A 72,089-nucleotide genomic window follows, 5' to 3' on the forward strand; every position below is an offset into this window, starting at 1 on the left:
GCCTCCCGCATGCCCACTATACGCCCTCGCTCAAAGTCCGTCAACTGCACATACGGTTCACGTCCACGCCGTCGCGGCATGCTACCAGTATTAAAGATTGCGATGGAGTTTCGTATGTCGCGGCAAACTGGCTGACACTGACGGCGGCGGTGCACAAATGCTGCGCAGCTAGCGCCATTCGACGGCCAACACCGCGGTTCCTGGTATGTCCGCTGTGCCGTGCGTTTGATCATTGCTTGTACAGCCCTCTCGCAGTGTCCGGAGCAAGTATGGTGGGTCTGACACACCGGTGTCAATGTGTTCTTTTTTCCATTTCCAGGAGTGTATTTTCATGATCTGTAATAACCGTTTTCGTTTTTTGCGTGTGTGTTTTTGTTTGCGACGGCATTTAATCCGGCGGCCGCAGAGAAACGAAGAGATGCTGTTTTCCTTTTACCACTCGTTGCTGCTGAGTACTGATGTGCGCTTTGTGCTGCGTCTAAACTGCCATTCGCTTTAGCACACGTTTTATTGCGTACTGTAGCGGACGTGTAAATGAACACTTATACACACAGTGTGGATACTGTTAATGCCATTGACTTTGCGCGGTTGAACAGAAATGCTAATCATTCGCATACTCAATGGTGCGGTGCACTTTATGCCCAATTGGCACTAGTTAATGCCGCCTTCATGGTATTGCAGTTTTAATGGCTGGTGGTAGAGGTAGAGGTGAGGCTGCAGGTGTCGTAATCGAATGACGTGCAGGTCACACGCCAGTCTTGTTAATCTAACACGTCGTCATGGCAACAAACACTTCATTGGCGAAACGGGTAGAAATTTTGAAACGTGTTTTAAGGAACCTATTTATTATGAATGAAAACACGCGTCATACTGGTGTAATATACTGCAATATTTGTTATTTATTTCACAAAGCCGTTTTCGGCTGCTAGGTCATCAGATAGGTACGTAACTGTGTGAATTAATTAGTAAATATTGCAAATATTACACCCCTGTCGTGTGTGTTTTGATTTATAATGTATACATAGTCTGACTGTTTCGTCGGTCCTTATTAATCGTTAGAACATATTGATTGAGTCTGACTGTATGAGCTATGGTGAAGAGTATAGACGTAACAAGACACAACGTTGCGATACTGCACTATTTGTATTGCATTCTAAATATGTTGTTCGTAATTCTGCTTGATTTCTTTCGCAACTGTAATATTGGGCGTAGTAAATAATTCTGCATTTGTTCGTGTTCCATATGAAACATAAGCTGGTTTCGTTCGCGTAGTTTCCTGCGGGATTGTGTATATTTGTTACTGCTTATAAAGTCCGTGTGTGAAATGCTCGGTTTAAATGCTTTGTGAGTATTAGTCGGCCACAATATTATTGCACTTGGGAATGAGAGTACTTCAGTCCGCACTTATGTTTACCTGTGCGTTTGAAGGCCGTGAGAACGTGCTTTCCCGTCAAACGCCCAGACAAAAAAAAAAAAAAAAAAAAAAAAAAATGGTTCAAATGGCTCTGAGCACTATGAGACTTAACATCTGAGATCATTAGTCCCCTATAACTTAGAACTACTTACACCTAACTGACCTAAGGACATCATACACATCCATGCCCGAGGCAGGATTCGAACCTGCGTCCGTAGCGGTCGCGCGGTGTCAGACTGAAGCGCTTGGAACCGCTCGGTCACAGCGGCCGGCCTAATGAGTTAGAGATCCCGGCTTCGAATCCCAGTCCAGCACACATTTTCTCTCGTCGCCGCTGATTCCGCGAAAAGTCCCGATATAACTGACATCACTAGTAGAATACCTTCCTTTCCTTTCCTTCTTCAATTTACATACAGTGTTAGAATCGAGTGGTGTTCACTCGCGCAGCCTTATACAACTGGGATAAGAGCCGTTTTGTGCTCATGTAAATGTGGAATGCGGAATCATGGCTGTGACTTTCGTTGTCCTGGGTCGCGGCTGGCAGTTAACCGCGGTTCCATGTGTGTCGCCATCAGCGAAGAACTAGCAAGGCTCGCACAGTTCCTTCTGATCTGTGCAGATCAGGCACCCGCACTCTCACTCCTGGTCACCAAGACACGCACTTAAGAGCGATAGCCGATATTAGCTGTCTGATGCCGAGCAGCAATGCCCTGGTCACCTCCAGGGGTCGACCAAGACGTCTAGGCGATTAGGAGCCCGCTAGGGACACCTCTCCCTCAAGACGGTGCGTAGACTATTTACAGTCCATTGGCTGAAGCCCATCAGAGGACAGAGGCTGGTCGCACACAAGCTCCCCAGATAGGCGAAGTTTCCCGAGTCTCGCAGCCTTTAGGCACCTCGTGCCATGTTTCGACGAGGCAGACGGTGGGAGGTAGCCAAACGGTCTTCATCACCGAGTGTTAGCCGTGGCTTCTCTGAAACTTAAAAACCCCGCATTGTCTCTGGTTCAAGACGAAGACAGAATGGCGGCACAGTGAACGCCTTCAGCCCCTAAGCTGAATTATAGTACTCTTACAGCTATGCTTCTCTTGCATCGCTAAGACGTCTGTCTTATTCTCTTTCAAAATTTTAGATAGTATTTCGCCCTTATTTCTGGACAGTCCCTCAGCATTCAGTTGAAATATTCTGAGCACGTTTCCAGGTTGGCTCTGAACAGTGCCGTTTGTATAGGTTTTCATATTATTGTTAATTTCGTAATCGCCGTTGGAATTATCTTTAAACCACCCTCTGCGAGAGTTAGCCTAATTGAAAACGACCGATTAGTTGCCCAGGGAGCACCGGCAGTGATCAAGGCACATGAAGATGCATTCGAAGGCGAAAAATGTGACTGCTCACGTGGACGTTTCTCGGTTGCTCCAATCAGACGCTTCCCTGGTGGCATTGAGAAGCTCCATCAAGCATCTCACGAGGCACTCCGCTGGATCGAGTCCATCAACATCCGAGTGTAGTCTGAGCCGTTTTAAAACTTGTGTACTACGAGGGGCGTCCAGAAAGTAGGTTCCGATCAGTCGTGAAATGGAAACGACTATGAAAATCCGACAAAGCTTTGCACAGATGTGTTGGGCAGTGTCTCTAGGATGATGTCACATAGCATCACGTCGCTCTTCTCATTTCTGAGATCACAGTGAGCGCATAAAAAGTCTAGAAAATAGTGTCTCCCGCCAAGTACGAGGGCCTGGTAAGAAATTTCGCCTGAAGATATGCAGGCAACATTACGTAACTGTCGTCCGGTTTCTTCTTCAAGACAATTCTCAGCCGCATTCTGCAGGGGCAGTGAAGATGCTCGTGCATCGTTTTCAATTGGAAATGTTTGATTACCCACAATACAGCCCGTAAATTGTCTCCCTCTTAGTTTTAGCTCTGCACACATGAACCGCTGGCTATGAAGTCAACATTCTGGCACAGACAACGAGCTGTAGGCCAGCGTGGAGAAATTGGCAGGAAGCACTGGCGGCTGCCTTCTGTGGTGAGGGTATTGAAAAGTTGGTACAACGCTACGACGAATGTCTGAGGCAGAACGGCGACTACGTAGAGAAGTAGCTGGAAGGTGTAGCTAACTGTCAAAAATAAAATATTTCTGATATTCACTGTGGTTTCCATTTCGCGATCAGTCGGAACTTACGGAACTTACTTTCTGGATAGGCCTCGTATATATAATTTCACATGTTCATATATATATATATATATATATATATATATATATATATATATATATATATATATATATATATATATATAATTTCTTTGTTTTGCTAAATGTGCGTTACTGTCATTGATGCATACGATAATAATAAGCTATACTTCTGACGTAGCCCTAAGGGGGGGGGGGGGGCAGGAGGTGTGAGTGAGTGACTTCGGCACATTACATGTCAGCTTCTTCTAGTTGACTCTGCATTGAGCACGGGCAGCTAGGCCCACCTAAATTTGTAACATGTGGGTTTCTCGATAGCACGTAATTGCTCTCAGTTACAAAATATTACTTCACTTTTGGTCGCTCTGTCATGTACCGTTGACAGTTGTACGCGCTTTAGCTATGACCGGTGTCGTAAACGCTGTCTGGCATGAGTAATGTCAACTGTTCTGCCCAGTAGCTTACTTGTTTAGCACATTTACTGCCTGACTGTGGATAGTGCAAAACTTCAAAAATTTGCAGTATATAGGAGTTCCGTAGCAGATGATTTTGTCGATTTGGTGCTATCTGTTCCGTAATTAATTTGATGATTATAGGTAATCCAGTGAAAAATCTGTTGTTATAGTTTTTTACGGTATGTTAGTCGCCGGTCGGTGTGGCCAACCGGTTCTAGGCGCTTCAGTCTGGAACCGCGCGACCGCTACGGTCGCAGGTTCGACTCCTGCCTCGGGCATGGATGTGTGTGATGTCCTTAGGTTAGTTAGGTTTAAGTAGTTCTAAGTTCTAGGGGACTGATAACCTCAGATGTTAAGTCCCATAGTGCTCAGAGCCATTTGAACCATTTTTTTTAATTTTTTGTTTGCTAGTCGAAGAATCACGTGCTGTGCACTGCGTATAATATTTCACTAATGTTTTGAAATCGTCAGTTAAGCCAATAAAATATTTAGTTTCGAAGCCAAATGGGGATCGTGCAACAACGTACTGTTTGCAGGGTTCACAAGAACTAAAGGGAATAAACGAATTAAAGAAAACACGGTGGTGCATACTAAAGAGTCAAAAAAGTGTTCAAATGTGTGTGAAATCTTATGGGACTTAACTGCTAAGGTGATCAGTCCCTAAGCTTACACACTGCTTAACCTAGAGTATCCTAAGGACAAACACACACACCCATGCCCGAGGGAGGACTCGAACCTCCGCCGGGCCCAGCCGCACAGTCCATGACTGCAGCGCCCCAGACCGCTCGGCTAATCCCGCGCGGCTCTAAAGAGTCACAAACGGATTATTAGCTCACACGTAGTAGTGTCTGTTAATATCCTTAGGAGACATGAAATTTGCTATTTCTGTAGTTCCTGCCGAGTACTGCAGGGAATGGAAGACCGAAGTGACAGTCGCCACACACCCTCTTGTGGGGGATCTGTGACTGTCTTAATGTAATCAAATGCCCTGTCATGTAGTAAGTACTTGCGTGAGTGGATTAATGGAAGTGACGTACATGAACGGACTAACGAGCTTCCCGCTGTCCCCGTCGGGCAGAATGTTTTGTAGGGAGGTTTAATTGCTGCCATCCCTTCGTCAAGCAGAGTTAATTGTGTCAGGGTTGTCTAATCTCCTTCACGACGCCTGAAGAGTACTCCTCCCTCCCCCTCACTCCCCTCCGATCACCCACTTGTTCTCAGTGTACGGCAGCTTGTTTTAAACAGTAATGCTACTGACAACATGACTCGTGCAAGTGATTATTTATATGTGTTTGACAATGCTGCTGCTGATTACACATACAACATTTGTCGATGCCACTATGGCTGCAGTACATTAGGACTTTGTTTTTATGAAACAGGTACGCGTATTCATATTTAAAGCGCCCAGATGTAAATTTTGTCAGTACTACTTTTCACTATGGTCCAAATATTGTTCTTAAGCTGTCGACAGTTTGCGGGTATATTTATGTTTTTCCCATTTTTGCTGCAGATCTGATGATGGTCACTGAAGACCGAAACCGGTAATCTGTTAACAAAACGTTTGTGACCATAGGAAACTTAGTTCAGGGAATTGTTCTTTTATCCACATTTTTGTCAGAGCCACGCGGAAGTAGCTCTTGACTGTGTCACTTGAATACATCTTCGTTTCAACAAAAACGTCATCTACTCGATATGACATAATTTTTTGTCCTTTTCTATTTTTTGGAAAGTTGGGAACTCTTGATTTGTTAGGTTATGTTTTTATTGGGATATTTACGTCGATTTGTAAGAGTTCGTTGGCTTCTTCGCAGTTAAAAAGTTTGTTATACGCTTCTGCCATGATTTCAGGATTTTCTTTCATATTCTGTGCCATTCCTCCATCTTTATATTTCACTAGTAGCGCAGGGGGCTCATACAGTTGTAGTTGTTTCCCAACGATTTTGTAGTAGTTCCTGTAATTGATTTTGTGACAATTATGTTTTGCAGAGTTTATTAGGTCTTTATGGAATCCTCTCTTGATTCGCCAACACTTGTTGAAATAACGCAAGAATGCAAAATATTAAACTGCAGTAAGGGAGGCCATTAAGCAAAAACCGAGCTTGTTGGCGCAGTGGATAGCACACTGGACTCGCATTCGGGAGGACGACCATCCTGATTTAGGTTTTCCGTGATTTCCCTAAATCCCTCCAGGCAAATGCCTTTGGTTCCTTTGAAAGGGCTCGGCCGATTTCTTTCCCCAATCCGATGAGACCGATGACCTCGCTGTCTGGTCTCCTCGCCCAAAACAACCCAACCATTACACAAAACCTCTACACACGTATTCGCGCATCTCTTCTGTAGAACCGTATGAGAAGGAAAACAGATCACAACAGTTGAATGTAACACAATATCCTACAAGTAAGGTGCACAGTTCAGACACTTCGAAGTTCAGTGGTGTAAGAGAAAAACAAAGTCGTGACACATTTAATAAAATATTCTGAGCAACCTTATGTTATACTTAGAAATAAAGTTACAACGGTAAATAAAACTTTGTCGTTTCTAATAAATCATTCACAGATGTCCCTAATTTCTTTTATGAGTCCTGTATTCTACAATTTCAGTTGTTCCACTTGCTTCTGCAGGTATATGTACTGTCACAAAGCTACCTCTATAATCAATGAAATTAATTTTATTCGCTTCCCAGTCGCTGTATAAAATTTTTGTGAAATTTAATTCATATAAAGAACTGTGTACATATATAACTTATTTGTATCAACTTACCTTTAGTTAGACAGTTTTTAAAGTTTATCGGCAGTACCAGAGATTTTCCCAGGAATCATCAAACAAGTTTTTCCGTCTGCAAACCAAATGCTTTTGTGAGGACCTAAAGAGCTATGGTTGTATTTATAATTTACGTCACTAGTGGCAACGCTATACAAGAAGATACTGCAGCAGTTAAGAGTATTGAGCCGAGTTACAGTAAATGTGAGCAAAAGGCTAATGCGCGCAATGGTCACAGCCTTGTATATCAGTCATAGAGTTGTCCATCTTTATAGTAACTTAGCATCATACCCTGTTGGAATTAATGAATTATCAAGCGGCGCATGCAAAGTGTTGTATCTGTCAAACAATGTGTCGCAAAATAATCGTCCTGATCCACTGGATATCTAATTAACCGCCGAATGCCGCTTGTGGGACTAAACGTAAAAGAATGGTAATGCAGACACGGTTATACGAAATTTATTTCTTCAGATATCTTATCAGTTGAGGAACTGGAAAATAATGAATATCGTAGTGGTTTGGAAACATCATAAACTGTTGTTGGAATACTAATAAAAGTCGCTGAATGAACATGGAAGTAACGCCTGCTACTCTCTGCCTTACTTATTGATTTGCGATGGATTTTTTCCCATGTAACAAAATGGAACACCTACAGCCGTCCTTACGCTGTTGTTTATTATATGCCTACCAGTTTTGGTGCTTCAGAGCACAATCTTCAGGCCTTAACTGATACTGTGGAGTAGTTGATAGCTGATGGTTGGAGACACAACATCTTTGTTACAGGTAGTATGCGAAAACCAGTTCATAAATGCTGGCCTATGATGAATCGTATGTACGATTGGAGTTAGCTCTCTTAGCGTCAGTTAAGACCTGAAGATGGTGCGCTCAAGCACCGAAACTGGTAGCCATATAATAAATAAAATCTTAAGAACTGCTGTAGGTCTGTAGGTGTTCCATTTTATTGCTTAAGTAAACGGCCAAAGTCCCTCAAACCTCCAATCACAAGGATGAACATGCAAAATCTGGATTTTTTTCCGGTGCCGCGGATGTCTTTTGTATAAGTGTGCTTTCCTCAGCTAAAAAACTGTACCAAGAATAAATTCATATTTCATCAATTCCTAAAGAAAAAGTTGAGGAAGGAGGTTTCTCAAAAAAAAAAAAAAAAAGTTCAAATGTGTGTGAAATCTTATGGGACGTAATTGCTAAGGTCATCAGTCCCTAAGCTTACACACTACTTAACCTAAATTATCCTATGGACAAACACACACACACATGTCCGAGGGAGGACTCGAACCTTCGCCGGGACCAGCCGCACAGTTCACGACTGCAGCGCCCTAGACCGCTCGGCTAATCCCGCGCGGCTGAAGGTGGTTTCTCACAGACGTGACATTTTTATGAATTCGAATTGGACAACACGCCGACATCTACTAAGAGAATTTCTTTACTGTGTGGTATTTTCGATCTGCATCACTATCGTCGGGCCATAAAATATCTTCATTGCATATATACATAGTGTATGTATGCACAGTCCGTCTCAATCTATCTCAAGTTTAAAACACGTATTATCAATCATTGTAATGTCAGGTGTGAAAAAAAATTACAAACGCATGTATGAGGTGAATGCCACTCCATGGTGTGAGAACACGGAATGGTGAGCGCTGAGGTACTGGTGATTAGATCTGAACGCAAAACATTCCAAATAACGACTCAGTAACGTGTACATCTTATTCTCTCAGTTTCTCTCATCTGACTGCAATAAAGAAGTGCTTCAGTATGTATTGACTTTTGAGGTTAAACTATTTAGTGATTTATATGCGATACGTTCAGCCTTCTGATGTGCCTTTAAACATGACTGTCACAAAAAAAAAGAGCAAGGTGGCGTATTGGTAGTACACTGGACTCGCATTAGGGAGGATGACGGCACCAAACAGCGTTCGGCCAGCCAGATTTACGTTTTTCGTGATTTCCTTAAATAGCTCCAGGTAAATGCCGGGATGGTTCCTTTGAAAGGGCACGGTCGACTTTCTCCCCATCCTTCACACAATCCGAGCTCGCGCTCTGTTTCTAATGACCTCGATGAGTACGGAACGTTAAACTCAATCTTCTTTATCTCATAAAAACACTGATGAGTACTATCTGCATGCGGAAATTCTTATCTTGACACGTAAGTTGTAGACATTCGTTCGAATCAATACGAAGTTCTTAGCTGCAGTTGTTTTACGGGGTAGATCTGTAAGAACAATAAAAGAAAAACATATTACAGTAGTGGAAGGCTACGAAAATAGCGACGAAAAGTCTGGAGGTTACATTTCAAAGCATGGGTATTATTGATAAAAAAACCTGTCATTTCTTAAGTAAGTTTCTAGAAGGGATCACGTCTTTCTGGCAAAGTTGAGCGCTTCGCAGGAAAACATTTTCCAGAGTCCTCTTGAAAGAGCGGCCGCCGAAACGCAGCCAATAGCTTTCAGCGAGATGAATGGCCCCTTTGTCCGTAGCCTCGTTATTTCGTCTTAGAATCAGCGAAACGGCCAATAAGCTAGTAGCTGGCTTTTGAACAACGACTGCTGCTTGCCGGGTAATTTTTGGCGGATCAGACAATACACAGACCGCAGAACACACTCAAGCCCGCCCGTGTCTGCTGTTCGTCATACCTTGAATATTCTTGTAAATATGTACTCCGAGTTGGACTTTACTTATAAGAGGCCATCTCTACTAGTACGAAGTTGAAACGACATTTGCTAAATTGAGTTGCCTCTTCCCTTGGTGAAATCTGCCCTTCACGACGTGTAATATGTTTTGCTGCCGTAACCGAGTATTAAGTTCCATTGCGTGCAGTTCGCTACAGAATAAACATCGTTATCAACCCATTAAATTAATGTTACCCATTACAAGTACTGTAGACTTGTATATTAAATAAAATATAAGTGCATCTGGCAGCGAGCAGCCACTTATGGAACACACCTTTAATATTTATGGAATATTCCTACGGTTCTTGATGGAACATAGCCGTATTAAAAACTCGAATACACAATATTAATGTTCCACACTAGCTTTTATTTAACTGTTAGTTATGAACTGAATTTCGGCTTCGTAGGACATCGTCAGATAACGTAATACTAAACAGATAGTCCACACAACTTCATCGGAAGTTCATAGCTGTACAAAGATTGTTTTTCAGACATATGTGACATTCTAAGAACGTACCGATACAAAAACAAAAACTTTTCTATATACTCCTCAGACAGCACTAAATCACTCTGATAACAAATGGGGCCTCAAGCTATACGTAGGTTTGACATCACAAGTACTTGCCAGGAAGCTAAAATCCACGAAATACACTCCATCCAGTTTTTTTTTACACTAGGAATACTGTCTTCCACATTCTGTTCAACAGCAGAGATAAGATTCCACCTTTAGAGCTCAGTGTAATTTATAGGATGTCCTGCAATCTGTAGGGCTGTAAAGGGGAACAGAAAAAATTGGCGAAAACAATCGCGCGGAAAATAAAGCGAAATTCAAGGTTTTTACCGAAATGATGCGAAATGGCGATTTGTACGAAATTTGTCATTTTATCGTATGAAAAAGTGTTATAAATCTGAGAACGACTGCTGGCCGTTGTGGCCGAGTGGTTCTAGACGCTTTAGTCCGGATCCGCGCTGCTGCTACGGTCGCAGGCTCGAATCCTGCCTCAGGTATGGATGTGTGTGATGTCCTTTTGTTAGTTAGGTTTAAGTAGTTCAAAGTTCTAGGGGACTGAAGACCTCAGATGTTAAGTCCCATAGTGCTCAGAGCCATGTGAACCATTTGAGTACGCCTGTTACCAATATTCGTAATTCATAGTTGTTGTATATTTAAATTATATTTTGCCTTTTTTTGCCTTTTTTTGCCTAAAGACGTAACGAATTAAGACGTGACGCCAGAAACAGCACCTAAAAAATAACACCGAAATCAACAAAAAAAAAACCCACAGAAGTCGGCGAAAAAATATTGAATTTCGCAATCAGCGCCCCAAAATTTGCAAAGATAACATCGACATTGGCGAAAAAACACATATTAAACCAACTTGTCAAAACGAATCTGGCAAAAAAACAACCGAAACAAGCAGCAGGAAAACGAATATAGCAAAAAAGTGAGACTGAATCTGGGAAAAAGTAGCACCGGTCTGGCAAAAAATGCCACCAAAATTGAAAAAATACCAAAATTGGTAAAAAGTAACAAAGAAATTGAAGAATAAGAAAAGGCAACACACAAACTGAAAAAAATAGTTCGAAAAATTAACACCGAAACGAAAAATATAATCTTGAAATTGGCAGAAAGCCAGTAAAATCGAAAAAAAACAAATTTTGCAGCAAAATAGACCTGGATTAAAAAATAACACCGAAATTAACAAAAAATTATAACTCTGAAATACGCGAAAGATACCACTGAAACTGGCAAAAAATAACAGCGAATTTAGAAAAAAATAACGAATTTGGCCACAAAATAAGACAAACTTTTCGTGTCCCTAGTTGATAGGTAAAGAGCGTTCTCTCGCTGAAGGCCTAGTAAGAAAAGCAGCAGCTCGCTAATCCTGCCCTGTGGCACCAGGAACATGGTTGGAACAAAAAAATGCTTCAATTATTCCGAGGAACACTTTTGTTGAACTGTAACATAGCAATACAGTATTTTGTGACTGTCAATAGTATTACTACAAAGCGCAATAACTCTTCTGTTTTTGCCAGGTTTTGTACCTGTTACAGGCCAGTTTTGCGCAGAAAGAGTTCTCGTAGGAGACATCTTATAGTTTGAGCCACGGTTGTCAATATTATGCACTTTTGGGGCTCAGATTAAGCTCTTTAACTGTTTCCAAATTTTGGAACAAATTCATTGGCAGCTGTCCTGGCGGCAGTTAGCTTCTCGGCGGAAATAATTAAATTTTGATTGCTACTTCGTGATGTCCGTCGATGTAATCAGCCTTTAATTGCTGTTAACTTTTCATTTCTATTGTTTCCATTCACGTTCTCATAAAATGTGCTTTTTCTTTTATGTTTGATGCAGACAACGGAGCTTTCTTCTCTCCTTCTCAAACCACAACCACATTGTCTAGAATTTCATTTTTAGATCTCCTCAAAGTCTTGCATATTTTCGGTCCTTCATCGTCACCTATCGTCATCGTGTGACTTTCAAAGAGTTTTCCCTTTTTTCTCCAGTCTCTAACAGTTGTTGCGCCAATGCCCACCTCACTTGCGATGTTTTGAAGACACTCGCCTCTATCTAACAGTTTAAGCACTTTCAGTTTCTCCTCTAAAGACAGCGCCACAAGTTTACCTTTAGTTGATGAAGTACTTTAATTTTACACACTTTAATATGAAAGAACAACACTGTCACTGATTTATAAAACAAATGCGTGCCTGCTAACATTTATTGATCGAGTTAGAAACAAGCTATTTCATACTATAACAGATCAAAATTCTTTCTTTCTTTCTTCCTTTTGCTGGTGCCCTCTCCCGCAGCGTCGGTACAATTAGGAACGGATTGGGCAAGGTTAGTTATAAGGGGTGGCTGGATGCCCTTCCTGCCGCCACCCTGTACCCCCCAGGACAGAGTTAGTGTACCCCAGCTGTCTGCATCTAGTATAAGCCATGGAATACTGCGAACGTGTTCAGATGTCTGCAAGTCGTGTAACTGAGGTGGAACGTGGGGACCAGCCTGGTATTCACCTAGTGGGATGTGGAAAACCGCCTAAAAACCGCATCCAGGCTGGCCGACACACCGGCCGACGTTGGTATTCCGCCGGGCGGATTCGATACGGGGCCGGCGCTCCTACCCTAGTCCAGGAAGCAGCGCATTAGCGCTCTCGGCTAACTTGGCGGGTGATCAAAGTATGTGCCTACCACAGTAAACTGCCTACTGATTCATTTTGCTGATGATGAGTCACGTAAACAAACTGCGGAAATGGGATGATCGCACTGAGTGTGAAGTTGGACCATTCGATGTCCATTGGTTAGCACACTGGACTCGCGTTAGGAAGTCTGGTCCACCTGATTTTCGTTTCCCGTGATTATGCTGGATTGCTTAACTGGGGTAGGACGTCAAACGGGCCGACTTGGAGCAGGAGAGGCACCACAGGAGATTTTAATGTCCAGTGCCTATACTTTTACAAATAAATTCATAAAACTTTGTCATCATGACAAGGAAGGATTCAGGATTAGCACTCATAGCAGTGGAAGTTCAAAAATATAACAAAATAATTTTTTGCATCTCAAATTTCATCATTTTTTCACTTACTATTGGTTGCATTTGTTGCTATAGGTACATTTTTCTTCACAAGTAAGAGAGATTCTTAGATGAATTTTGCACAGCATACAAAACACACTTACAGGTATATGAAACTCTAAAATTTTGCAAATCTATTAAAAACTATGGTAAAAATTGTGATAATTAACTACAATTATTTTTTAAACATAAAGTTTAAAACATAAGATCTCATCCATTTTTTTCATAAATTAAATAGATTCTAGAGTTTCAGACACCTGTACGTATGGTTTGTATGCTGTGCAAAATTCATCAAACAGTCTCTATGACTTATGAAGAAAAGTGTGTCTATAGCAACAAATGCAGCCAATAGTAAGTGAAAAAATGATAAAATTTCACACGTAAAATTTTTTTATTTTGTTGTGGTTTTGATATTCCGCTGTTATGAGTGTGAATCCTGAATCCTTCCTGGTCATGCTGCAAAGTTTTATGAATTTACTTCAAAAGTATAGACAGTTGAAATTAAGCCGTCTTGTGGTGCCTCTCCAGCGCCAAGTCGGCCCGTTTGACGTCCTACCCCCCTCCAGGCCATGGGATGGTTCGTTGGAAATGCCACGCTGCTTTCCTTTTCCATCCTTCCCGAATCCGAGTTTGTGCCCTGTCTGTTATGACCTCGTTATCGATGGGATGTTAAACAACCTCCGCCGCCTCCTCCATCCGACGTCGAATTAGCGAAGTCCCTTGTATTTCCCATTATGACGTGCCCACATTGACGTTCACTGACTGCGCTGACTCGATCTTAGAGCGTGACCAATAAGGCGCAAAGATGGGCAGGTGGAACGGGAACGTCCAGTTGTATTCACGCTCCCATGGGCACACCCATTCGGGTCACAGCGCATCGCGCATGTGCGCTGGCGATACGACGCCGTAAATAAAGCCGCCAACAAGTGGATCGCAGGTGTTAATAAACGAGATTAGGATTCCGGACGTGAGCCTCGGCGCGTGCGCGCCAGCAGTTGCGCAGGGTGCGGCTGCTGGGGACAGAGGGAGGCGCCGTAACAGGATTTGTCAATTAGCATAGAGACGAGGCGTCGGGCGGCGATGCGGCGCCGGCCAGCGGTAGATTACCTATCGGCCAATGCCGGAATTGCCGCGTCTCTGATGGAAATGACGACCATGGGAGCCGCCGAGGAACTGGCGTGTCGTGCAGTGACGACAGCCCGCAATGTCATGCCGCGTCTACACAGTGGCAAAGTATTTGTGTGTGCGAGGTCCACTGCTTCAGATCGCAGAGTCAAACTCCACTGCTCGCCAAAACTTAAGGAGGGTACAGGAAAATACGGGGCAATGTTGCCAGTGTTCTCCCAGCCGCGCACAGTAAGTTGGACGCCACATAGCGTGAGGCAAGCGTCAAATGGGGCTTGCACAGAAACACGTTGCAGTTGAAGGAATGGCAAATGACAGTGTGTAACAATCAGCGATCGCAGAGTCGAACTCCACTGCTCACCAAAACTTAAGGAGGGGATAGGAAAAGTAACATAACGTATTAATCACTGGGAGGAAAAGAATGAAAGTACGGGAGAATGTTGCCAGAGGTCTCCCAGCTGCACACAGTAAGTTGGACGCCACATAGCGTGAGGTGAGCGTGAAATGGGACTTGCACCACAACAACTGACAGTTGATGGAACCGGAAAAGACAGTGTGTATCAATCACTGATCGCAGAGTCAAACTCTCCTGCTCACCAAAAGGTAAGGAGGAGATAGGAAAAGTAACATGACGTATTAATCACTGGGTGGAAAACAATAGAAGCACGGGAGAATGTTGTCAGAGTTCTCTCAGCCGTGCACAGTAAGTTGGGCGTCACACAGCTTGAGTCAAGCGTCAAATGGGGCTTGCACTGCAACAAGTGGCAGTTGAAGGAATGGCAAAAGACAATGTTTGTCAATTATGAAACCTCCCCTTAGAAAAATTTATGAATGATTGTGCTGATAAACCCCTTACATTAACTGATTTTCAAACAGCTGAGCAGAACTGAACGTACTGAGACATTTCGCTCTTTACTTATCCTGATCAACACTAAACTGACACACAATATTTTTAGCGCAACGCAATCTGACTTTCAATAATCCCTACAAAAGAATGGCCCTGACTAACAATAACCTATACCTTCCATGAATCACTTACCTCACAAAAATCTTCGTTACACGAAGTATTGCAATATATCGAGCGCCAATACTGGCAGCTAAATAAAAGATTCAAACTACTGAAGTTACTAACTACTGATAGGCGTAGTTAGCTAATGAAAGATTTTGATAGAGAACAAACAATGTATTTACCTTAATAGTGTTCAAAAGTCATCATATATATATATATATATTTTATCAGTCCATGATATCCAATATTACAAATTTATTCTTTCTTATGGACACACGTCCAGATCATCCGCTTTCAAAACTCTGCCATCTCACTCCCCACATCCACCACGGCTGGCGGCTCACCTCCAACTGCGCAACGCTACTTGCTGTTTACATCCAACTGCCCAACACTACAATAGCGAATATTACAACAATGCCAACCAGCCACAAACTGCACACAGCACAGCCAGTAATTGTAATAGAGAGCGCTACGTGGCGTTACCAATATAAAAACCTAAACAACGTACTTACACAGTCAGCGACCAGTTACTGAGCACTGTGGTGGTGTTCTTCATTACAACATGGCTCGGAGACAACGTATGAGTGACACGCGCGAAGATGATTCATCAAGAAACTAGGAGGAGGAAATGTGATGCGAGTAGTCCGGGAGTTAGGAATTGCTCACGATATTATTCCACGTTCATGGAGAGCGTTCTGAACCACAGACCGTGCTCTCTGAACGAAAGGAAGTAGTTGACCATGGTCAATTACAGCAACAATTAACCGCTTCATTGTGCCACAGGCAAGAAGGGAATCGCACCAGACAGGGTACTGTTGTCACAACATTCGAAAGGGCTGAAGGGTATGCAATCTGACGCTGCACAGTAACACGGACACTGTATGGGGGTAGTCTCTTTGCTGACGAGCAGTACCTTCTGTTTCGTTGACACTAGCACGTCAGCGCTACCGTTTGCAATAGCGTCAAGAGCACAGGGATCTGAGCAATGAGGAATAGAGTCATGCTCTCTTCTCGGATGAGAAATTCAGTCTGAATAGCGATTGAGCACGTGCTTTCATATGGAAAGAGGTGTTGTTGTTGTTTTTTGAGGGAGGAGACCAGACAGCGAGGTCATCGGTCTCATAGGATTAGGGAATGATGGGGAAGGAAGTCGGCCGTGCCCTTTGAAAGGAACCATCCCGGCATTTGCCTCGAGCGATTTAGGAAAATCACGGAAAACCTAAATCAGGATGGCCGGACGCGGGATTGAACCGTCGTCCTACCGAATGCGAGTCCAGTTGGTTGGTTGGTTTGTTTGGGGGAGGAGACCAGACAGCGAGGTCATCGGTCTCATCAGATTAGGGAAGGATGGAGAAGGAAGCCGGCCGTGCCCTTTCAGAGGAACCATCCCGGCATTTGCCTGGAGTGATTTAGGGAAATCACGGAAAACCTAAATCATGATGGCCGGACGCGGGATTGAACCGTCGTCCTCCCGAATGCGAGTCCAGTGCCTAACCACTGCGCCACCTCGCTCGGTGCGAGTCCAGTGTGCTAACCACTGCGCCACCTCGCTCGGTGGAAAGAGGTAGGAACAGGTAATGCACACAGGTACATTGTCAACATGGTTGTTTTGGTGGTCCAAGTGTTACGGTGTGGGAATGTATAATATTGCATGGGCTTACTGACCTCCAAATCTTTGAATAGGGTATACTCAACACTCGACTTTATTGTGGCAATGTACTCCTTACCCATCAGCGTCTCTCCAGGGGTGCATTCGGCCACGACTTCATTTCTGTGGATGACAATGCGCGACAGCACCGAACAGCGTATGTGGAGGAGCTCTTTGGGGAGCAGATGATATTCACTGAATGGATAGGCCAGGTCTTCCCATCCATTTAAACCCCATCAATCACGTTTGGGATGTATTGGGCAGCCGTATTGCAACACGCTCACATGCAACAGCGTCCCTGCAGCAGTTGCCTTCCATGATAGTGGAGGAGTGGGACGACCTCCCACAAGAACGCCTAGACACCAACCTTATGGACAACATTAACCTTCAAATGGGCGCGCCGGCTTCCCTTGCATGGGATGGCACATAGGGTATTCGTAACCCACATTCTGTGATAAACTATAATTTCTTTAAGAATCACTCCGTCTTCAGGCCACGAGTGGCGTACCGGGACCATTCGACCACCGTGTCATCCTCAGAGGAGGATGCGGATAGGAGGGGCGTGGGGTCAGTACACCGCTCTCCCCCCTGTCGTTATGATGGTATTCGTGACTGAAGCCGCCACTATTCGGTCGAGTAGCTCCTCAGTTGGCATCACGAGGCTGAGTGCACCCCGAAAAATGGCAACAGCGCGTGGCGGCCTGGATGGTCACCCATCCAAGTTCCGACCACGCCCGACAGCGCTTAACTTCGGTGATCTCACCGGAACCTGTCTATCCACTGCGGGCAAGGCCGTTGCCCGCTTTAAGAATCAGATAACTCTTTATACTTTACAGTAATATTATTATACATTGCTTTCAAAAGCTTTAGTCAGCACCTGAATCAAGAAATGAAGAAATACAAATAAGTAACAAATGGAAGAAATACAATATTTAATTTACGAGGGTTGAATGAAAAGTAATGCCTCCACCTTCGTTAATTGGGTCTGGATGGGAATATTTTAATAGATAAATGGCAGAAATAGTCCTTAGAATGTAATCTTTAATTACCAATATTCACTTTTCCACATAATCACCAGCCAGCTGGATACATTTCTGCCAACGATGAACAAGTTTTCTGAAGTTGTCACGGAAGAAGTCGAGACTCTGTTTCCGCAACCACAGTCTCGCAGTTCTCTCAACGTCTTCATCAGAAGCATAATGATGTCTCCGCAGATCGTCTTTCATTATCGGGAAATGATGGAAGTCAGACCGTGCTAAATCTGGACGGTATGGAGGATGCTGTGCAGTGCTGGGATTCAGCCTCTGAAGCTGTGCTGTGGTGGGACGTGAAGTGTTTGGTTTGGCATTGTCATGCTGCAGGAAAGCATTTCCCTTTTCCTTTCGGATCCTTGTTAGCCCTTGTCCCAGAGTTTGCAGCGTTGTGATGTAACGCTCTGAATTTATTGTTGTTCCACGATCAAAGAAATCAACATGGAGAACACCACCTGCGTCCCAGAACAATGTGGCCTTGATTTTTCCAGCTGAGGGCTCCGTCTTGAATTTCTTTTTCTGGGGCGAGTCTTTGCGTCGATTTCACATATACTGACGTTTCGTCTCCGGGTCGTAATGGTGTACTCACTTTTCGTCTCATGTCATAATTGAAAGGAGAAAGGCGTCACCTTCATTCTTGTAACGTGAGAGGAGCTCCTGGCAAATTTCAAGTATGTGCGCTTTCATTTCAGGAGTCAGCATCCGGGTACCTACGGTGCATAGATCTTCCGACAACCAAGCAAAACAATAATGTGACACACACGTGAAATGTGGATTGTGCTTGCAGTTTATCTCCGAGTGATACGACGTTCGTTCTGAATCAGTCTGTCAACATTTTGCTTGTGAAACTCTGTGTTTGCTATCACACGACGTCCATCTCTTGTTTGTCACGCGGGTCAGATGTTCCCGCCTCAACATCTTTAAACTTACTCGCACAACGACGCACAGTACTCACATCAACACAATCACCATAACCTGCTTCTGATGAATATCCTTTGGGGTGACATCTTCTGCTGTCAATAATTCAGTGACTGGACGTTGCTTAAATCGCATTGACCGACCGCCTGCACAGGCTTCTATACTGTACACTGTAACAACACAGACATTCAATGCTAAGGCGTCCCGCCAACTGGTGCTGTAGAGAAGAGGCTACGGAAGAAGCCAGTACTTGGCGCATACCAGTGCTGCCAAATGTTGAAGAGTTACGAATGTGGAGGCATTACTTTCAGTCAACCCTCGTATATATGACTAAAAATTAACTTGTATGTAATACGAAAAGGCTATACTTTTTAATTATAATTATTTTATGTTAACTCTTTACAAACAATTGCATCTGCAATAAATCAACTGCACAAATATAAGTGTAAGTCAGCCTCCTACTGATGGCATGTAACGCACATAGGCTCTATAAGCAGATGTGCTTGAAAAGTAAATTCATTGCACTTTACACAAACTTCCGTCGAGGAGTTGTCTTTTTATCCTTCGACCCACGAGGCAAACTCCTTTCTCTTTTGTCCTCTTCCTCTTTCTTTGGCGTAGTGTTCCCAGATTCTCAGACTTGTTTGTGGAATTGTAGTGCTGTGTTGTAGCAAGATTCCTGTTGGATTCTTGCCAGATCGATCACATTGGAAACGGCTATTGAGTTTGTACAGAATTTTCAGATGTGACAGTGAATTAATGGTTAATTCTTTTGGCAATATATTCATCAGAATGACGCTATGACTACCCCAAAAGATCGTCATCAATACTTAGCGAGTAGAAACAGTTGCCTTGAGTCTGTTCTTTCTGGATGGTCGAGGGTGGTACAATTCCTCGAAGTGATGTACTTAGGTTTCATTACAAGACACATTGTTCCATTGGCCTGACACTGCATCAACACTTCAGATGAGGTGGCTTTTTTTTTAATCTTGTGGTCTGTTTTGAGCACATGGGGAAACCATCTTGAGCAAACCTTTGAATATACATGAATCTCTATCTGTGCTCATGCACTTCCAGTCGTCACAATAGCTGGAGAGCCAGTTGTCCAGTTGCGATGCACTGGTCTGCATGAATAGTGGCATCCGACCGATTCATCATCGTCGGCCGCGGTGGCCGTGCGGTTCTGGGCGCTACAGTCCGGAACCGCGTGACTGTTACGATCGCAGGTTCGAATCCTGCCTCGGGCATGGATGTGTGTGATGTCCTTAAGTTAGTTAGGTTTCAGTAGTTCTAAGTTCTAGGGGACTGATGACCTAAGATGTTAGGTCCCATAGTGCTCAGAGCCATTTGAACCATTTTTTGATTCACGATCTCAGGAGTAATGGCTGTGACGCGACGTCCCGAACGTCTTCGATCATTGAACTCAGTTTCTGAACATCCTGGCGCTATTTTTCCATTACCCAACACCACTCCTATGAACTGCATCAATATCATACACTGCACACAAACGTTTATGGATGTTCGTCACGGTGTCTCTTTTCGGAACCAAGAATTCACTTACAGCACTCGACGCGTAAGCGTATCACGTTGGGGCAGTGGATGGGAATATATCTTGCACTTCCAAAGCAACCAAGCAATTCAGAGAAGTAAAGAGAAACCTAAATCCCTATGGCCGCATGGGCATTTGAACCACAGCCACCGTTCTCCCTAATATGCGTCCAGTTTCCTACCACTGTGGCCTCTCGCTCGGTAATGATATGCACAGAAAAATTTTTCGATATCGAGAAATGTTAGTATACGCCAGCACAAAACGTGTTTCGATAATACATATTAAGTGTAGAAAATGAGCATTGATACGTAAATTGCAGCTAATTAAGTGATGCTGGGATGCCTAACAAACTGACGAGGAATGAAATCAGCTTTAATTAATAATCCAGGTATCGATAACATCACAGTATGTGTAATGTTGTCCTTAGTCTCACGGGAGGGGGATTAATACATATTGAGCGATACTTTTAATTAGTTAATTTAATTAAATTGGGCATTTAAGCGTGCCAGTAGCAGTTCAGTACAAAGCCGGTATTAGGAACACCAACTACAAGGACTGCTAATTTATGTATTCGAAACAATTTTTACTGTCAGATTTATAGTGTATTTCTGGGACGTGAAAAGGTACAAATATAAATTTTTTAATGTATTCATCACTACACAGTGTTTATGAGTTCGTAACATTTAAGAACTCTCGTGAACAACAGTAGTAAGGAGCCATTTGTAATCTTAACACAACACTTTACTCGCAAGTCACAGATCATACATACACTCCTGGAAATGGAAAAAAGAACACATTGACACCGGTGTGTCAGACCCACCATACTTGCTCCGGACACTGCGAGAGGGCTGCACAAGCAATGACCACACGCACGGCACAGCGGACACACCAGGAACCGCGGTGTTGGCCGTCGAATGGCGCTAGCTGCGCAGCATTTGTGCACCGCCGCCGTCAGTGTCAGCCAGTTTGCCGTGGCATACGGAGCTCCATCGCAGTCTTTAACACTGGTAGCATGCCGCGACAGCGTGGACGTGAACCGTATGTGCAGTTGACGGACTTTGAGCGAGGGCGTATAGTGGGCATGCGGGAGGCCGGATGGACGTACCGCCGAATTGCTCAACACGTGGGGCGTGAGGTCTCCACAGTACATCGATGTTGTCGCCAGTGGTCGGCGGAAGGTGCACGTGACCGTCGACCTGGGACCGGACCGCAGCGACGCACGGATGCACGCCAAGACCGTAGGATCCTACGCAGTGCCGTAGGGGACCGCACAGCCACTTCCCAGCAAATTAGGGACACTGTTGCTCCTGGGGTATCGGCGAGGACCATTCGCAACCGTCTCCATGTAGCTGGGCTACGGTCCCGCACACTGTTAGGCCGTCTTCCGCTCACGCCCCAACATCGTGCATCCCGCCTCCAGTGGTGTCGCGACAGGCGTGAATGGAGGGACGAATGGAGACGTGTCGTCTTCAGCGATGAGAGTCGCTTCTGCCTTGGTGCCAATGATGGTCGTATGCGTGTTTGGCGCCGTGCAGGTGAGCGCCACAATCAGGACTGCATATGACCGAGGCACACAGGGCCAACACACGGCATCATGGTGTGAGGAGCGATCTCCTACACTGGCCGTACATCTCTGGTGATCGTCGAGGGGACACTGAATAGTGCACGGTACATCCAAACCGTCATCGAACCCATCGTTCTACCATTCCTAGACCGGCAAGGGAACTTGCTGTTCCAACAGGACAATGCACGTCCACATGTATCCCGTGCCACCCAACGTGCTCTAGAAGGTGTAAGTCAACTACCCTGGCCAGCAAGATCTCCGGATCTGTCCCCCATTGAGCATGTTTGGGACTGGATGAAGTGTCGTCTCACGTGGTCTGCACGTCCAGCACGAACACTGGTCCAACTGAGGCTCCAGGTGGAAATGGCATGGCAAGCCGTTCCACAGGACTACATCCAGCATCTCTACGATCGTCTCTGTGGGAGAATAGCAGCCTGCATTTGCTGTGAAAGGTGGGTACACACTGTACTAGTGCCAACATTGTGCATGCTCTGTTGCCTGTGTCTATGTGCCTGTGGTTCTGTCAGTGTGATCATGTGATGCATCTGACCCCAGGAATGTGTCAATAAAGTTTCCCCTTCCTGGGACAATGAATTCATGGTGTTCTTATTTCAATTTCCAGGAGTGTATATAGAATAGTTTACATGTAACGTCTTACAAAGAGTATCATTATTCAGAGATATAAATGTTCCGACAACTTCAATTCTAATTCTCAACATCATTCCCAACCTGGTCACCCTCATGGGCGGGGGTTACCAGCTGAACTGGATCTGCTATTTCCTGTTGTTCTGGCGTGTGCAGTATTATCGTCCTTATTTCCTTGTCTCTTCCCTGTACACATCTTCCTATTTTCCCGTTCTTGCATGTGTGTCTTAGTCGTCCATCCTCTTGAATCAAGGCCAGATCAATAGGTCGGAAGTAAATACAACAAAAAATTTGCTTGTAACTTCGTGGAAGCTCTTAAGCTCCATGAGATACTCCTTGGCCCATATTTTTACAATAATCGTCTGCCAGTTTTTGCTGTAGTTTAAATTCTTTGGTCAGATTGTGTGTGACCGTAGGTTTTCATCCTGTGGGCACATTTACCAGGACTTCGTCAACCAACTTCCGAGAAAACTTTGTTTGTGCTGAATTATCATTTGATTAAATTTCTCAGAGTGACTTTGTGTGGGCATATGAGTTTCTGTTATATCATTCTATGGGAAAGCAGCAAGCTGATTCACTCATATCAGCTTACGTGAATTATTTCACGTCTCGTATGGAATTAGTGACTGGCTTCAACGAGTGTATGGAATCGTGAGATTGTGAACTGAAGTGATCAGAAATCCATGTCAGAAATCAACAACAAAGTTTCTCCAGCAGTAATTCCCTCACTACGAATCCTAAGTAAAATCCGTGCCAGAACTGTTGAATCCTCTAGGAGGAGTGATTTTCTCCATATGATACCAGTGGCCAGCAGACTTCTGCCTGGGATGCTTACAGCCCTTATTGATCAGTTCGTGTCGTTATTTCCTGTAATCCATATGTTAGTTATTCAGGATGGTTCAGCTGCTACTACTGATGCGTTTATGCAAGCCACTCTACGTCTGTGTCAGGAACAGTATCCAGACAGGTGACAGCCACGTAACCGATGTAAGTTCCCTTCCAGGGCTTTGGGAAACTGTTAATAAAGGGAATCATACTGTAAAAAATATTAGTGAGGACTGACCATGTGTTACACAGTACATTTTGACCAAGTTTTATCTTACTTGTGTCATACTTACCCAAGTGTCTAATCTTTCTTAGAGCAATTAGCGATGTAGTCATATAGGTTCTGGATGTTTCTGCAAGTTTATTCCAGTTATAGTATATCATCATCCATAAATGGTTCAGAAATACCCTGTGTTTTACCGTCGCAAACAACGAAATTAACAGGAGATATCAGAATGGGGAGCTTGGAAGAGAAAACTAGCCGGTATATAACCCAATGAAAAGTTCAATAAACAGGGTGAATCAGCTGCCCCACCGATGTAGTTATATGCAACCCCATATGACATAACGATGTTGTGGCCAGTTCCCTCTGTAAATGTGAAGTACGTTGTCAAAATATTTCACAATAACTGGTAAAGTATGCGAAGACGTCTTAGACCTATTGTACAATTTTTCTTTATGAAACTACTTTATCACATTAACGCGGCGAGTTATGTGTTAATATTTTCGTCCTTACTTCCTTGCCTCTTCCCTGTACACATCTTTCTATTTTCCCTTTCTTGCTCGTGTGTCTTGGTCGTCCATCCTCTTGAACCAAAACCAGATCGCCAGGAAAAATTACTGGAAAGTAATTACTTCCACGCTTCCCATTTTGGTATCTCCTGTTAATTTTGTTCATTCTGATTGTGAAACACACTTTATAAGGCAATGTTTCTGAACCATTTACAGAAGATTAAGTACTATGAACGGAAGAAACTTACGGACACATCCACAACATATATGAATGCCACACTAATTACACAAAGAAAGATTGGACACATCTGTATAAATGTGCCAAAAATTCGGCATAGCTCTTAGCTAATCCTTATTTGTATTGTTCACCCTAAGTTCTCAGGGGTGAACTTATATTGATTACGTGGCTGTCGCCCGTCTGGATACCGTCCCTCATACAGACATTGGATGCTTCGCATAAAGTGCATCGGGAGGGGCAGCTGAATCAAACTCTCTTTAGTGCCAACCTGAAACTTTCCATCGTCTCGTCGTCGGAGAGACTCGCATGTCACGCACACACACACACACACACACACACACACACACACACACACACACACACACACACACACACACACACACAAAAATTTTGTGTGGGGAAACCGACAACATTCTTCAGAAATAAATTAAAAATTGGTCCCTAATTAATCTTCTCCACTACCACATTTACGTAAACTGCGTAAATAGAGGTTGACCCGCGACATAGGCTAAACTTAAGATTGCGCCGATACAGTACGTACGTATCCTACGGTCTTGGCGTGCATCCGTGCGTCGCTGCGGTCCGGTCCCAGGACGACGGGTACGTGCACCTTCCGCCGACCACTGGCGACAACATCGATGTACTGTGGATACCTCACGCCCCACGTGTTGAGCAATTGGGCGGTACGTCCACCCGGCCTCTCGCATGCCCACTATACGCCCATGCTCAAAGTCCGTCAGCTGCACATATGGTTCACGTCCACGCTGTCGCGGCATGCTACCAGTGTTAAAGACTGCGATGGAGCTCCGTATGCCACGGCAAACTGGCTGACGCTGACGGCGGCGGTGCACAAATGCTGCGCAGCTAGCGCCATTCGACGGCCAACACCGCGGTTCCTGGTGTGTCCGCTGTGCCGTGCGTGTGATCATTGCTTGTACAGCCCTCTCGCAGTGTGTGTCAGGAGCAAGTATGGTGGGTCTGACACCCCGGTGTCAATGTGTTCTTTTTTCCATTTCCAGGAGTGTACGTACGTATCGACGAGGACTTAGTTCTACGAGGCGAACGACTCCTCCATAGCGGTGACTGCTGCTTGGATTCAGAGCTACAGCCATAAATTCAACTTTCGTCACCAATATAACATTTGTGAGAAAGTTTTGATCGCCTCGAAGCAAGTTTTCAAGTTTCCTGAATACTTCGACGGCATATAGCATCTGATCGTCTTGAAGCCTTAATCCTTTAGACGGAATAGGTTCGGTTTAATACGTCACGGCAGCAAAATACTAACAGACGAATGGAAAAACTGGTAGAAGCCGACCTCGGGGAAGGTCAGTTTGGATTCCGTAGAAATATTGGAATGCCCGAGGCAATACTGACCCTACAACTTATCTTAGAAGATAGATTAAGGAAAGTCAAAACTTACTTTTCTAGCATTTGTAGACTTAGAGAAAACGTTTGACTATGTTGACTGGAATATTCTCTTACAAATTCTGAAGGTGGTAGGGTCAAATACAGGGAGCGAAAAGCTATTTACAATTTGTATAGAAACCAGAAGGCAGTTACAAGAGCAGAGAGACATGAAAGGGAAGCAGTGGTTGGGAAGGGAGTGAGACAGGGTTGTAGCTTCTAGCCGATATTATTCAATCTGTATACTGTGCAAGCAGTAAAGGAAACAAAAGAAAAATTCGGAGTAGGTATTAAAATCCATGGAGAAGAGGTAAAAACTTTGAGGTTCGCCGATGACATTGTAATTCTGTCAGAGACAGCAAAGGCCTTGGAAGAGCAGTTGAACGGAATGGGCAGTATCTTGAAAGGAGGATATAAGATGAACATCAACAAAAGCAAAATGAGGATAATGGAATGTAGTCGAATTAAATTGGGTGATGCTGAGGGTATTAGATATGGAAATGACACGCTTAAAGTAGTAAAGGAGTTTTGCTATTTGGGGAGCAAAATAACTGATGATGGTCGAAGTAGAGGAGATATAAAATGTAGACTGGCAGTGGCAAGGAAAGCGTTCCTGAAGAAGAGAAATTTGTTAATATTGAGTATAGATTTAAATGTCAGGAAGTCTTTTCTGAAAGTATTTGTATGGAGCGTAGCCATGTATGGAAATGAAAGATGGACGATAAATAGTTTGGACAAGAAGAGGATAGAAGCTTTCGACATGTGGTGCTGCAGAAGAATGCTGAAGTTTAGATGGGTAGATCACATAACTAATGAGGAAGTACTGAATAGGATTGGGGAGAAGAGAAATTTGTGACACAACTTGACCAGAAGAAGGGATCGGTTGGTAGGACATGTTCTGAGGCATTAAGGGATCACCAATTTAGTATTGGAGGGCAGCGTGGAGGGTAAAAATCGTAGAGGGAGACCAAGAGATGAATACACTAAGCAGATTCAGAAGGATGTAGGTTGCAGTAGGTACTGGGAGATGAAGAAGCTTGCACAGGAGAGAGTAGCATGAAGAGCTGCATCAAACCAGTCTTAGGATTGCAGATAACAACAACAGGTTCATAGGTACTAAAAATTTTTCTTAGGTGCTGCAGAGATCTTACATTGTTTACAATGTTGCAGGCTCAGATCTCTCATTTTCTGAATAACGGTTTTAATCATTAATCGATGTTCATCCACTTGAAAAACTAAGTCTGTACCTGCCGTTGTTTCCAAAAGCGGGCTTTAACATTTGGTGCCTTGTGACAGCTGATTTCCCAAGTTCAAAACAAAACTTTATACAGTCACGTTGTTCTTTCAAGTAAGCTGTCGCGAAGGCAAAAATGGAAATATACTCACAGACAACTCTTTAAACCATCCAAAAATGTTTCAAATGGCTCTCAGCAGTATGGGACTTAACATCTGAGGTCATCATCCCCTAGACTTAGAACTACTTAAACTTAACTAACCTAAGAACATCATATGCATCCATACCCGAGGCAGGATTCGAACTTGCGACCGTAGCGGTCGTGTGGTTCCAAACTGTAGCGCATAGAACCGCTCGGCCATAAACCATCCAGCTGGCAGCTTTGTGACACTATTTCAGCAGCTATTTATGGGGCGACATCCAGCGGTATTGCAGTTTGCTCGTAATGATTTGCGTGTCAGATTCAAATTTCGGATACCTTTTCGGATGTTGACATGGAGTCATGGCCTCCAGATACTCAGTCTTTTTGTATCAGTCAGTGTGTACAAATAGTTTACCATTCTGAAGGGCGAAGGTAAATGTAAATAAGTGTTCGGCTACGGCCTTCCGTCGGGCAGACCTGTCACCTGGTGCAGAGTCTTTTCAGTTGACGCCACTTCGGTGACTTCCGTGTCAAGGAGGATGAAACGATAATGAAGACGACCCAACACCCAGTCACCAAGTGAAGAACATTTCTGACTCGGCTGGGAGTCGAAACCGGGCCTCTCGTCAGGCAATCGGCAGCGCTAACCACTCAGGTGTGGAGGTGGACATGGTGAAGGTTAGTCATTATTTATTCTGATGGCTACTGGCCACCAAAAGACTGAAGGCCACCTGGTGGTGTTGAGGGAATGTGAGGCGGTAAATAGCAGAGATGAATGGTGAGCCAAATGGTTCAAATGGCTCTGAGCACTATGGGACTTAACATCTGAGGTCATCAGTCCCCTAGACTAAGAACTACTTAAACCTAACTAGCCTAAAGACATCACACACATTCATGCGGCGGGATTTGAACCTGCGACCGCAGCAGCGCGGTTCCGCACTGAAGCGCCTAGAACCGCTCCTCCCCAACGGCCTGCAATGGTGAACCATTCTAGCGACGGTACGGGCGGTAATTGGGGAAATACAGTGCCATAAGACACTTTCACAAAGGGAACATTATTACCCAGCATCTGGGAACAAGAATAGAGGAAATGGCGAATCATGTCGGGTGTTCTCGTGAAAATCTATGGAAAATTGTTGAAGGATGGGGAATCCACAAGTAATCGACAAGGTGTTAGACTTCCAAATTTTATCACACAATGTGGAGGTCGAGGGACCACCTGTTCCGCAAATCAAAATACACAGCGACCTGCAGCAGATCTAGTGACAGAGTGCAATGCTAATGCAGCCGAAAGTGTTTCGGAGCACACCGTTCAACGCTGTTAACTGGACATGGGGCAGCGCAACAGCTGACCCCTCGCACATTGCTGAACACGGAGCTCATTACCTTTTCTTATGCTGACCCAGCGACGTCGCCGGGATCATCGTTATTGGACCGCGGATTAAGAGAAACGTGTCGCCCGGTCATATGAATCACGTTTCTTGCTATACCAGGTCCGTGGTCGGTTCTGGATAAACTGTCACACAGGAGAAAGGCTGCTGGAAACAGGCACCGCACCATGGACACAGGTTGGTGAGGGTAGTATAATGTTATCAGGTACGTTCAACCGGCCTTACGTAGGAGCTGTCGTAGTAATCGAAGGCGCCATAACACCTAAGTAGTACGTGAACTGGAACATCTATGTCAAACAGTGAGTACCTACTATTTCCGAATGTTGCGCAATATGGTGTCAGATTGCTGTAAGGGAGAGGGAAGATAGCGTTGGATGACGAGGCACTTCCAGCGTGGCATCTGGGTGATGTGGCTTGTCGTCACCGACGTAAGAGAACGCCATTGGCTGTGCTATGTGTATACCACTGTTGCATTAAAAATGGATCTGGTATCGACGGCTTCAGTGAGTAAGAGATCAGAAATGGCTCCCTGTAATTAGTCATCCTAGGTGTTTGCATCTGCACATTCGCGGTCCTTTATTGTGAGGTTGCACATGTAATAAGTGTCTTCTGTGTAATGCAGAGTGGCCCATTAATTGTGACCGGGCCAAATATCTCACGAAATAAACGACAAACTAAAAAACTACAAAGAACGGAACTTGTCTAGCTTGAAGGGGGAAACCAGATGGTACTATGGTTGGCCCGCTAGATGGCGCTCCCGTAGGTCAAACGGATATAAACTGCGTTTGTTTAAATAGGCACCCCCATTTTTATACATACTCGTGTAGTATGTAAAGAAATATGAATGTTTCAGTTCGACCACTTTTTTCGCTTTGTGATAGATGCCGCTGTAATAGTCACAAACATATGGCTCACAATTTTAGACGAACAGTTGGTAACAGGTAGGTTTTTTAAACTAAAATACAGAACGTAGGTACGTTTGAACTTTTTATTTCGGTTGCTCGAATGTGATACATGAATCTTTGTGAGGTTATCATTTCTGAGAAAGCATGCTGTTACAGCGTGATTACCTGTAAATACCACATTAATGCAATAAATGCTCAAAATGATGCCCGTCAACATCAGTGCATTTGGCAATACGTGTAACGACATTACTCTCAACAGCGAATAGTTCGCCTTCCGTAATGTTCGCACATGCACTGACAAAGCGCTGACGCATGTTGTCAGGCGTTGTCGGTGGATCACGATACCAAATATACTTCAACTTTCCCCACAGAAAGAAATCCGGGGACATTGGATCCGGTGAACGTGCGGGCCATGGTGTGGTGCTTCGACGACCAATCCACGTATTATGAAATATTCTATTCAATACCGCTTAGACCGCACACGAGCTATGTGCCGGACATCCATCATGTTGGAAGTACATCGCCATTCTGCCATGCAGTGAAACATCTTGTAGTAACATCCGTAGAGCATTACGTAGGAAATCAGCATACATTGCACCATTTATATTGCCATCTATAAAATGGAGGCCAATTATCCTTCCTCCCATAATGCCGGACCATACATTAACCCGGAAAGGTCACTGATGTTCCACTTGTCGCAGCCATCGTGGATTTTACGTTGCCCAATAGTGCATATTATGCCGGTGTACGTTACCGCTGTTGCTGAATGACGCTTCGTCGCTAAATAGAACGCGTACAAAAAATCTGTCATCGTCCCGTAATTTCCTTGTACCCTGTGGCAGAACTGTACACGACGTTCAAAGTCGTCGCCATGCAATTCGTGGTGCACAGAAATATGGTACGGCAGCAATCGATGTTGATGTAGCATTCTCAACAGGGACGTTTTTGAGATTCCCGATTCTCGCACTGTTCGTCTGCTACTGATGTGAGGATTAGCTTCGACAGCACCTAAAACACCTACTTGGGCATCATCATTTGTTGCAGGTCGTGGTTGACGTTTCACATGTGGCTCAACACTTCCCGTTTCCTTAAATAAGGTAGCTATCCGGCGAACGGTCCGCACACTTTGATGATGTCCAAGATACCGAGCAGCATACATAGCACACGCGCAGTGGGAATTTTGATCACAACAGCCATACATCAGCCTCAGACATCAGGTGCCACATGTCTCCAGAAACCTAAAACTGACTAGTAGTATTAATTCCATGTAGTTTCGCTGCTGTATTGCGGTCCAAAAGTGCATCTACACATTGTTATGTTGGTGCTCATAATGTTTTCGGTCGAGAGTGTATACTGAAAGAGAGAGAACAGAAAGAGAGAGGGGGAATGCAACAGGAGAGCTCCTCTGGCTTCTGCGGTTCTCCAACCAGCTGCCCGTTGGATCCGCAGCGATCTCTGCCCGGTGACGAAGTGCGAATAAGCTCAAGTTGCCTCACTCCAATTTCAAGGCATCCCCTGGTGGCTGAATGGCTAGCTTGCTTGCGGAGGTAGAAGAGAGTCGGATGGAGCAGCAGCCATAGATATATCGGCACTTACCACTCTCCCACCCCACCCTTCCCATCTCACCCCTCTACCACATCACCCCACCCACTCCCCTTACACTGCCAAATAACTTTCCTCCCGCATCCACCACCGTTAAAAAAATTCATTACTAGCGCTAATGACGGTGGGGTGGGACGATACGGCGAGATGGGTCGGCCGAATTGATGTGAGATAGCCCGGCGCACCTGCAGCGGTGCGCAGATTAGCGCCCGGTAAATTCCCCCCGAGGCTTGCGCGGTTTTAAAAGCCAGCAGTATTAGTCTGCTGCGGGGGGAGAAAAACCGCCGCCTCGATGTGCTTCCATAATTTTTTCCCCGTCTGACGGCAGATTCAAACTGTATCGTGCTGTGGATATTGGGAGCTTCTATCTGCCCTGTGGTCAAAAGCGTTCCATCAAGGGAAATCCAGAATGAAGGCAGAACGCCGGGAGCAGAGCTTCGGGCTTCATCCACCGCTTTTAAATTCTGTTGCGCGAGTTTCTTGTATATAAAAATGGCAATGCAATCCGCAGGCATTTCTGTTAACAGACTTTGTAGCCTCTCCTCCAATCCGGCGCTCTGCAAAATGTCTGGAGACTACTGATTACTTTGAAAATAAGTTAATGTGCTAAATATTGGCGTTAAGCGTTTAAAATATAATCGTTGAAAATGCGAATGACTAATGCTGTCACTTTAATTATTTCCGTATTATTCAGTCATAGACTAACGTAGTTACGTTCAATGTGTGTTGGAACACAACTGGAATACAACACTGCATGAGTATACTGTGGATAATTTGCGATTCGTTTTAAGAAAAACTAGTTTTTCACGCATCTCAATTTTATGACGACGTGTCTCCCGAACTGTGCGCTGTCTAGTGATATAATCTGGCAGGTCTAAAAGTTTGCGTGAAATCTTCTGGGACTTAACTGCTAAGGTCATCAGTCCCTAAGCTTACCCACTACTCAACCTAAATTATCCTAAGGACAAACACACACACCCTTGAACGAGGAAGGACTCGAACCTCCGCCGGGACCAGCCGCACAGCAGCGCCTAAGACCGCTCGGCTAATCCCGCGCTGCTAATCCCGCGCGACAATCTTGCAGGCCTATTCAGTAGTGTATGTGGATACTGTCGGCAAAATGTGTTGCGAATATTAGTAACAATAAAGAAGTAATAAATAAAAACGTTATGCCTGATGCAAAGGTTGGTTGGTTGGTTGGTTGGTTGGTTGGTTTGGGGAAGGAGACCAGACAGCGTGGTCATCGGTCTCATCGGATTATGGAAGGATGGGGAAGGTAGTCGGCCGTGCCCTTTCAGAGGAACCATCCCGGCATTTGCCTGGAGTGATTTAGGTAAATCACGGAAAACCTAAATCAGGATGGCCGGACGCGGGATTGAACCGTCGTCCTCTCGAATGCGAGTTAAGTGTCTAACCACTGCGCCACCTCGCTCGTTTCCTGATGCAAAGGATTTACTGTATGAACAGAGAAAATGTAGTAAACGACAAACTCTTCCTTTTACCTTTTTTGGGGGAATGGGAATGGGGGCAGTGAGAAAAAGTTTCGTTAAGACCTAATGGAAGTAGCTGTGTTACTGTTCTCAAATCATGGATAAATAAAGTTTGGTAATTTGTGCGCCGTGAGTTCTACTGCTTAAAGATAAATACACTACTGATCATTAAAATTGCTACACCAAGAAGAAATGCAGATGATAAACGGGTATTCATTGGACAAATATATTATACTAGAACTGACATGTGATTACATTTTCACGCAATTTGAGTTCATAAATCGTGATGAATCAGTACCCAGAACAACCACCTCTGGCCGTAATAACGGACTTGATATGCCTGGGCATTCAGTCAAACAGAGCTTGGCAGCCGTGTACAGGTACAGCTGCCCCTGCAGCTTCAACAAGACACCACAGTTCATCAAGAGTAGTCACTCGCGTATTGTGACGAGCCAGTTGCTCGGCCACCATTGACCAGACGGTTTCAGTTGATGAGAGATTTGGAGAACGTGCTGCTCAGGGCAGCAGTCGAACAATTTCTGTATCCATAAAGGCCCGTACATGACCTGCAACATGCGGTCGTGCGTTACCCTGCTGAAACGTAGGGTTTCGCAGGAATCGAATGAAGGGCAGAGCCACGAGTCGTAACACATCTGAAATGTAACGTCCACTGTTCAAAGTGCCGTCAATGCGAACAGGAGGTGACCGAAACGTGTAACCAATGGCATCCCATACCATCACGCTGGGTGATACGCCAGTATGGCGATGACGAATACACGCTTCCAATGTGCGTTCACGGCGATGTCGCCAAACACGGATGTGTCCATCATGATGCTGTAAACAGAACCTGGATTCATCCGAAAAAATGACGTTTTGCCATTCGTGCACCCAGGTTCGTCGTTGAGTACACCATCGCAGATGCTCCTGTCTGTGATGCAGCGTCAAGGTTAACCGTAGCCATAGTCTCCGAGCTGATAGTCCATCCTGCTCCAAACGTCGTCAAATTGTTCGTGCAGTAGGTTGTTCTCTTGCAAACGCCCCATCTGTTGACTCAGGTATCGAGACGTGGCTGCACGATCCGTTAGAGCCGTGCGGATAAGATGGCTGTCATCTCGACTGCTAGTGATACGAGGCCGTTGGGATCCAGCTCAGCGTTCCGTATTACCCTCCTGAACCCACCGATTCCATGTTCTACTAACAGTCGTTGTATCTCGACCAACGCGAGCAGCAATGTCGCGATACGATAAACCGCAATCGCGTTACCCTACAATCCGACCTTTATCAAAGTTGGAAACGTGATGGCACGCATTTCTTCTCCTTACACGAGGCATCACAACAACGTTTCACCAGGCAACGGCGGTCTACTGCCGTTTGTGTATGAGAAATCGGTTGGAAACTTCCCTCATGTCAGCACGTTGTAGGTGTCGCCTCCGGCGCCAACCTTGTGTTAATGCTCTGAAAAGCTTATCATTTGTATATCATAGCATTTTCTTCCTGTCGGTTAAATTTCGCGTCTGTAGCACGTCATCTTCGTGGTGTAGCAATTTTAATGGCCAGCAGTGTATATATTTTGTAGGTTTCATAACACTTTCATATTTTTTTAAATGTACGATAATAGCACTCAATGAGTACACTACGCAACATTTTAACTTTTTAAATTCAGTCAATAATTGAAAGAAAAATACTGGAAATCTAACTTTTGGGTCCCTGGTAGCTGGTAGAAGGGCTACTTGCCACTCAGACTAGCCTTTTGAACTATTTAGTAAAACAGCTGATGAAAATCACGCTTAAGTCAACACGAATTCCCTGGCTTCGTGTCTTGGCTAATTTAGCACCAGCAGAACTCAAATGACAAGTAGCAGTGTACTGAGAATGGAGGAAATGTAAATTGGACCAGTTCCAGAAATTTTCCAGTCAATAACGCTCTTTCCCACAGCTTCCACTTTATTTTATTTTCATCAGTCTTCTGACTGCTTTGATGCTGCTCATCACGACTTCCTCTTCTCTGCCAATCTTTCCAGCTCTAATTAGCACTTGCACCCTACGTCATCGATTATTTGTTGGCTGGTGAGAGGAGACCGCAATGAAGTTGGTAGCATGGTCTCAATGCTGGTCCCTTGTCGGTAAGACGATGCACTGTCCTGGGTCGAGGATGACCATCGTGCTCGGCGTATGACTCTAGAACATCGTATTGCACCTGAAGCAGCAGTTTTAACAGCAGTTGGCACCACTGTGACACAACGAACTGTTACAAATCGGTTACTTCAAGGCCAGCTTCGAGACAGACGTCCTGCAGCGTGCATTCCAGTGATCCCACACCACCACCATTTGTGACCTCAGTGGTCATAAGCGAAAGCTCTCTGGTGTGTAGGGTGGAGGTCTGTTGTGTTTTCTGATTGCCTCAGTGGCGCTAATGGCGGTATGTTGGTTAGAAGCAGACCAGCTGAGAGCCTGCAGCCAACGTGTGTACGAGCTAGTCACACGGGGGACCTGCACCTAGAGTTGAGGTCTCAGTTGTAACTTCGTATGACTGCGGGAGCAGTCTCATTGTTACTCCAGGCATCCTAACTGCACGTCTCTACGTCATTTTGATCATTGGACCTGTTATGCTGCAATTCATGAACAGTAGTCCAGGGGGTGTTTTCGCCCACATACCTTTGTCGCAACCCACCATCCACTAGCGAGTGTCGACATGTTTCCTTGGCCCTTCGATCACCAGATCTGTCTGAGTTGGAGCACATATGGAGCATCATCGAACGACAACTCCAGCTTAACCCACATAAAGCATTAACCCTCCCTGTTCAAATGGTTCAAATGGCTGCAAGCACTTTGGGACTTAACATCGGAGGTCATCAGTCCCCTAGACATCGAACTACTTAAACATAACTAACCTAAGGACATCACACACAGCCATTCCCGAGGTAGGATTCGAACCTGCGACCGTAGCAGTAGCGCAGTTCCGGACTAAAGCGTGTAGAGCTGCTCGGTCACAGCGGCCGGCTAACCCTCCCTGTATTCACCGACCAAGTGCAAGAGGCACGAAACTCGAACTCACACACTGACATCCGACACCTGTGCAACACAATGTATTCTCGTTCGCTTGCCTGCGTTCAACATTCAGGCGATTACAGCTGTTTTTAATGAACTAGTAATTACATTTGCAATGTTGAATCTCGCGCTTACATTAACTTGTGATTTTGCAATGTTAATCACTTAAATACATTACCTAGTCAAATGTATTCCCGAAATTTCGTTACTCTGAATTAATTACGATCTGTTGTTGCGACTTTTTTCCGTCAGTGTAATAAAAACAGATTATCAGATTCGGAGTGTTATGAACATGTGAAAATGTTCAAATGTGTGTGAATTCCTAACGGTCCAAACTGCCCAGGTCATCGGTCCTTAGACTTTATACACTACTTAAAGTAACTTATGCTGAGAACAACATACATACCCATGCCGGAGGGAGGACTTGAACATCCGTCGCGAGGAGCTGCGCAATCCATGTCACGACGCCTTAAACCGCACGGCCACTCCCCGCGGCAGAGCTTGTAACTGAAACGCACTGCTGGAAAAAAAATGCAACGCTCTGAAGGACTGTGTCCAGTGGAACCATGGTATAATATTTTAATACTGAGGGGTTATAGTGTTAGTGACTAATTTGTCACCGTCATCGGCTATCAGATGGTTGGTTGGCTGGTTGAGTGATTTTGAGGAGGGGTCCAGACAGGGGGTTAACCGGTCCCGTCGAACGAGGAAAGGATGGGGAAGGAAACAGAAAGTGCCCCTTCAAACGAACCATCAAGGCCTTTGCCTAAATGAGAATGGCCGGACGCGGGTTAGAACCGTCGGCCTTTCAAATGCGAGTCTAGTGTGATAACAACTGCACCACCTCGCCCGGTTCACCATCAGGTGGCTCTCGATATGCCTGCTTGTGCGCACTTTGTTTAAACTCTGCAGGCAGTAACTGTGCTGAATTTACAGGTTAACACCGCTTGCGTTATAGCGTACAACCATGAACCCCCGACGAATACACACTCCTGTTGATCTGCTTCAGCTATTTGAATGGGACCGCATTTTCGTCCTCCTGGAAACTGAATGGATATATCGACCGACTGATTCACATTTTGGACATACCTTATCCGTGGTGTGCCGCTGCTTTCAACGATCGACGCATTGTGAGAGCAGCGGTGTCCTATCGAACTTCATCCAGGGACGAAAGGCGGGCACATGTGGCATCTGTTGCGTCATCACTCGTCAGAAACCATTGGGAACCGTCTGCTTGCAGCACGATTAAGACCACGTGTGCATCAGTTCATGCTACCGCTGACCCCACGGCACCGCCGAACATAAGTACTCTGTTGTTAAAGAGTTGACTGCAGAACGGAATGGCGCACTGTTCTCTACAGTGACGAGATCAGATTCTATCTGTATACAAGTGATGGGATGCCCACGTGTGCGACGTAGATCTGGTAAGCTGCCTATTACAGACCGCATTATTCCTCGACACACAGGCCCCGTTCCATGCTTCATCGTGTGGAGTGCCATCGGTTGCAACTGACGGTCACATTTGGTGTTTCTGGAGGTTGAAGTGCATTAACATTAACATCAACATCAACATCTACATCTACATCCATACTCCGCAAGCCACCTGACGGTGTGTGGCGGACGGTACTTTGAGTGCCTTTATCGGTTCTCCCTTCTATTCCAGTCTCGTATTGTACGTGGATAGAAAGATTGTCGGTATGCCTCTGTGTGGGCTCTAATCTCTCTGATTTTATCCTCATGGTCTCTTCGCGAGATATACGTAGGAGGGAGCAATATACTGCTTGACTCCTCTGTGAAGGTATGTTCTCGAAACTTTAACAAAAGCCCGTACCGAACTCCTGAGTGTCTCTCCTGCAGAGTCTTCCACTGGAGTTTATCTGTCATCTTCGTAACGATTTCGCGATTACTAAATGATCCTGTAACGAAGCGCGCTGCTCTCCGTTGGATCTTCTGTATCTCTTCTGTCAACCCTATCTGGTACGGATTCCACACCGGTGAGCAGTATTCAAGCAGTGGGCGAACAAGTGTACTGTAAACTACTTCCTTTGTTTTCGGATTGCATTTCCTTAGGATTCCTCCAGTGAATCTCAGTCTGGCATCCGCTTTACCGACGATCAACATTATAGGATCATTCCATTTTAAATCACTCCTAATGCGTACTCCCAGATAATTTATGGAATTAACTGCTTCCGGTTGCTGACCTGCTATTTCGTAGCTAAATGATAAGGGATCTATTTTTCTATGTATTCGCAGCACATTACACTTGTCTACATTGAGATTCAATTGCCATTCCCTGCACCATGCGTCAATTCGCTGCAGATCATCCTGCATTTCAGCACAATTTTCCATTGTTGCAACCTCTCGATACACCACAGCATCATCTGCAAAAAGCCTCAATGAACTTCCGATGTCATCCACAAGGTCATTTATGTATAGTGTGAAAAGCAACGGTCCTAAGACACTCCCCTGCAGCACACCTGAAATCACTCTTATTTCGGAAGACTTCTCTCCATTGAGAATGACATGCTGCGTTCTGTTATCTAGGAACTCTTCAATCCAATCACACAATTTGTCTGATAGTCCATATGCTCTTACTTTGTACATTAAACGTCTGTGGGGAACTGTAGCAAACGCCTTGCGGAAGTCAAGAAACACGACATCTACCTGGGAACCCGTGTCTATCGCCCTCTGAGTGTCGTTGACGAATAGCGCGCGCTGGGTTTCACACGATCGTCTTTTTCGAAACCCATGCTGATTCCTACAGAGAAGATTTACAGTCTCCAGAAAAGTCATTATACTCGAACATAATACGTGTTCCAAAATTCTACAACTGATCGACGTTAGAGATATAGGTCTATAGTTCTGCATTAAACAGTCTGTTCTCCACGTTCTAATGCCATTTCTTGAAAAAGAAGGCGATGGGCATTTTCAGCACAGGAAAAGCACGTCCTCTTACGGCTGCTGCGATGCAACGTTACATGGCCACAAACAGCATCAAATTGTCTGCAACTGAACACGTATGGACACGATGAAACGGGAATATACTCGCTCTCCGATAATTGTAAGAAACATGGCCGAATTGCAACAAAAAGCGCAAAATGCTAGGGACAGTCTGTCGCAGGTTGTCACTTGGCACCTTTATGATCGTTTGCATGCGAAAAATACGCCTGCGTTGTCAAAAATGGTTCAAATGGCTGCTAGCACTATCAGACTTAATATCTGAGGTCATCAGTTCCCTACAAATTAGAAATACTTACACCTAACTAAACTAAGGACATCACACACATCCATGCCCGAGGCAGGATTCGAACCTGCGACCGTAGCGGTCGCGCAGCACCAGACTGTGGCACCTAGAACCGCTCGGCCACTCCGGTCGGCCTACGTTGTCGACAGAGAGGGTACACTGTGTCTTTGTGACATTCAGGGCACCCCTTTACGTGAAATCTGTGTTTCGTTTGGTCTGAATCTGTTACCATGAACAGTGAATTACCTGTCATCTCATTTACCAGTAAAATAATCTTGTCCTTGAGGACCCTGAATCTTTATTCCATCAGTGCATGTAGTTTCAAAGGGCTTTTGTTAAAAAATTCAAAATTTAAATAAGCACTATTTCTTTAATTTTTCACTGATAGTAATAGGTGCTTCTGTCTTCCAATACATGTTAATAAAGCTAACGACAATACCTAAAAGTCAAAATAAAAACGAAAGTTTGAACGACACGATAAAGTTTGAAACTTCCTGGCAGATTAAAACTGTGTGCCAGACCGAGACTCGATTTCGGGACCTTTGCCTTTCGCGGCCAAGTGCTCTACCAACTGAGCTACCCAATCACGACTCACGTCGCGTCCTCACAGCTCTACTTCTGCCAGTACCTCGTTTCCTACCTTCCAAACTTTACAGAAGCTCTCCTGCCAACCGTAACACACTTTCTTTCAGGAGTGCTAGTTCGGCAAGGTTCGCAGGAGAGCTTCTGTAAGGTTTGGAAGGTAGGAGACGAGGTACTGGCAGAAGTAGAGCTGTGAAGATGGGGCGTGAGTCGTGCTTGGATAGCTCAGTTGGTAGAGTACTTGCCGGCGAAAGGCAAAGGTCCCGAGTTCGACTTTCGGTCCGGCACACAGTTTTGATCTGCCAGGAAGTTTCATATCAGCGCACACTCCGCTGCAGAATGAAAATCTCATTCTGGGCGAAGAAGTTTGATAATATAAACACTAGTAAAAATGTCGATATGGACAGGACGGATAATCGGTAATAGACTGGAAATATATCGATGTGTCGCAACGGATCTCGGGCTTACTAGAACAGCAGCGAGTTCAGTTGAATTGTTACAATAACCTGAAGTTGTACTCAATGGATCCCCACACTTTGACACTAAGTATAACACCGAAACATTGGCAGAATATCACCTCTTCCTTCAGCGCCGCCATACTCGGAGAAGATAGCCATCCTAGGCATCTATCTCTGGAACACCATGCGATGCGTTGCTTTCTGGATACGGTACGACTCAAAACGCAGTCGTCTCTGTTGTGTAAACTGCAGTCTACCCGTGGGGCGATCATGCAGTAGCCTCGCGTCTCCTAGCCTTTGACAATTCGAGGTGCTGTACTCAGTTCGTTACTGGTACACAGGTGACAGATGCTGCCTGGCATGGTCGACCATAAGTAGGACGATGCATATGGGTTCCTCCACGTCCTCATTTAGTCCAAGATCGGGCCACTGCCAAATGAAAACGCCAGAGATGCCTGAATATTGCACATTTCGACCAGTCGGCCGGACGTAAACCCACAATGATTTTCCATTCAATGTTGCCAGTAGTTTATAACGTTGTCCCCTCGAGCAACGTACTCCGTGCTTCCTCGCAATGCTCATTAACTGTCTGACGCACTACGTGCCCATTATAGAGGAGAGTTGCTTCTGCTATACCGGCTCCTAATTTGTACCACTGCTGTAAAATTTGTACCTCTTGTTATCTGATATTTAGGAGGTCAGTACGAACTGTGTGAACTAAGGGCTTCTTGGAAACATATTGTCAGAGCATTTCGTCTGAAGACAGCGTTGATTTTATTGTAGTTTTCATTTAAATTTTTGTGCCTTTTCTAAGGCAAGTGGCAACATAATGTTTTGTTTTTATCTGAATATAAATGAAATAATCTCTTTTTTTCAGGCAGCCAAGAATCTATGTTCCTTGTGATTCGGCTGTAGGAAACTGACAAAGAGAAAATGGCGACGCTGCCTATAATGTGTCACTATAAATTTCCGATACTGTAACGGTACAGTTCGAGAAGCTTACTCGTTTAGGGCCTTTAAAGAAATGCGTTTTCCATTATTAATACAAACTAATATTTAGAAATGATGTGCTCCATTTTCAAATGCGTTTCTTTATTCTAAATTAGTAACTAGCACTTGCCCGCGAAAGGCAAAGGTCCCGAGTTCGAGTCTCGGTCGGACACACAGTTTTAATCTGGCAGGAAGTTTCATATCAGCAGAGTGAAAATCTCATTCTGGATACATCCCCCAGGCTGTGCCTAAGCCATGTCTCCGCAATATCATTTCTTTCAGGAGTGCTAGTTCTGCAAGGTTCGCAGGAGAGCTTCTTTTAAGTTTGAGAGGTAGGAGACGAGGTACTGGCAGAAGTAAAGCTGTGAGGACGGGGCGTGTGTCGTGCTTGGGTAGCTCAGTTGGTACCGCACTTGCCCGCGAAAGGCAAAGGTCCCGAGTTCGAGTATCGGTCGGGCACACAGTTTTAATCTTCCAGGAAGTTTCAACTAGATAATTATTGTGGAGGACGTTCAATAAGTAATGCGACACATGTTTTATGAAAGCAGGTGAGCCGTGCGCGACTCGTGTTCGTGGCGTTTATTACTTGACGTCTTGTCTTTGCGATACTGCCGTCCCGTTTCTTATTCAATTTACTGGCGTCAGCCGGCCGGTGTGGCCGTGGGGTTCTCCGCGCTTAAGTCTCGAACCGCGTAACCGCTACGGTCCCAGTTTTGTATCCTGCCTCGGGCATTGATGTGTGTGATGTCCTTAGGTTAGTTAGGTTTAAGTAGTTCTACGTTCTAGGGGACTGATGACCACAAATGTTAAGTCCCATAGTGCTCAGAGCCATTAGAACCATTTTTTACTGGCGTCACTAAATTGCTTGCCTGCCTGCCCGTGAGTGGCAGCAGCAGCGCTATCGATAAGGGCGCTGTCGTACTATCTTTGGAGCGACCGCCAATATTTCCGGGTCATAGCATGCGGGGTGGTCAGTCAGGATGGAAATTCATTGAGGTCTGGACAGCCAGTACTCGCTCGGGACACACACACATGCTCTGTCCAACGGAAGGATACTTGAGCGGCGCCAATCGTTGGTTTTAAGTTCGATCTGTCGTTTCATCAGGCTACGTGTATTCGGTCTTCCGATCACTTCTGGGCCCCTCCAATTGACCATCTTGCAGGACTTCGGTCGGTTCCTTCCTTGTGCAGAGATGTCAGGTGACGAATGGGCCCGTGTTCCCTCTGCATGGTTGGGTCCGAGCCAGTGTCTCCAGGACGTCGCACGTACGAAGGGAGTCAACACAGAGCAGCAGTGAAGTCCGGACAGCCATGACTCAGTTGATCGTTTCCGACACACATGACTTGAGTATGAAGGACCTTGGTCAGTCGTTCGGTCAGACGACGTTTATTTGGTTGCCGACCACTTCTGGGTTCGCTGTGTGTGTCGACTTGATTCGTTCTTGTTGTTCGTCAGTTACTGGTTTTAGTATTGTTCGAGTTGTTTGTAGAAGTGTTTTGCGCAACCGTGAGTAGCCTGTGTGGTTTTTACTGAGCAGTTATTTTAGTGCTGTCTGCATGCTGGTGGTGAGGTAGTTGGGAAGGAGCAGCAATCAAGTCTCCGCTGCGAGAGGCCAGGCTGGGGCCGCTGGTGGTGTGCACATACTGTCAGATCGTGAGGCGTTAGCTGCGAGAGCAACTAGTTCGTTGCCCACCTCACTTGGACACTGAAGTTGAGTGATCAGTTAATCTGTTATGAAACCTCAACTATTGTGACATCTCTTCGTTCATTTGTGGGTTGTTGCCCCCTTTGGCCATTGAGGCCAGCAGCATCGTATGATGTGTTGGAGTCGGCGAAATCTTGCAGCCGTCTTCCTATGTTGTGATCAGTTATTGAATTGACTGTTACTTATCAGTGAAGCGCACCAGCGGTATTTTCTGCCCATGTGTCCGTTAACGCTCCAGTTACCTGCCCTAGTCGTTAGTGTAGTTTGTTGGCAATGTGCCTTTTCCTCGTCGTGCTGTTTCTGTCCAGCACCACGTGTAGTTCGACACCCCTTTAAGTTGTTTGGTTCATATTTGCTGAGAGTGGTTATTGTTTCCCTGGCTGTTTATAGACGCTAGTTTTGGAGGCGTAGTGCCATCCGTTTTCTCATCCTCGGTCAATATTCTCCATCATCGTACCTTTGGTCAGAGGGAAGGGAATTGGTTAAATTGTTGGTCGGTCCTTGGACCGTTCCTAGTTTGGGTTGCCATCTGATTACCTAACTTCAGCTCTTGTTTGCCTGTCTCACATCACCTTACGTTTGAGCTACCTTCCCAGGCCGAGCACCACTTGTTCTGTTTGTTTGAAATTGTGATTTTCATTTTAGTTGAAGTATTGTGCGAGACCTTTGGCCGTGTATTAATTCAGTTTTTTTTTAAATTTTACATAAAGGCCACCAGCTGTATTAAATTAAAATTTTGAGCATTGCTTGTTTTAGAAAAGAAAACGTTATTCTTAGAAATTGTTTGTAATCCAGGCCCTAAGCTGTTAGTTGTTCCATGTGTTATGTGTGGCCTTCAGCCGAGGACTTGCGTGAACGCCTTAATAAGGCATTCAGCCGTGTATATTCTCTAAAGGATTTTTTTAAAGAAGAAGCAAGGGGTTTATTCTAAATTGTTATCTGACTTGTTGTTCAGGCCTTCAGCTGTTGTTTCAAATTTGTTTGTGGCCTTCAGCCGTGGAATAAGTTAATCGGGTTTCGGCCATTCTGTTGTATTTTAAAAGAAAATTTTCTTGCTTAAAAATTGTTTATTAATGTGCCTTAATTATGGTTGTCCTTCAGACGTTTAGTGTAGGCCTTCAGCTGTTAATTGTTTTCATTGCATGTTTCTTTTAAATCTTTTTTACCTTATGTTTTTAATTGCTTTTGATTTCTAAGACATGCCTTTAGCCGTTCTTGTATTTGCTGTGTGGTTTTAGGCCTTCAGCCCAGAAAGCATCTCAAGTTTTCTTTAACTAGACCTTCAGCCGTACTGTCTAATTATGATCTTTTAAGCCAATGTGTGAATAAGTGGTTCTTAGAAAAATAAAGTTGTTTGTTTGTACGACTTACAGTAACCGTTTACGGCCCCATCCACAACCTTAACCTTATCCTGTGCGCTCTCTGACTACCTCCAGTCAGTTGTCAGCAGGTTGATTTTATTCAGGATTCCTATACACCATATTATTCCCCAATCTTTTGGGTAAAAAAAATCATATTTTTCAGCGCAACCTACGTTCGATACGACGGCCTTACACCACCTTCCTGGGAGGTCCTAAATGCCCGCATGGTACCAATCTACTGGTGACGCGAGAGCGAGCGTCTTGTTGCATTAGTAACGTCCACAACCACGTACTGCTACCCGCGGAATGCCTCTTTCTTTTGAGTCGGAAGTTTTGAGATCCTGGCTATACGGGGGGTTAGGAAGAACGGTCGAGTGAAGTTTTCTAAGCTCCTCTCAAGTGTGCAGACTTGCGTAAGGCCTTGCGTTGTCATGGAAACGGGGAACTTCGTTTGCATTTTTGTGGCGTCGAACACGCTGACTGTCTTCACGTTCCAACTTCGCAGGAGTCACAGATCTGCGCGCGGCTGGCCGGCACCTCATTGCGATCATGACAGACGCCTCGCCCAATGAAACACCGTCGCTTTGCGCACTGCCAGGACTCCGTAGATAATCTGCAAACGCCTGTAAATATCTGCGATTCTCTGCTTTTCCGCCGAAAGAAACTCAATGACATCTCTCTGCTTGGAACGCACCTCCGTTGCAGACGCCATTTTGAGACTGCACTACTGCCCATTGAAATTGCTACACCAAGAGGAAATGCAGATAATAAACGGGTATTCATTGGACAAAGATATTATACTAGAACTGACATGCGATTACATTTTCACGCAATTTGGGTGCATAGATTCTGAGAAATCAGTACCTAGAACAACCACCTCTAGCTGTAATAACGGCCTTGATACGTCTGGGCATTGAGTCAAACAGAGTTTGCATGGCGTCTACAGGTACAGCTGCCCATGCAGCTTCAACACAATACCACAGTTCATCAAGAGTAGTGGCGGGCGCATCGTTACGAGCCAGTTGCTCGGCCACCATTGACCACATGTTTTCAATTGGTGAGAGATCTGTATATTGCATTTTATATATGCAGAAACGCCCGCACCGGACCTGCAACATGCGGTCGTGCATTACCCTGCTGAAATGTAGGATTTCGCAGAGATCCAATGAAGGGTAGAGCCACGGGTCGTAACTCATCTTAAATGTAACGTCCACTGTTCAAAGTGCCGTCAATGCGAACAACATGTCAAGAGGTGACCGAGACTTGTAACCAATGGGACCCCATACCATCACGCCGGGTGATAGGCCAGTATGGCGATGACAAATACACGCTTCCGATGTGCGTTCATCGCGATGTCGCCAAACGCTGATGCGACCATCATGATGCTATAAACAGAACCTGGGTTCATCAGAAAAAATGACGTTTACCCATTCGTGCACCCAGGTTCGTCGTTGAGTACACCATCGCAGGCGCTGCTATCTGTGATGCAGCGTCAAGGGTAATCGCCACCATGGTCTCTGAACTGATAGCCCATGCAGCTGCAAACGTCGTCGAACTGTTTGTGCAGATGGTTGCTGTCTTGCAAACGTCCCCATTTGTTGACTCAGTGATCGAGACGTGGCTGCACGATCCGTTACAGTCATACGGATAAGATGCCTGTCACCTCGACTGCTAGTGATACGAGACCGTTGAGATCCAGCACGGCGTTCCGTATTACCCTTTTGAACCCACGGATTCCACATTCCACTAACAGTCATTGGATCTCGAACAACGCGAGCAGCAATGTCGCGATACGATAAACCGCAGTCGCGATAGGCTACAATCCGACCCTTATCAACGTCGGAAACGTTATGGTACGCATTTCTTCTCCTTACACGAGGCATCACAACAACGTTTCACCAGGCAACGCTGGTCTACTGCTGTTTGTGTATGAGAAATCGGTTGGAAACTTTCCTCATGTCAGCACGTTGTAGGTGTCGCCACCGGTGCCAGCCTTGTGTGAATAATCTGTAAAGCTAATCATTTGCATATCTCAGCATTTTCTTCCTATCGGTTAAATTTCGCGTCTGTAGCACGTCATCTTAGTTGTGCAGCGATTTTAATGGTCAGTAGTCTATTTCCGCCATCTATCGGAGCTTCATGAAACTATAGGGGCTGAAGCGGTAATATTCCAAGATGTCCCACAATAACTTACACATTTTTTGATTCGGAAGTGGCTGAGAAAAAGTGTGTTGCATTACTTCCTGAACGCCTCACGTAACCTGTATTAGAGTATAACTACAGAAAATCATTATGGAATGTGGAGCAAACATGAACTGCATTTATCAGTACTAGTCTAAATGGGCATGGCACATTAAATGAATGTGTACGCACATAAAATGTGCGTAAGTCGACGATTAAAAGGCATGCTGAAATTAAAAACGAAAATACAAACGGGGATACAAAAATTTTTGGCCTCAGTAGATTGTTTTCCTATGAAGTTCAAAACGAATTGGAAGACAAGGATGCTGGACCTTAGAAGACTTGCGTTCAGCATTGGAGAAGGAAACGGCTTGTCCCGTAATTTTAATGCAGAAGTAGCCATGGCAGACAGAAAGTGGGCTGAAGGTGACCACCCAGGAAATACAGCCGAATCGGAGGGACATGAGTTCCAGGCACTTCAGTCTGGAACGGTCGCAGGTTCGAATCCTGCCTCGAGCATGGATGTGTGTGATGTCCTTAGGTTAGTTAGGTTTAAGTAGTTCTCAGTCTAGGGGACTGATGACATCAGATGTTAAGTCCCATAGTGCTCAGAGCCATTTGAACCATTTTTGGAGGGACGTGATAAAAGCTCCAAACAACACTTCTATGGCTTCAAGGCTAAGTCAAGGAGCAGGTGGGCCGATGTGCTGTCCATAAAAAAAAGAAAAAAGAAAAAAAAACACTGAAAACTCAAGTTCCGACTGTCGTAAACAATTGTTTTGGAGACTGCGGGAAACCACCGAAGACACTTATTCGTAAATCAGAGAAACGGCATAGCAAATTGTTCGAGGAAGAAATGATCAGATGCACGAGACACAAAATGTGGATTTATGCAAAATGTGGAAGGGTAGGAAAAGGAGTGAAAAAATTTTAACACATCGTACACAAATATGAATATGAAGCAATATCTGCCTTACAACTAACCTCACTTTTACATCACAACACGAACATACAAAGGTCGTGTGTATAACATTTATGGACCATACAATAACCCCAACGTGAGGGACTGGAGACATTAAGCTTGTATGTATTGGTGAATATTAGCTTGGGGCTATTTAGTACCAAAAGTGCTATTGCTCGGGCAAACGAAATCTGGAAATTTATGGTAAAGTGTTACGGGACCAAACTGCAGAGGTCATCGGTCCCTAAGCTTACAAACTATTTAATCTAACTTAAACTGACCTCCGCTAAGGACGACACACACACCCGTGCCCTAGGGAGGACTCGAATCTCCGACGGGGGAGCCTCGCGGATCTTGACAAGGCGCCCCAGACGAACGACACTCACTAGACGGACTTATAAAAAATATAAAGGTTATTAATATTTAAAGTATGGGAGTACGTATTTTTATTTTCACCATGTCTCACAATGGAAAAATGCATCGCAGACTCAATACCAGTTAGCCAGATCATCTGCCAAGGTAATCAGCATCTGAAGTATGAAGGGCTTTAAGAGCTCATAGATAGGCAGCCGAACGTGATGCAAAAATCACGAACTAAGTAGAATGGAACACAAAGCCGGAAGGTCTCGGACTTCCAACACAATCAGGGCATACAGGAGAAGACCGTGCAAGGATTCCACCGGTACTGCACATTTCAGTCCCTTTTGGAAGCCAAGCGATTCTCGCGCTATTGTACGCCGTGTGCGAGAACAGAGAATAGCACTCCGCCTGCATAAAAGATTTAGCGCGGCAGCGGAAGAGCAGATTCCCCTGGCGAAACAATCGATGCGTGCGGGGGTGGCCGCGAACCTGAGCCGCATACCTTCTGTTGCCCTCCCCCCCCCCTCCCCCCCCTCCCCCCCTCCCCCCCTCCCCCCCCTCCCCCCCCCCCCTCACCCCTGAGGCAAACCATGGGGCTACGCGTTTCTCATCGGACAGCATTGGGTGGAACTTTCACCGTCGCAGCTCGCTTTCGAATTCTTTCACTGACTCGGTAATGTCGCAGATACAGGGTGGCGGAAAGTGGGCGTAAGAAACTGTTTTTCTGCTGCGGCTTCTTCTTGTGATACTGTTGTATTGTAGCTGTGACGATCCTATAGCGCACTCGTCGGTCTCGATTTACATTTCAGCTTGTAAGCCCTAAAACTGGAACAGCGTTTGTTAATCACAAAGACATTTTAGACCAGTTCTGGACGTATCGTTGCGGTGAGACGCGCACTCAGCAGCACTTTGGTCCAAGGACAGCGCCATCGAGAATGACCTTCTCTCGGTGGGCTTACAGTGCAGAACTGAACCCAAATTGTGATGACAACATTTGAGCAACACCTCATACCGATTTGGTGTACAGTCTTTCCTGTTTCTTTTCTTTTTTCTTCTTTTTTAAACAGAGTGTTCAAATGTATTACGGAACCCTACATGACTCCGGAAAGGACCAGTCTGGAAGTCCAGTTTAATGCTATTGTAAATATAATACTGCCATTAATCTGTGTATTTAAAAAAAATTGTTCCGTAATACTTTTGAAAAGTCAAGAAAATACTATAACGAGAGTAAGCTTTTGTTAAGTGTAGTTTATCTATTTAAAATAACCTCTTTGACGTAGGTGGAATAAATAATTATGTAATATTTGAAGTACAACTCTAATTAATTATGTCGATTTTGTATGTATATGCTGTAATGCAATTGTAGATGGTTCATACTTAAAGTTTTTGTAAGCAGAAGTATAAATTGAAAAGGTGTAGGGATTATAGGTAGAACGGAACTCCGTTCTGTGGTGGAATGGAAAAGGTGGTGGGGCACGCGAGTGAGATTTGGCGCTCAAGTGGCTCGTACAGTCGGTAGCTGCCCTGCAAACAGTGAACACGTATTACGTTGGTCAGGCAGTAGAGGCCCCGAATTTACCTGCAAGACTGGGTTTTGGCCTCGGACGTGTTCTACATGTTTTTCGCAGTACGGCAATAAATTAATAGCTCAGAAATTTGCAGTTTCATCGTCGCCACCAAGAGGAAGACAGAGCTATGTACATCAAGAGCCGTACCTGCTCAGTGTTACTATGCAGCACCGCCCCACGCCACCTTCGACACCAGTAACAGGCAAAGTACTTTATTTAGAAGCGTATCACAGTATGAACCATCCATCTTCAATCAGTGGAATATAAGTGTTAAATGTGCCTTTGTGTTTAACCGTGGTTTTCCTATGTCATTTACCTCAGTAGGGTGCCTTAGCTGAACGAATTTATTCAGAGTATCCTGATGTTTATTGAAGCTCGAATAATACTAAATTACTGGCAATAGTATTGTTTTGGTAGTAAATTCTGAAAACCATTATTAAATACTAAAGTTTGCAAGTAAAGTAACATAATTATTTAACTGCAACAATCTTAACAGTAATTGTTAGTGTTGCTTGTCCATGTCAAAGAAAGCCAGACAAATATTGGTGTTAGTAAAACGTTAACAAATAACTGTCCTAAAGAAATGAAATTTAGTCTTGTTAAATAATAGTTTTCGTCATACGAATGATAGCTATAGGTTTAAAATTTTTTTGTATCCTTGTTGAAACATATGTGTGTCTTTGTGTCTTCTTTAAATAATTACTGATGTATAGTGATAAATTCCATAAGTAACAGAAAGTGGGACTAATAGTACTTACTGCCAAGTGACCGTAGTAACTGAAAGTAGTTATTTATACAGTGTCGAAAATTGACTTCATCTTTGTGTAGAGACTGTGCCCGATTTGGGCTGGCGGCCGTTTTATTAAGCGAAACAGTTTATTGTTATAACATGCTTTGTCTGATGAAAGGTTTCCAAAAGTAATTATTTTCACTGCTTTTCCCCCAAACTGTATGATTCGGAGAAAAATACTTCGATACTTTACCATTGGGTTGAACACGGTTAAAATCTCTCTCCGAGAGTCGATGGTTTGGAGTGTTAGTGCTGCGCGATTTTGTGGTAGTGTTCCTGCCGCTACTTACTGCACAGTTCTGACAGTTCGAATCGCGGTTCTTCCGTTTTTACAGTGGCAGAACTTAAACGTTCTGGTACCGTGTTGACGAGAACGCGGAAGTACCGTTGCACAGACTCAGCTGTAATCGTGGAGGATGTTGAATGAGTGCGAACTTTGTTCATAGAGGAGCCCACTGTATGAACAAGACATGCAGCCAGCAACTCAGGACTGCTCGACGGTTTCTCCAGAGGATAACGAAAGCGAAATTTAACCTTTCCCCATTCACAAAATGCAGCTGTATCAACTCTTGAAGGATACGGAAGTGGAGCGGCGACGTTCTTTTGGAAATGAGATGGCTGAGTCCTTTGAAAATGCGACAGTCGATACGCATCAGATCTGGTTTGGTGATGGGGCACACTCCCATCTCCACGGCTTCGTCAACAAAATGGTTCAAATGGCTCTGAGCACTATGGGACTCAACCGCTGTGGTCATAAGTCCCCTAGAACTTAGAACTACTTAAACCTAACTGCGCGCCTAGAACCGCGAGACCACCGCGGCCGGCGCTTAGTCAACAAACGGAACTGTCGCCACCCACTGGATCACTGAGAATCTGCACGTTCGATCTACTCCCCCACCTCATCACCAGAAGTTACTGTTGGTGAGCAATCAGTGCCCAATGCGTTATTGGAACGTTTAAAAATCATATTGTAACAAATAAGCCCTCGGTCACAAATATTAAGTCAAAATTGACCTGGTTTCGACGCTACTATGAGAGTCGTCTTCAGAATTAGGCTAACTGTACTAAAACATTAGGTATCTAGTACATTAATAAAATTAAAGTTTCCACTGACTCGGAAAGAGGCAGTACTGACAAGTCACATATTAAAAAAGATCTAAGCCAGAAAGGCGACGTCATGAAGGCTTGTGATATGGCGAGCCGCTAAGGGCTGCTCGTACTGTGAACAAGGCTTGCAACAAAATCGTCTTCTTGGACACTTGGACATTCACTGGAGATCGTGTGGAATGGCTCCCTGACAGACCCGATCTCATCCTGTGTGATTATTTTTAATGGGGGTAATGCGAAGGACAGAGTCCCCAAAGATGCATCTGCAACACTGCAGGATTTTTGCTCTACAATTTCCAGACAGATTCATATAGTCTAAAGTAATGGTCTTCAGAAAACCAATGCGGAATTCAGTTCAACACTCTACACACTCATTGCTGCTGAAAGAAATCACTTTGAACATTTTCTGTATTAAATTACAAGTTATCTGCTGTGGCATAAATACGATAACACGAACCCATCACCCCATATTATGTTGTAGTACCAAAACTTGCTAATACGTATTGTGCGGAGCTCAGTATTTTCGTAAGTCTTACGGTAGCAGAGCAAAAGTACGGGGAGGGAACAGTTATCTAAAAGTTGTAGCAGAATGCAGTTACAAGAATCAAACGGCATAAAAAGCCAACAGTAGTGGAGAAGGGAGTGAGACATTGTTGTTGCCTGAGTGCTGTCAACAGGGGATCTGAAAATGTTTCCATATTTATGGACTTCGAGAAAGCTTTTGATACCGTTCTCCACAAGAGACTTCAAATCAAATTACGTGCCTGATGGGTATCGCTTCAGTTCTGTGACTGGATCGTGATTTCCTGTCAGAAAGGGTACAGTAAGTAGTAATCTACGGAAAACGACCGACTAAAACAGAAGTAGTATATGGCTTTCTTTACGGAAGTGTTGTTGGCCCTCTGCCATTCCTAGACTATACAAACGGTTTAGGACAGAATCTGAGTAGCCATCTTAGATTGTCTGTAAATGGTGCCGTCATTTACTATATAGTAAAGTCATCAGAAGATAAAAAAACAATTAGAAAATGTTCTACATAAAATATAAGTTGCACTTGACAGTAAATAATCAAAAGTGTAACATCATCGAAAAGAGCACTAAAGTAACACTTTAAATTTCGGTTACATGATAAATCACACACATTTAAATGCTATCAGTTCAACTGAATACCTAGAAATTGTAATTACAAAGGATTTAAGTTGGAAAGATCACATAGACAGTGTTGTGGGGAAGGCAAACCGAAGACTTCGTTTTATTGGCAGAACACTTGCAAGATGCAACAGGTGTGCCAAGGATGTTCCCTACGTTACGCTTCTCCATGCTCTCCTAGAGTACTGCTGAGCGTTATTGGATCCTTACCATGTAGGATTGACGAAGGAAACCGAAAAATTCCAAAGAAAGGCAGCCCGTTTTGTATTGTCGCGAAACAGGGGGGGGGGAGTCACGGATATGATAAACGTGTTGGAATGCAGTCATTAAAATAAAGGCGCTTTCCTTTGCAGCAAGATATTTTCTCGAAATTTCAATCAGCAACTCTCTCCTGAGAACGTAGAAATATTTTATTGACTCCAGCTTACATGAGGAGCAATGATCATCGTAATAAAATAAATCAGAGCTCGTACAGAAAGTTGTAAGTGTTAATTTTCCCCCACGCGCTATTTGAGAGAGCACCTGTAAAGAAATCATCTGAAGCTGGTTCGAAGAAATTTTCTGTGAGGCCCTTAAGCATAAACTGCAGTGTAGTCATATAGATGTAGAGGGATTGTAGTTCAGAGCTCGTACAGAAAGTTGTAAGTGTTCGTTTTTCCCCACGCGCTATTTTAGAGAGCACCTGTAAAGAAATCATCTGAAGCTGGTTCGAAGAAATTTTCTGCGATCCCTTAAGCATAAACTGCAGTGTAGTCATATAGATGTAGAGGTATTGTAGTTCAGGAGAAATCGGCTTGTGAAACTTCGGAGGTATATACGAATAACCCTGTATCAGAATGTCTTCAGAAAACCTTGCTTTTAAATAGTTTTCGTGTTAGATGAGGGTCACTACAAAAGAAATGCACTCTATTTTTTTTAAAATTCATCTTTTATTCCGCATGTATGAAAGTTTTACAGTGTGTAGATACACACTTTAGGAACAATATTTTCATTTCTCCACATAATTTCCATCCCTCTCAACTGCCTTATGCCACCTTGGAACCATCGCCTGTATACGCCCACGGTAAAATTCTGCACCAACCTGTTGGAACCACGGTTTGGCAGCGTGCACAAGGGAGTCATTATCTTCAAACCTTGTTCCACAAAGAGAGTCTTTCAGTTTACCAAAGAGATGATAGTCACATGGAGCCAGGTCAGGACTGTAAGGTGAGTGTTTCAGTGTTGTCCATCCGAGTTTTGTGATCGCTTCCATGGTTTTCTTGACATGTGGCAGTGCATTGTCGTGTAACAGCAAAACATCCTGCTTTTGCCGATATGGTTGAAAACGACTCAGTCGAGCTTGTAGTTCCGTTGACTTTCTGCACATTGTCTGGAGTGTGTGCAATACGAGGGCTGCCTCTTCGAGGACAATCCTCAATATTGCCGTGCCCACATTCATCAGGTAACCTTCTTGCCCACCGGTTAACGGTACTGCGATCGACAGCAGCATCTGCATACACCTTTTTCAACCTCTTGTGGATGTTTCCCACAGTCTCGTTTTCACAGAACAGGATTTCTATGACAGCACGTTGCTTCTGACGAACGTCAAGCGTAGCAGCCATCTTGAAGACACGCTGTGACGGCGCCACTCACGGGAACAGGTTGAACTAAGTTTGCAAACAAGCGCGAAGAGTGCATCTACACACTGTAAAACTTTCACTCATGCAGAATGAGAACTGTATTTTTACAGAAATAGTGTTCATTTCTTTTGGAGTGACCCTTGTAAAAAGAAGCTATCTAATGCCTCACTCCGTACTACTTGTCTTGTGCTGCCACGACGTTGCCAGAGTTGATGTTCGCTCAGCGGAGACTCGGCTGCCTGGTACGCCAGTATGCGCGGGACACAGTAATACGGGGGTTCATTATTTTCGGCCACAGTAAAGGGCTTCCCAGCAGCAGCAGCAGCAGCAGCTGACGTCAGCCGGCGGCGGGGCAATGCGTTGCAGTCTGATTACTCTGCCGTTCCGGACGCCCTTGCTCCCGTTGCTCCAGTCTGGAGGATTACCTAACGCTTGCTTTGACTCGGGCGCTCTTGGGTTACATGCCGCGCTACTCGTAGTATCCTAGCTGCTAAGCCTTAACAAGATAAACATAACACACCTCACACTGAAGTCATAGGAGAGTGATATGCACAAACAGGGTGGTCCAAGGACAGTGACCGGGCCAAATATCTCACGAAATAAGGGTCAAACGAAATAACTACAAAGAGCGAAACTTGTCTAGCTACGAGGGGGAAATCAGATGGCGCTATGGTTGGCCCGCTAGATGCTGCTGCCATAAGTCAAACGGATATCAACTGCGTTTTTTTTTAAACAGGAACCCCCATTTTTATTACATATACGTGTAGTACGTAAAGAAATATGAATGTTTTAGTTGGACCACTTTTTACGCTTTCTGATAGATGGCGCTGTAACAGTCACAAACATATGGCTGACAATTTTAGATGAACAGTTGGTAACAGTAGGTTTTTTAAACTAAAATACAGAACGTAGGTACGTTTGAACATTTTATTTCGGTTGTTCCAATGTGATACATGTATCTTTGTGAGGTTATAATTTTTGAGAAGGCATGCTGTTACAGCGTGATTTCCTGTAAATACCACGTTAATGCAATAAATGCTCAAAATGATGCCCGTCAACCTCAATGCATTTGGCAAACGTGTAACGACATTCCTCTAAACAGCGAGTAGTTCGCCTTTCGTAATGTTCGCACATGCATTGACAATGCGCTGACGCATGTAGTCAGGCGTTGTCGGTGATCACGACAGCAAATATCCTTCAACTTTCCCTACAGAAAGAATACCGGGGACGTTAGATCCGGTGAAAATGCGGGCCATGGTACGGTGCTTCGACGACCAATCCACCTGTCATGAACTATGCTATTCAACACCGCTTCAACGGCACGCGAGCTATGTGCCGGACATCCATCGTTTTGGAAGTACATCGCCATTCTGTCATACACTGAAACATCTTGTAGTAACATCGGTAGAACATTACGTAGGAAATCAGCATACATTGCACCATTTAGATTGCCATCGATAAAATGGGGGCCAATTATCCTTCCTCCCTTAATGCCGCACCATACATTAACCCGCCAAAGTCGCTGATGTTTCACTTGTCGCAGCCATCGTGGATTTTCCGTTGCCCAATAGTGTATATTATGCCGCTTTACGTTAACGATGTTGGTGAACGACGCTTCGTCGCTAAATAGAACGCGCGCGAAAAATCTGTCATCGGCCCGTAATTTCTCTTGTGCACAGTGGCAGAACTGTACACGACTTTCAAAGTCGTCGCCATTCAATTTCTGGTGCATAGAAATATGGTATGGGTGCAATCGGTGTTGATGTAGCATTCTCAACACCGATGTTTTTGAGATTCTAGATTCTTGCGCAATTTGTCTGCCACTGCTGTGCGGATCAGCCGCGGTTGCAGCTACTTGGGCATCATCATTTGTTGCAGGTCGTGGTTGACGTTTCACATGTGGGTGAACATCATCATTTGTTGCAGGTCGTGGTTGACGTTTCACATGTGGGTGAACATCATCATTTGTTGCAGGTCGTGGTTGACGTTTCACATGTGGGTGAACATTTCCTGTTACCTTAAATAACGTAACTATCCGGCGAACGGTCCGGACACTTTCATGATTTCGTCCAGGATACCGAGCAGCATATATAGCACACGCCCGTTTGGCAATTTGATCACAATAGCCATACATCAACAAGATATCGACCTTTTCCGCAACTGGTAAATGGTCCATTTTAAAACGGGTAATGTTCACGAAGCAAATACCGTCCGCACTGGCGGAATGTTACGTGATACTACGTACTTATACGTTTGTGGCTATAACAACGCCATCTATCACAAAGCGAAATAAGTGATCCAACTAAAACATTTATATTTCTTTACGTACTACACGAAAATGTAATAAAATGGAGGTTTCTATTTAAAAAAAAAAAAACAAAAAAAAAACGCAGTTGATATCCGTTTGACCTATGGCAGCGCCATCTAGCGGGCCAACCATAGCGCCATCTGGTTTCCCCCTTCGTTCTTTGTAGTTTTTTCGTTTGATGCTTCTTTCGTGAGATATTTGGCCCAGTCACTATCAATAGACCAGCCTGTATGCACATGGCGGTAGTATCGCGTACATGAGGCGTAAAGGGCAGTGCGTTGGCGGAGCTGTCATTTGTACTCAGGTGATACACGTGAAAAGTTTCCAACGTTATTATGGCCGCAAGACGGAAATTAAGACTTTGAACGCGGAATGGTATCGGATGATAGACGCTTCGAACATTCCATTTCGGAAATCGTTAGGGAATTCAGTATTCAGAGATATACAATGTCTAGAGTGTGCCGAGGATACCAAGTTCCATACGTATCACCACTATCAACGCAGTGGTTGACGGCCTTTGCTTAATAACAGAGAGCAGCAGCGTTTGACAAAACGCCACGTCACTGGACCACAACTGCTCTCGATTGATTTAGAGAACATTCTGGAAATTCGAGCGGATGATTTTGACCACCCAATTTTCCCGATCTGAATGCCATCGGAGAGGTCGGTTCGTGCACAAAATTTTGCATCGGCAATACTTCCGCAATTATGAATGGCTATAGAGGCACCAGGGCTCGATTTTCTGCAGGAAACTTCGTCACTTCTCGATTACATGCCACGCGTCAAGTTGCTGCTCTATGTTGCGTGAAAGGAAGTCCGACGCGATATTAGGAGGTTCCCCATGACATTTATCCCCCCCCCCCCCCCCACTACAGTAACACACTGTACTCCAAGCTATACGGGATAATGACTAGTGTTTGCTTCTGCGTTCGTTATACACTACTGGCCATTAAAATTGCTACACCACGAAGATGACGTGCTACAGACGCGAAATATAACCGACAGGAAGAAGATGCTGTGATATGCAGATGATTAGCTTTTCAGAGCATTCACACAAGGTTGGCGCCGGTGGCGTCACCTACAACGTGCTGACTGGAGGAAAGTTTCCAAAAGATTTCTCATACACAAACAGCAGTTGACCAGCGTTGACTGGTGAAACGTCGTTGTGATGTCTCGTGTAAGGAGGAGAAATGCTTACCATCACGTTTCCGACTTTGATAAAGGTCGGATTGTAGCCTATCGCGATTGCGGTTTATCGTATCGCGGCATTGCTGCTCGCGTTGGTCGAGACCCAATGACTGTTAGCAGAATATGGAATCCGTGTGTGCAGGAGGGTAATACGCAACGCCGTGCTGGGTCCCAACGGCCTCGTATTACTAGCAGTCGAGATGACAGGCATCTTATCCGCGTGGCTGTAACGGATAGTGCAGCCACGTCTCGATCCCCGAGTCAACAGATAGGGACGTTTGCAAGACAACAACCATCTGCACGAATAGTTCGACGACGTTTGCAGCAGCATGGACAATCAGCTCGGAGGCCACGGTTGCGGTAACCTTTGACGCTGTATCACAGACACGAGCGCCCGTGATGGTGTACTCAATGACGAACCTGGGTGCACGAATGGCAAAGCGTCATTTTTTTTTTTTGATTAATCTAGGTGGTGTTTACAGCTTCATGATGGTCGCTTCCGTGTTTGGAGACATCGCTGTGAACGCACATTGGAACCGTGTACTCATCATCGCCATACTGGCGTGATAGTATGGGGTGCCTTTGGTTACACGTCTCTGTCACCTCTTGTTCGCATTGATGACATTTTGAACAGTGGACGTTACATTTCCGTCTCGGTCACCTTTTGTTCTCATTGACGGCACTTTGAACAGTGGACGTTACATTTCAGATATGTTACGACCTGTGAGTCTACCCTTCATTTGATCCCTGCGAAACCCTACATTTCAGCAGGATAATACACGACTGCATGTTGCAGGTCCTGTACGGGCCTTTCTGGATACAGAAAATGTTCGACTGCTGCCCTGGCTAACACATTCTCCAGATCTCTCAACAATTGAAAACGTCTAATGGTGGCCGAGCAACTGGCTCGTCACAATACGCCAGTCACTACTCTTGATGAACTGTGGTATCGTGTAGAAGCTCCATGGGCAGCTGTACCTGTACACGCCATCCAACTTCTGTTTGACTCAATGCCCAGACGTATCAAGGCCTTTATTACGGCGAGAGGTGGTTGTTCTGGGTACTGATTTCTCAGGATCTATGCACCTAAACTACGTGAAATTGTAATCACAAGTCAGTTCTAGTATAATATATTTGTCCAATGAATACCCGTTTATCATCTGCATATCTTCTTGGTGTAGCAATTTTAATGGCCAGTAGTGTAGATGAGATACAATTTCGTAGAGTTAAGCGATTTAAGGAAATCATGCATGACCGGACGTAGATCTGAACAGCTGCTGTCCCAAATGCTATTCCAGTATCTGTCAACTCTCTGGGTCTAAGTGCGGAGGTACGATCCAAGACCTCTTCTCAGGGCTCCAGTTGTGCCATTCGCTTTGTTAGTCTCACAGCTGTGCGGCACAGCTTGTGTGGATCTTTTTCATTTAATTTTTTTTTGTATAAAGACGATATTGTTATCACTATCTTATTTTAGGGATTTTAAAAGTTTCTGCTGGTAATGTTACTTTTATTGAAATACTACGTACGACGGTAGTTTGGAAAGTAAGTTTCGTTTGGTAGTAAAACAGAAATGGAATGCAGATAAAGAAAGCTGTTTATTTCTCAAAAAACTCTAACACTTATACTACGTTTCAACAAAGCCTCCGTAATTTTCGAGTCATTTCTCATTGCGTGGTATAGGTTTATGTATTCGTCCGTCATCGAATGTTTGCGCCGGTGCTGTGGTAACGTGTTCTTTTACCTGTTCATCGTTGTTGAAGCGCTTGCCACCAAGGAACGGCTTCAGATGCCGAAAAAGATGAGGTCGGGACTGAACGGCGGATGGCCAAAAACGTCCCAGCCAAAGCTGTGTGGGAGTTGTTTCGTCACATTCGCAGTGTGTGGTGGGTCAGTCTCGTGAATGAAAACCACTCCTCTTGAAAGCATCCCGCATTCCCCTGCTCTAGGTCTGTATTACGCGGCGCAATAAACATCCTTATTGATTGTCTCAATTCGTGGTAAAAAGTCAACCAGTAAAATGCCATGTCTGTTCCAAAATACTGTGCACAACGTTTCGGGATGTCAAGAGGTTTAACCTTTCCTGGGGATGAAGTCAGCTATCATTCCATCATTACACAAGATGACTTGGACAGGATTTGTGATTGGTGTAAAGAATGGCAGATAGTCGTCTTCGGTTCATTGGTAGAATTTTAAGATGATGTGGTGCATCTGTAAAGGAGACCGCTTATAAAACACTAATACGACCTATTCTTGAGTACTGCTCGAGCGTTTGGGAGGGAGGACATAGAAGCAATTCAAAGGCGGGCTGCTAGATTTGTTACTGGTAGGTTTGATCATCAGGAACTCGGGTGGGAGTCTCTAGAGGAAAGGAGGCGTTCTTTTCGTGAACAGCTACTGAGGAAATTTAGAGAACCAGCATTTGAGGCTGACTGCAGTACAATTTTACTGCCGCCAACTTATATTTCGCGGAAAGACCACAAAGATAAGATAAGAGAGATTAGGGCTCGTACAGAGGCATATAGACAGTCATTTTTCCCTCTTTCTGTTTGGGAGTGGAACAGGGAGAGAAGATGCTAGTTGTGGTACGAGGCACCCTCCGTCACACACCGTATGGTGGATTGCGGAGTATGTATGTGGATGTAGATACAGATGTAGATGTAGATGTATTGCCGTTTCGTTTCAGCGGTGTCATATGCAATCCAAGTTTGATGCCCCGTGATTATCTGGGATAAAAATTTCTCGCCATTGTCATTGTAACGTGTCAAAGAATCAAGTTCGCTGCCCATCCGTTATTGATTGTGTTGTCCACTAAGGAGTTTAGGCACCTAGTATGCCCAAAGTTTATGAAAACCCAGTTTTTCAGTAACGATCTCGTAATTACTTTTCGTGAGATTTACGGAAGTTGACGAGCAATAGCATTAATCGTAAACCTACGGTTTATCATTTCTTCTGCTGCACTAACCAGTGCATCAGAAACCACAGATAGACGTCCACTTCGTTCTTCATCATGCACATCCTTAAACTGTCGGACCCATCTTCTCACCACTGAAGCACTCATTGCATTTTCTCCGTAAACCTCGTAGATTTGTCGATGAATATCACTTGGTTAAGGTTCTTAGCTCTCAGAAAACGAATCACAGATCCCAGTTCGCACGCTGCGGGATTTTCGACCAACGATGCCAACGTAAATTGTCACCACGAACGACACAGAATACAGAGCGAGCCAAAATGGCCTCAGTTCCTTCTGCTTGAACCAGAGATACTACTGCGCATAAATGCAATAGTTCCGCGGAGAAGAATCGAAACGGAACTAACTTTCCGAAAGACCCTCATAACTAGTTCTTTATAAATATATTAATTTGATGAAATAGAGCTGCTGAATTAGTTGGTAATGGTTGATGAGAACTGTTGTATGAAATCTATTTGCTGGTTTTAAGTTAAAAGAAAGTGCGATTGATATGTCCTACTGCTAGTCATCATATTTACAATAAGAATTATCTAGAACGTGTGTAGGAGGTTAAGATGGCTAGGGAATGATCCATGATTAAACTGCGAATTATGGAAATTTTAAACTTTTTGTTTACTTTATGTGGAACCAAGTCTGTATGACTGTATCCGTCTATAATATTTCCCTTTGCGGCGTATCGATGACTGACGTTCGTGCCCCAATTGGTTCTTTTTTCTTCTATATGAAAAAATCTTCATACGTGGTGGTAGTAATAAGATGTTCTTAATTTTGACTTTTTGAGCCGCGGTCTTCCTTAAGGCATCGAGTATTTCATTGTATTTAATGTTAACATATCCCTCGATCCCGATAAATGTTACCTTCTTCCCGAGACTTTAGTTACCCTGATTGTTTTCATAGTGTCGGTTATCTGCGCAATTTGGATAGAGGAAGAAAGGTATTGACGGACCTCAAGCTGTGAGAACGGGCTATGAATCGTGCTTGGATGGCTCAGTTTGAGCACTGACGGCAAAAAACAAAGTTCAGGGTTCGCGTCCCCGCAAACGCATTTCACTCTGAGGAGGAGTTCCACGCTTGTTATTGCTCAGAAAAGAAATGTTCATACATTACGTTGTTCATCAAGGCCTCTTCTACTCTTTCACCTACCTCTACCCGGATACTCTGAAAATCACACTTGTGTGCCTGGCAGAGGATTCGTCGGACCGTCTTCACAATAATTCTCTGTTATTCCACTCTCGGACAGTGTACGGGAAAAAACGAACATCTATATCACTCAGTGCGAACTCCAGTTTCCTGTATTTTATTATGATGATCGTTTCTTCCTGTGTAGTTTTGCGTTCGCGTTCGGAGGAGAATGCTGGTGATTGAAATTTCGTGAGAGGGACCCACCGCAACCAGAAACGCCTTTGTTTGTTGTTGTTGTTGTTGTGGTCTTCAATCCTGAGACTGGTTTGATGGAGCTCTCCATGCTACTCTATCCTGTGCAAGCTTCTTCATCTTTAAGTACCTACTGCAACCTATATCCTTCTGAATCTGCTTAGTGTATTCATCTCTTGGTCTCCCTCTACGATTTTTACCCTCCATGCTGCCCTCCAATACTAAATTGGTGATCGCTTGATGCCTCAGAACATGTCCTACCAACCGATCGCTTTTTCTAGTCAAGTTGTGCCACAAACTCCTCTTCTCCCCAATCCTATTCAACACTTCCTCATTAGTTATGTGATCTACCCATCTAATCTTCAGCATTCTTCTGTAGCACCACATTTCGAAAGCTTCTATTCTCTTCTTGTCTAAATTATTTATCGTCCATGTTTCACTTCCATACATGGATACACTCCATACAAATACTTTCAGAAACGATTTCCTGACACTTAAATCTATACTCGATGTTAACAAATTTCTCTTCTTTAGAAACGCTTTCCTTGCCATTGCCAGTCTACATTTCATATCCTCTCTACTTCGACAATCATCAGCTATTTTGCTCCCCAAATAGCAAAACTCATTTACTACTTTAAGTGCCTCATTTCTTAATCTAATTCCCGCAGCATCACCCGACTTGATTCGACTACATTCCATTATCCTCGTTTTGCTTTTGTTGATGTTCATCTTATATCCTTCTTTCAAGACACTATCCATTCCATTCAACTGCTCTTCCAAATCCTTTGCTGTCTCTGACAGAATTACAATGTCATCAGCGAACCTCAAAGTTTTATTTCTTCTCCATTGATTCTAATACCTACTCCGAACTTTTCTTTTGTTTCCTTTATTGCTTGCTCAATATACAGATTAACATCGGTGAGAGACTAAAACCCTGACTTACTCCCTTCCCAACCACTGCTTCCCCTTCATGTCCCTCGACTCTTATATCTGCCATCTGGTTTCTGTACAAATTGTAAATAGCCTTTCACTCCCTGTATTTTACCGCTGCCACCTTCAGAATTTGAAAGAGACTATTCCAGTCAACATTGTCAAAAGCTTTCTCTGAGTCTGCAAATGCTAGAAACGTAGGTTTGCCTTTCCTTGATCTTTCTTCTAAGATAAGTCGTAGGTTCAGTATTGCCTCACGTGTTCCAATATTTCTACGGAATCCAAACTGACCTTCCCCGAGGTCGGCTTCTACTAGTTTTTCTATTCGTCTGTAAAGAATTCGCATTAGTATTTTGCAGCTGTGACTTATTAAACTGATAGTTCGGTAATTTTCACATCTGTCAACACCTGCTTTCTTTGGGATTGGAATGATTATATTCTTCTTGAAGTCTGAGGGTATTTCGCCTGTCTCATACAGTTTGCTCACCAGATGGTAGAGTTTTGTCTGGACTGGCTCTCCCAAGGCCGTCAGTAGTTCTAATGGAATGTCGTCTACTCCGGGGGCCTTGTTGCGACTTAGGTCTTTCAGTGTTCTATCAAACTCTTCACGCAGTATCGTATCTCCCACTTCATCTTCATCTACATCCTCTTCCATTTCCATAATATTGTCCTCAAGTACATCGCCCTTGTATAGACCCTCTATATACTCCTTCCACCTTTCTGCTTTCCCTTCTTTGCTGAGAACTGGGTTTCCATCTGAGCTCTTGATATTCATACAAGTGGTTCTCTTTTCTCCAAGTGTTTCTTTAATTTTCCTGTAGGCAGTATCAATCTTACCCCTAGTGAGATAAGCCTCTACATCCTTACATTTGTCCTCTAGCCATCCCTGCTTAGCCATTTTGCACTTTCTGTCGATCTCATTTTTGAGACGTTTGTATTCCTTTTTGCCTGCTTCATTTACTGCATTTTTATATTTTCTCCTTTCATCAATTAAATTCAATATTTCTTCCACCCCAAATCCGGTACCATGTCCGAAACACTCTGCCGACTATTTCCCCATAATATAAAAGTGCTGCTCTTCTCGAAAATTTCACGATGTACTCCGTTAATCCCTTGTGGTTAGGATCCCATACAGCCCAACAGTACGATAAAACAGGAAGGAAAGGCGTAGTGTAATTAGTCTATTTAGTAAATCTGTTATATCCTGTGTTGTGCGAATAAATCGCAGTTTTTGGATCGTCTTCCCTACAACATATTCTCTGTTTTGTCTCCAATTTGAATTTTTCCTATTTGTAATTACTAGGTGTATAGTTGAATTTACGGCATTTAAATTTGATTGATTCATCTTGTAAGTGAAGTTTAACGGATTCAAATATCTTTGCTAATCGCTAAATGGCAGCATCATCTGCAAACATTCTAAAATATCAGTTGACATTTTCTCCTAAATCGTTTATGTAGATAAGGAACACCAGACGACCTATAGTACTGCCTTTGGGAACGCCAGAAATCACTTTTGTTTTATTCCATGACTTTCCGTAAGTTACTAAGAACTGTGGCCTCTCTAATAGGAAATCACGAATTCAGCGCATAACTGAGACGATATTCCATAAGAATGCAGTTTCATTACTAGCTGCTTGTGAGGTACAGTGTTAAAAGCCTTATGGAAATGTGGAAATGCGAAATCAATTTGAAACCCCTTATCAATAACACTCAACACTTAGTGTGAGTAAACAGCTACTTATATTTAGAAAACATCGTTCTTGGAAAACATGTGTTACCCGGCCTCGGTGGCTGTGCGGTTCTAGGCGTTTCAGTCCGGAACTGCGGGACTGCTACGGTCGCAGGTTAGAATCCTGCCTCGGGCATGGATGTGTGTGATGTCCTTAGGTTAGTTAGGTTTAAGTAGTTCTAAGTTCTAGGGGACTGATGACCTAAGATGTTAAGTCCCATAGTGCTCAGAGCCAGCCAAACATGTGTTCACTGTGAGTCTTCTAGTTAATTCATAATGTTAAAACACAATATACGTTCCAAAATGTTTCGAGAACTTTAGAAACATCGTCGGGAATCTGATGTCTTTCAAGATTTATTGAAAAGACAAAATGATTTTCCAATTACCGGCACACGGATATAGCATGCGTAACTGACATTATTCTTGTAGATTCCCTTCCAACCTCAAATAGAAAAAGAAACAAAATATTTTTATTAATAGGTTACCGTGTTCACAGATGCTGTTACAGAGCCCTTGCCTGGATTTCTTACTTTTGATAAGGGACTCGTACCAGCTCACTCGTAGATCCCCCAACGCAGTGATGGAAAAATGTTTTTAATTTCCTGCGTCGAAAGAGGAGCGCTCACTCTGTACTACGGGAGGGTGGGGGTGCAGATACAGCTTACGAAAGGATGCCGGCGTCTCTGCTCTGTGTTTACACCAGCAGTTCTTGTGTGCAACAGGTTAACGCTTTTAGCGGCGATGATACACGAACGCTGCATTTCAGCATTAAATACTCCGTTCCATTTCCTTAATTAATAAATGCTTTGGTAGGAAATGAAATCCTTAGTCAGTTACATCACTGAAGTACAGTGGTGTCAGACAACATTTCAATTAGCGCAACGCGTTTGAAATGCACTTACCACTCTGCTGCGCGAATAATTCGGTGATGGGTAGAGGCAGATATTGCATTAGCATTCCAGACGCGCACTTGTTTATTGTGATGCATTGTTGTTGAACCCATCGAACAGAGAATTGCCATGAATAAACAGCGTGTGAAGGTGTAGAAATGGCCATAGATCGAATCGCATATTTAATTCTGCACAAATGACCAACCATATGGAAGGAAAAAATTAAAGTGCTGTGGAAGTGAGATACCCCTGACACCCCTACAAGGGGTGGGGGTGGAGGGATAAAACAGGTGACATGTGGAAAGCACCCATCTGGAATGATTCACCTAATATCTCCCTACCTTGCTACACATATTAGTTATACGTACATCGAAGGTAGGCAATGAAAATCTCGCAACTACATTGGGCTAAATTTTACAGGTGAAGCGAAAGCGATTTTTTTAAAATAATAAACTACTGGCCATTAAAATTGCTACACCAAGAAAAAAGCAGATGATAAACGGGTATTCATTGGACAAATATATTATACTAGAACCGACATGTGATTACATTTTCACGCAATTCGGGTGCATAAATCCTGAGAAATCAGTACCAGAACAACCACCTCTGGCCTTAATAACGCCCTATACACGTCTGGGCATTGAGTCAAACAGAGCTTGGATGGCGTGTACATGTACAGCTGCCCATGCAGCTTCAACACGATACCACAGTTCATCAAGAGTAGTGACAGGCGTATTGTGACGAGCCAGTTGCTCGGCCGCCATTGACCAGACGTTTTCAATTGGTGAGAGATCTGGAGAATGTGCTGGCCAGGGCAGAAGTCGAACATTTTCTGTATCCAGAAAGGCCCGTAAAGGACCTGCAGCATGCGGTCGTGCATTATCCTGCTGAAATGTAGGGTTTCGCAGGGATCGAATGAAGGGTAGAATGGCTCATATGGCTCTGAGCACAATGGGACTTAAAATCTATGGTCATCAGTCCCCTAGAACTTAATACTACTTACACCTAACTAACCTAAGAACATCACACAACACCCAGTCATCACAGAATGAAGGGTAGAACCACGGGTCGTAACACATCTGAAATGTAACGTCCACTGTTCAAAGTGCCGTCAATGCGAACAAGAGGTGAGCGAGACGTGTAACCTATGACACCCGATACCATCTCGCCAGGTGATACGCCAGTATGGCGGTGACGAATATACGCTTCCAATGTGCGTTCACCGCGATGTCGCCAAACACGGATGCGACCATAATGATGATGTAAACAGAACCTGGATTCATCCGAAAAAATGAAGTTTTGCCATTCGTGCACCTAGATTCGTCGTTGAGTATACCATCGCAGGCGCTCCTGTCTGTGCTGCAGCGTCAAGGGTAACCGCAGCCATGGTCTCCGAGCTGATAGCCCATGCTGCTGCAAACGTCGTCGAACTGTTCGTGCAGATGGTTGTTGTCTTGCAAACGTCCCCATCTATTGACTCAGGGATCGAGACGTGGCTACACGATCCGTTGCGGCCATGCGGATAAGATACCTGTCATCTCGACTGTTAGTTATACGAGGCCGTTTGGATCCAGCACGGCGATCTATATTGCCCTCCTGGACCCACCGTTTCCACACTCTGCTAACAGTCATTGGATCTCGACTAATGCGAGCAGCAATGTCGCGATACGATAAACTGCAATCGCGATAGGCTACAATCCGACCTTTATCAAAGTCGGAAACGTGATGGTACGCATTTCTCCTCCTTATACGAGGCATCACAACAACGTTTCACCAGGGAACGCCGGTCCAGTGCTGTTTGTATGTGGGAAATCGGTTGGAAACTTTTCTCATGTCGCACGTTGTAGGTGTCGCCACCGGCGCCAACCTTGTGTGAATGCTCTGAAAAGCTAATCATTTGCACATCACAGCATTTCCTTCCTGTCGGTTAAATTTCACGTCTGTAGCACTTCATCTTCGTGGTGTAGCAATTTTAATGGCCAGTAGTGTATAAAGTGTTACAGAAATTTGCTTCGTGTGTGTAACTGTACAGTAGAAGCCTATTTATTGACAATTAGAGAAATCTATGAACTTGGAAATCTGTCTTTGATTATGGATTTATTGATTACTGGAATTACGAGTTTTCACTGACAGAGGGAGTGACCCGGTTTTCATTGCCTACCATCGATATTGCTCTTACACAGACTAAATTAGTATTATTACTTAGTGAAATTTAGTTTTGCTTCCATTTAGAGAGATAATATACACTGCTCAAAAGAATTTGGGGAATAAGACTTTAACCGTCTGTCTTACTCCACTGAATAATGAATGCGGACTGACTTTGGTACCAAATTATACCTTTATTTTTCACGAATTATGTGCGCAACAAAACATCATTACATTTTCCATCATTTTCATTAAACGGACTGTAATGTCCGACAGGTGTAGGAAACGTAGCAGAAACGACTATTCACCCATCATCCTGGGTGCTTTTCATTGGACTTTGAAAGCGTCAATAACGCAGTTGCCCTCCGTGAGCGTTTATCACTGATTGACGCCTACGTCGTATGCTCCGTACAAGTCTACGGAGGTCTTCCTCTGGTATCCGTTCCCATTCTTCAATGGGAGCCTATGAGAGTCTGTGCTGGGACAGGACATCCACGAACACGTCAGTCAAGCATATCCCACATATGCATGTGTGGTTTAATTTGGGCTCGCCAAAGGCAATTCCATTACTTCAAACCATTTAATGTTAGTCCATTCCGTATTTCATATTCTTACAAAGTACAAATTGCATTTCACAATTAAAAAAAAAATAGCTACTCGTTTTACTTCTGCGCTTTTATTCAACCAAAATAATTATTTCTGATGCGAATACAATTTACATACACAAACACAAAAAATATATGCAATTATTGTTGTAATTTTGTACTCAATACGACGTTCTTCATCATGACCAAAGGACAGAGCCTCCTGTTATAACTGATAAGTGGGAAAAGTGTTTAGTAATAAGGAAAGATTTAAGTGTCCGTTTTTCCCGCTCGCTTTTCGAAAGTGGAATTGTAGAGAAATAGCTTGAAGGGGGTTCGATGAAACCTCTGCCAGGTATTTAATTGTGACTTGCAGAGCACTCATACAGATGTAGATATGGAACTAACTTTTTTTCAATACACCTTGAAGGGTTTGTCTTTCACAAACATTATCCTTTGTTACGTTATGTTTAGCCATTGATCGATGGAGACTTAACTGAAATTTTGTTTGGACATTATAAATACTATGTATTTAAAACTCCATTAATTCAAAAGATGTTGCATCTACACGGAGTGTCACAACGTGATATATGGGTGGGAAAAACTGACCGGTCAAATCCGATACCTGTATTTAGTTCTGAGTAACCAGAAGTTTTCAGTACGGTATTTGTTTGGTCTTGGATATAATGGGTGTTCTTAGTTTTCACTAATAACCGGGTAAAAAAACGGAAATAGGAATTAACCATACCAGCAGTCTAAAATTTTTCGTTTCTAAATAAACCTTTTGTAAGGAATGAGTAATTTGCATTCGTAAAGTTTGCGTTGTTTTGAAATACTGCATTGTTATAGAATGTGGGAAAAGCGATTAGTGGTATATTAACATCAATGCGGACAGAAACGAGCAACAAACACGTAGCATAAGAATTGGTACAAGTTTTGTAGATAATAATGTGCCTATTACCATGTGTAGAAGCCTATTACGTAGTACACGTATAGATGCAGTGTGCGAAATTTGCCGCATTTTGTCGATATGATAATTTCGTACTGTCATAGTCGGACATCATCCCAAGGCTGGAAGTATTATACGAAGCGCGGTATCAGTGAAGTACAGTGCTCCACTCTCTTTGAAAGATCAAAAACGGGAAGAGCCAGAAGAGCGTTGTGACATAAAATAAGGAGAAAACTTAAAACTTAACGGATCATTCGTAGTTTACAATTAAAACTGAAAGCATCTCGTCTGCTGCCTATGTCCACAGAATGGCTTCGGAATAACATTGTATATAATTACCGCTGGATATATTTCGTAAACCACATCAAATACTGACGAATCGATTCCACAGACCGAACGTGAGGAGAGGGGCTAGTGTAATTGGTTAATACAGACCATCTAAGGCGAGTGTCGACGAAATGCAGCTGAAGCCTGGAGGGTGTATGCAGAACGGTACCCGGACAGAGAGCATCCAACGTGCCGCACATTGCAAAACATCTACCGCCAACTGTATGCAACAGGTATGGTCGTAGCACGCAAACGGGTCCGTAACAGGCCCGTCACCGGAGAAGCGGGTGCAGTTGGTGTGTTATTTGCTGTTGGCATGAACGCACACATGAGTACACGGGACATTGCGAGAGCCGGTGGACTGAGTCAAAGTAGTGTCATGCGCATATTGCATAGTCACCGCTTTCACCCGTTTCATGTGTCGCTACATCAGCAATTACATGGTGATCACTTTAATCATCGAGTGCAATTCTGTCAATGGGCATTAACAGAGAATGCGTTGCAGTTCTACCTCTTTACTGATGAAGCGGGTTTCACAAACCAGGGGGCAGTGAGTCTGCGAAACATGCATTACTGGTCCGTGGACAATCCTCGCTGGCTCAGACAGGTAGAGCGACAGCGACCGTGGACTGTAAATGTATGGTGCGGAATCATTGGCGACCACCTCATTGGTCCTCACTTTATTGCCGGGGCCCAAACAGCTGCAACATACTTCGCGTTTCTACAGAATGATCTGCCAACGTTGCTTGAAAATATCCCACTGGAAACGAGTCGACGTATGTGGTATCAGCATGATGGTGCACCTGCACATTCCGCAATTAACACTAGGTTGACCCTTGACGGGATGTTCGACGGGCGTTTCATAGGACGAGGAGGACGCATAAATTGGCCAGCCAGTTCTCTTGATCTTACACCTCTGGGCTTCTTTCTGTGGGGTACGTTAAAGGAGAATGTGTACCGTGATGTGCCTGCAACCCCAGATGATATGAAACAACGTATTGTGGCAGCCTGCCACGACATTACACCAGATGTACTGCGGCGTGTACGACATTCATTACGCCAGAGATTGCAATTGTGTGCAGCAATTGAACGTCTATTGGCCTGACATGTCGGGACACACTCTATTCCACTCCGTAATTGAAAACGGAAACCACGTGTGTACGTGTAACTCACCCCACATGGTAATGTACATGTGCGTCAGTCAAAAAGACCAATAAAAAGGTGTTAGCATGTGGACGTAATGAGCTGTTCCAGTCTCTTCTGCACCTAAGGTCCATCACCGTTCCCTTTGGATCCCTACGTAATTCGGTGCTCTCCGATGCACATGATCGAACAGCGGAGGAGTGGTACTCAAGCGTCAACTTTATGTTACAATAGCTCCGGATGTAATTAACATTTTACAATGCAACAAACGGCACTGATTACGTATTTGTTTATATGTTCAGATGTGCTAACAAAACTAACGTGGTTCTATTTAAAAAAACGTAGGTTTGTGTTAAAAACATACTTCCGTGCGTTTTTTTTTATGGTTTGTATTAATCAATTACACTAGCGCCTCTCTTCACGTTCGGTCTGTGGAATCGATTCGTCAGTATTTCATGTGGTTTACGAAATATATTCAGTGGTAATGTTAGGTTACTTACCATATATATATCATCCTCAATTCCAATTGCCTAAAAGCCACTATCTGCTTGCAGCCCTCGAAAATGAAATAATTTGTACAAAAAATATTTCTTTGAAGCCAGTTTCACCTTTTAGACTGACTATTCGTAATGTGAAAATAGTGGTGTGATCTCTGATACAACATGAGTTTTGAGTAGAGTTCCAAAATTTAAAAAATAAGAAGTTGAATACTTTTTGTAGGAGTCAACCACTTATCACTTTTCAAGAAAAGCCGTTACTGGTGGACGGATTACGTTTTCTTTTATTTGCCTATTTAATTTAACATTTTGATTCTCTGTATCTTGAAAGTGAGGGAATCAAAATTTTTTAGTCTTTTTTCCGGTTTCTGTGTTTCTTACAGGAAATAATTCGAATAAGAACCGAAGATCGGTTACTTCAGTATCTTGAAACAGTCGGTTTTTGACTTTACACTCTTTCTCTAGATCTGTCGAGGACTTAACTTTCATTATATCAGCACTCTGTTCAGGCTTAGAATAAGTTACAAACTTAAATCTATTTCTTCTAGTATATTTACGCCAAGGGACACCACGTGCCCTATGTGGATTCAAATCAAAAGCACCCATCTTATTGCTGCAGGCTATACGAACTTTATCGAGTGCACCCTGATCTTCAAATATCTTCTTGTTAGCTTTATCATCAAGAGTTAGTCTTTCAATCCTAACATAACCCCTATACACATATGTTACAATTTTATTAATAATTACTGAGGCATATTTGTTACCAAAAAACTTAAACCACATCGGTAATATCATAATGTTCCAAAGTAGAAAAGTTCTTCGCTTTCTCATCATGCTCTTCAAGAGCGGCCATTTTACCATACTCAAAGCGTACATCATCTGTTTGCGTGAATTCAGGCTCTTGAAAAGCATGATGAGAAAGCGAAGAGCTTTTCTACTTTGCAAGATTATGATATTACCTATGAGTTTAAGTTTTTTGGTAACAAATATGCCTCCGTAATTATTAATAAAATTGTAGCGTATGTGTATAGGGTTAATGTTAGGATTGAAAGACTAACTCTTGATGATAAAGCTAACAAGAAGACATTTGAAGATCAGGGCTGTTCTAATGGTTCGATTAAACTGGCGTTAAAATACTGATGTAACCAAAAACCGGTTGTTTCAGCGATAACCGCCGTACATAATTTGCATTCTCTGTCCTTGGGGATTTGCCCTCGATTTCTTGATGCGTGTGCGACAGTCTGAGAAGGCCGCTTTGGGAGCCTAAGGAATGTTTCAAATGGTCGCTGGCGGCATTTCACTGGCGCCGAATTGACGGCGGCGATAAATCCGTAATGCAGAAGTGGCCGCTGAGCCGTGTTAATTTGACGAGGCTGGCCGCACCGCCTCCCGCTGCACAAATGGAC

This window comes from Schistocerca gregaria, chromosome 2 (assembly GCF_023897955.1).
Source record: "Schistocerca gregaria isolate iqSchGreg1 chromosome 2, iqSchGreg1.2, whole genome shotgun sequence".
Taxonomy (NCBI): Eukaryota; Metazoa; Arthropoda; class Insecta; order Orthoptera; family Acrididae; genus Schistocerca; species Schistocerca gregaria.